The 71,252-nt window shown below is 36.3% G+C and overlaps 2 protein-coding genes across 3 annotated transcripts; one reads left to right on the plus strand and one right to left on the minus strand.

Moving 5' to 3' along the window:
- Positions 1-11,983: 11,983 nt before the first annotated feature.
- On the plus strand, positions 11,984-20,348 carry fsta (follistatin a). 2 transcript variants are annotated; one of them, XM_022664911.2, is made up of 6 exons: positions 11,984-12,202; positions 13,958-14,149; positions 14,971-15,189; positions 15,575-15,799; positions 17,013-17,243; positions 19,342-20,348. In XM_022664911.2, exons 1-6 carry the CDS (start codon positions 12,115-12,117, stop codon positions 19,428-19,430), a joined length of 1,044 nt encoding a protein of 347 aa, XP_022520632.1. In that variant the 5' UTR covers positions 11,984-12,114; the 3' UTR covers positions 19,431-20,348. The 2 variants fall into 2 exon arrangements, with proteins under 2 accessions (XP_022520632.1, XP_022520633.1); XM_022664912.2 differs by having other exon boundaries at positions 19,025-19,495.
- A 4,376-nt stretch (positions 20,349-24,724) lies between these two features.
- On the minus strand, positions 24,725-59,648 carry ndufs4 (NADH:ubiquinone oxidoreductase subunit S4). Its single transcript, XM_007250484.4, has 5 exons — positions 59,473-59,648; positions 56,181-56,256; positions 26,340-26,512; positions 25,199-25,272; positions 24,725-24,925 (listed from the first exon to the last, which is right to left on the minus strand). The coding sequence occupies exons 1-5, from the start codon at positions 59,553-59,555 to the stop codon at positions 24,822-24,824; spliced, it is 510 nt and encodes a 169-aa protein (XP_007250546.2). The 5' UTR covers positions 59,556-59,648; the 3' UTR covers positions 24,725-24,821.
- Between the last annotated feature and the right edge of the window lie 11,604 nt (positions 59,649-71,252).

Consider the following 71,252-nt stretch of genomic DNA (forward strand, 5'->3'; position numbering starts at 1 on the left):
GTGCATGTCCAAATGTGCTTTAGCTTTAGCATACCTCAAGCGACTCTATTTGTGGCGTGTGCTCAGAAAAGGCTTCTTCTGCATTACTCTCATATACAGCCTCTCCTTGTGTAAAGTGCAATGAAATAATAGACACCATCTGCAGCAAGATGATGTTGTAGGTGTTTGGAGCTGATCTGTTGGTTGACTATGACTGTTCTCACCATCCTTCTCCTCTGCTTATCTGAGATTTTTCTTGGCCTGACACTTCTGGTCTTAACTAGAACTGTGTCTCTGGTTTTTCGTTTACTCACTATGTTTCTCACAGTGGAAACTGACAACTGGAATCTCTTAGATTTTGAGCTTTTTATATCCTTCCTCTGAACCATGATGCTGAACAATCTTTGTTTTCAGCTCATTTGAGAGTTTTGTTTTAAGGCTCCCGTGTTTCTATTCTTTGCCTCAACCCTTTCTCATAATTTGATTCACCTGTGTATGTAGGTCAAGGGTCAATGAGTTTAACAAACAAATTTTGTGTTTGGATAATTAGTGCTAAATGTATTCAAATCAGTAAAATGTTAAGGGTGTCCAAATTTATGCACCTGTCTAATTATGTTTAAAGAATTATTGCACACTTTCTGTAAATCCTATCAATATCATTTCATTTCTTAAATATCACTGTGTTCGTCTGCTATATGATATATTTAACTGAAATTGCTAATTTGAACAACCAATGATTTATAAAGGAAAATCATGAAAATTATCAGGGGCACCCAAACCTATTAATACCACTGTAAATTTGTGGAAGTAAAATGTGGAAAAGTTTTGGGTTTTTTTTCAATGTACTGAAGTATGTGTCTGTCCACAGAACTGATTTCATCATACAGTGAAAATTGCTGGTATCTATGAATCAGAACGCATCATAAAAGGTTTTACTCCTGTGAGTGAACTGTAGATGTATCTGTAGCATCTACTGTATTCCCAGTCGCTACAGATGGTAAATTTAGGTGCATCTTAAAATAGTCTTTTATATCAGAAAGAATACATGATTGCTAAAACATTCACAAAGTGTGAGCTGCTTTTGTCCCAGTAGGCAAATATGGTTCAATGCCGCCATCTATCGAAAGAAAGAAATATGGCTGAAAAAATATATAAAACTGGCTGTAAAGTATCCTTGGATAATGAGACATAATTGCCAGTAAGTTTTTTTATGATTTTTTTTTTTTTTGTTTTATACACAAAAAACATGTTCTACTTTTTTAAGAGCTTGAATTTTAACTTTTTTTAATAAAATTGTCTCTCTTTCCTTTATTTTCTCTGGTTTCGAACACAAAATAAGCAGAACGGCAAAGACATTTTAGTCCATTGGATCTACAAGAGATCAAAAATAACAATAATGAGAGAACAGTGTAATTTTACAGTCAGTTAGTTGCTTAATTTTAGGAGAAGCCCAGCATCTCTATCTAACATCCAATAAAATACAATCCTTAAATCTCTCACAATCATAACCAAGTCTCCTCCTTATCATCTCATCTCTCCTTCCTGACTCCAGTTATCAGAGAGAAAGTAGAAGCAGCTGGAACTCCAGCCCAAAACGTTCTCTGATTTCTCTTCCCTTTGCTTTAGTTTCCTCCTAACAATCGTCGCCTTGCTCCTCCAATGAACGTCGCCTCACTTTGCCAAACATTCAACGAGGCAATCCAGACTAATCTCATACAGATTTCCCCAATAGTGGAACAAACTACCTTCTACTACCAGATCAGGAGAATCTCTCGCTATCTTTAAGAAACTCCTGAAGACAGAGCTCTTCAAAGAGCACTTACTCTCCTAACACCTCTAACAAACTAACTACTTCTAACCTCATTTCCTTCTTCTCCTCCTTCACTCCTCTATCCCATTATTTCCCTTTGACCTCCTTTAGGCCTAAAGGCGTTTTTTTCCTTTAACTTCTATTACTTTTGTAATTCACTATTGTAAGTCGCGTTGGACAAAAGCGTCAGCCAAATGCAATGTTATGTAATGTAATGTAATCCTAACAATTAAATCCTGATGGCATGTTCTGAACTAGTGAAGCTAATGTTAAAGGAGAAACATAGTAATAGTAGTGTAGTGAAACATGATAATGAGTATATAGTTTTGTAAAATAGCAAACCTCCGTTCTCCCCAGCATTCTGAAATACAACACTTTTAGCCCATGCTCCCAACATGTTTGCAATGCTAGTGATAGGGGCATATATAATTAACAATTTCCTTTGCATGGGTAAGTCTATGCCCCCATCACTAGCACTGTAATCCTGTTTGGAGCGTCGGTTTAAAGCTCTGTTTTTCTGAACGCTGGGGTAAAAGGAGATGGATTCTATCCTACAAAATTTGGTACTCATTACCATGTGTCACTACAACCCAAGTTCATTTCACACCGGATTTCTCCTTTAATTCTCTTCTTGGTCAGATAAGTAATACTGAATCTTTTAGAGTTTATCTTAGTAAGAAAGCAAAAATCTTGAGTCTACTAGAGCTGATCCTAATGAGAGAGCATTAACCCCTTCAGACCCTGCATCCATTACAATGAACATCATGCATTTTTGTTTTCATTTAAATGTTTGTTGCACATAACACTATTTGAGAGCTGCTGTCCATCAGAATAGACCCTGAACCAGCCAATGAACGAGTTTATAAACCAATGAAACAGTAACTTGGGCTCACCCATAACACTGGATAAACAGTAGGACTAGAGCCATTGAGGCAAAGAAATAGCCAATTTTTACTCATTTTATTTGACTTAGAACCCTTTTTAATCAATGGTTCTTTTTACTGTTTAGAGATGGTTCATGAAATTAAAAAGGCCTATATGAAATATACAATATTACACACAGGCTTCCAATGCAATGGAATATATATAAAAAAAACTATTAGATATTTTACTTATTTGGATTTATTTGCTATATAGATTTTATAGTAGAATATTCCATCTCTGGAGATAATCCAAGTATGAAAGGGTTAATATCATTTAGATCAGGGGTGACAAACTCAACCACATAAGGGTCACTGCAGCGAATGGGTGCCATTTGCTTGTTGTAACTCTTCTAAATTAATCTTTTATTTAAAATTTATATTTTTCTTTTTTACTTTGAATCTAATAACACATGTATTTAACTATTCAAAACATGTACTGGTCAAACTCAGTCAGCGTTACTTAATTTTTACAAGATTTCTAAGCAAAGGATGGTTAGAAAACTCATGTAACATTTAAGAAGCATGTTTAAAAGCAAGTCCACTAATTCCTTTGATTTTGTATTAATACATTTTTATTTTAAAGAAATGATTGACTGCATGCATATATTTATGTGAAACCCAGGAACACAACTAAAATGTGTATTTTAACCTAAATAGTATGGATTTATTATGGAAAAAAATATATGTTTTTAAAGCATAGATGGGATTTGGAGTCACACAACAATGCAAAAAAAAAAATACATCTCTGAAGAATATCAATTAATATATTTTATTGTAAATTTTTTAGTTAGAGAGGGGGGACAGGAAACAAATGATATTTTTTCAGTGTTCTAAGTAGTTTTTATTAATGTTTTAATTACTTATCTTACTTTTGCAATTAGGTCAACGTACAAGACACTGTGCTTAACAATAAAATGTATTTTAAAGTTATGTTGAGTGCACATTAATACATGTTATTTCCTGGGGACAGAAATGGCATCCGTTTGGTGGAATGAACCATAAATCCCATAAAAATAAAAAAAATAAACAGAGCCAAAGAACATGTGTTTTATTAAAAAAAAAAAAGAATTGGCTGTATAAATCAAACTATACATAGTTTATTCAAAATATGTCAAACACTGTCCATTTAGTAAATATTCTTTTTTAATTAAAATGGTGTGTATACAGGTTTTAGCACCTTTGTGACACCCTGCAAATATATATATATATATATATATATATATATATATATATATATATATATATATATATATATATATATATATATATATATATTTATATATACAAGACAAAAATACAAATAAAAATTAATACATTTTATTTTACATTGTTCAAAAAGTTATTTATTGGCCTACGTAGCAATTCCACCACAATGCACAAGATGTCGCTGTGTCCACAAAACATTTTGAGATATTTTGCATCTTAAATGTAAGCCTTATATCTCAGTCTACTCATTTATATTACTCAATTATTACTCAAGTATTCCTCTGACTCTGGGATTAAGAATTATCTCAAAATAAAACACCATTAAACTATCTGCATTGCAATTGTGAGCAGCAGAGCAATCATTAAAAATGCCTGTCATATTGCTATAAGACTTTTTAAGACTTTTGCTATAAAACTATTTAAATTATTTAATTTAAGTTATTATTTAGTTATTATTGCACAAATGCCAGTGACTGTCTTATTCAGCATTAATCTATAAAGAACAGAATAGAGATACAGAAGTACATTTATTCTGTGTCACTTTCATTGCTAAATAGGTGGTATAGTAATAGTAATATAGTTTTTTTTTCTTGTTTTGTTGTCTTTAGATTTCTTTATCTGTAATGTAAGTGATACCCTTGTCCTTACATTTAAGCAATTTTAAAGATTAAATTGATTAAGAGCATTCCTATTATTTTTATACACATTGTTTCTTTAAAAAAATCGGTACAGCCTAACAGTCAGGCAACCTAATGCAAATGGAACAAACTCTTCATTTCAGTCGCACACATTTAAAAAGCCTATTTTCTTTGTACAGAAAAATAAATAACTGGGACCAAGAGCTTATTTGAGTACACTACAGCCGTCTAGACAGCCTTAATGTGCTTAATTAAGAAGGCTGTGTGTTGGCGGACTCGTGTAATCTTTATCAGCCGCGTCCGGGTGAATGTCTACATCCTGGCCTTGATTTTCTTCACAGTTAAATTCATCCTGTCTTCTGTCTCCTGTCTCTCTCTCTCTCTCTTTCTCTCTCTCTCTGTCTCTCTCTCACCTGTCATGGTTATATGGTACATATTGTCGCTGTCCAATAAAAAACATGTTTCTCCAAAAGCAACTTTACAGGAGAGAGAAAAAAACCTTCCTAATTTTCAGTGAAGTCAATGTAAAAAGAGTTTATTTCAGGTCATTTTAGGGAATTTCTATTGGTCCATTCATTAATAAATTGTGACACAGTGTAAAAGACAGTTTGTAGGTTGTTACTTGTTTTCCATTGGACAGCAATGCTAAGTTGGTTCTGCAAAGAGAAACTAAGTGTCCAATACTTAATTTATGTTTTGTTAGATATCTGTCAAAAGATGTGTAAGATATAACGATTTGTGAGATATCTGTATAAAATTATCCAAAACTTATTATACATTACTCTTTTTTTTATAAATTAATTTCAGATTTTCTTCCATTTTTCTCCCGATTTGGCTATCCACAATTGTCCCACCCCTTTGTGCGTCCCCATCACCAGTGGCACCGGCGAATCTAGGAGGGTTCGGACGAGCACACGCCTCCTCCGACACATGTAAAGTCAGTGACCACTTTTTTCTGATGCAGCATTGCTGAGTAGCATCAGAGCACACTCGGAGGAAAGCGCAGCGACTCGGTTCCGATACATCAGCTCACAGGCGCCTCGTGTTGCCCGGCGCCATCTTTGAGCATGATGGAGAGAGAGCGCCATCTACCCACCAGGAGATTTTGGCCTTGCTCCCTCCCTAGCTGATGGCAAGCTACATGAACAGGATTCGAACCTGGGACCTCCCGATTATACATTATTTTAATAATGAGTTTAGCTACTTTAATCTGATTTAGGTACAAGGGTGGTCATTGGCACACACACAACTTACACCTCCCACAAATATGGGACATTCTAGAGCAGAAGAACAGAAGCTTATACTCTTTAATATGAAGGGACTACAATGGGTTATTTGAATGATGCCATGATATAAAACAATTTTCGGTTAAATAAAGAACATTTTTGTAGCAAATAAACTGGAAAAATCTGGACTGGATCTTGGTTACAGTGGCAGAGAGGATGACTTTGGACAAACTGCTTTCTATAATAATGAACCCCTGCACACCATCATCATGAAGCAGAGGAGTGTGTTCAGTGGCAGAGCTGCTTTGAGATCTTTCAGCCCAGTTAATCCACTCACAATAACATGGACATTTACTATTAGATGGGTATGCACATATTTACCATGCATCTATGTACAGCTTTGGGAAAAAAATATATAGAGATAAAAAAGATATACAGCTCTGATTTTGCTATTTATAGGTACATGTTTGAATAAAATAAACATTGTTGTTTTATTCTATAAACTACGTACAAAATTTATACCAAATTCCAAATAAAAATATTCTCATTTAGAGCATTTATTTGCAGAAAATGGGAAATGGCTGAAATAACAAAAAAGATGCAGAACTTTCAGACCTCAAATAATGCAAAGAAAACAAGTTCATATTCATAAAGTTTTTTACGGGTTCAGAAATCAATATTTGGTGGAATACCCCTGTTTTTTAATCACAGTTTCCATGCATCTTTTCATGTTCTCCTCCACCAGTCTAACACAGTGCTTTTGAATAATCTCTCTATATCTCTCTTTGTCTGTCTACAGTAGCCATTTATCTTACAAAAATGGTTCTTTATGGAATCAGAAATGGAGGATTTGTAAAATACTATGTGTGATGTAGCCTTTAAAAGTACTGAGAACTGAGAAAAATCTTCCTGGAAGCTGGTTTCAGATGGTCCAATATAGTCTTTAGCCCTATCCGGATGGGATTAGTTTCTCAGTCTGTAATAAAACTCTTGCATCCAGACTGCAATTTACCAGTGAGTTTTTGGCTTTCTCTGTCGCATGACATGGCGTTCAGTAGCTCCTCCATTTCCACTCACTGTTGTGTTTATGTGGATCTCCGTGGAAATGTGCACCCAAAGTGTAATTACGGTGTGTGGCAGTGGACAAATAGCTATTTTATTAAACGCAAAGAGACTAAAATTACTGGAGGACCACGGAGTTCAACGAAAAACAGTAGATAATTCAGCCTGTAATTTTCTCAGAGGACTTCTGAGACGGGAATAAAATCACAAAATCACATCACTTGGTTGTTTAAAGTGGTGAGGCTGATTATGCTTGTAGACCAGCTAAACCATAAAACTCAAACAAAACTGGAGCTAAACTAATCAAACAGATTTACCAACCTGAGCTGACCATGTGTTTTTTTTTTCTTTCTTTTTTCTCAGCAGGGTGTTTATCATCACCAACACTGTGAACAGTTCTGCCTGTCACATTAAACCAAACCACTCTAAATACTTTTGATAACTAAATATACGTTTAAAATAATGCAGAATTTTTTATATCTTTGCAACATTTTGACAATCAAATGATCCAAAAATGAAGTATGAAATGTCTCTTCAGCACACATCTGTGATGAGAGTAGAACTGAATGGAAGGTAAGCGTCTGTAATTTTAGTATGTATTGATCCTTAATCGGTAAACACAATAGTATGCAGACACATCGCCGGTATAATGGATTGAGGTTTTGTTTTAAAGGGCAGGATTCCTATAAAACAAATGTCACTGATAAATCAGTAATATCACTGATTTTGACACTTTCACATGATTTCCTCTAAAGCAAATAATCATAAAGAGACTTAATAAAGTCTAGTTCTAAAAAGTCCCACCGAAATTGATTTAGATAGAACAAAAAATGTAACACTGTCAATGAACCACTAGATGTCACCATTGGAAAACATTTAATTTCCACAGATTGATCGTCTGACATCCTGGTTAAAACTCAACCAGCCAAAATGCTTTAACATGCTGAAATTCAGTTTAAATACAGTCTTAGATAGCAAGCATGATAAATTATACATTTTACATTAGACTTAGGCTTTTTTTGTATTTGGTGTATATTTTTTATTTTTTTGTATGTAACTGAAAACTGAAATTTCAGAGTTTAACAGATGAGTAGAGAAGTTGTTTTTACTCTTTTACGTTTATTTAACAAAGTTGAATATTTCAGTATTGACCCAAATAAACTAATGTACTGTCTAACTCCACGGAGATTTAATTGAACCATGCTCACTTATTTTTCTTCTTTGGTTGGAGAAAACGAGTCATTTTCACCATCCTTTTACTGAATTATAGAATAAAAAACAACCAAACTGCAAAATCAACTCAATATATTTGCACTCAGTTTGTTTGGGTAGGGTTAACCTCATTTTAAGTAAATATTAACAACTATATTGAACAGCGAGAAAAAAAAGGAAAACTTTACCTAACATGTATTAGTACGTTACACAAAACGTATTATCTATTGGCTGCTGGCATCATTTATTTGCACTATGAGTGTGTCCCCCCACCCTAACTCACTCACCATCAGTGTGCAGTCTTGCTCAAGACGGCTGCCTTTCCTTGGGTATTCAGCCACAATATTGTAGGTTATAAGAACAAGCTACAATTTCCTGTACTGTAAAGTGTGACAAAGTGCTGGTAATTAATTAAACTTTCCCTGTAATCAGTAAATATGCAGGTAAAAGGGAAGCAGGAAGCACTAAGAAACTAAAACTGGCCCACATATTGTTTTGGGGTAACAACAACGACTTTAAGTAAATTTGTGTGCCAGAACACACAGCCATAGCTTGCAAAGCTACGCCAGTTATGGTCCAAAACAAAACTGATGTACTGATGTAAAGACAAATGTCTGTTTAAAATGAGAGTGAGTTATAGTTTGGGCAGTTTTGCTTCATAATATACTTGCTGTTGCAATTAACACCATAAGGGTTCTAACTAGGCTTTACCTTAAAATACTTATTAATATACACTAGAAAAGATTATTGATTCAGAACAAAAGAAAAAGAATGAAGGGATATGTTTGCCATTTATTTGTTTCTTATTTGATTGGCAATTGCATATCAGTTAATGACCAGACAGCTTAACTGCATCTCGCACAAAACAAAACCAATTCTGTAGACTGTTATGTCTAAAAACATAGTCCATTTCAAACAGTGGATCACCGTTTGCAACTCTTTGAGTGTTGTGCCTGCATAAGTGATGAAAAAGATGTAGTATAGTAGCAGAAAACATATTAGTGAACTATTAGATTGTGTTAAAACAAGCAACTAAGCAAATAAATCTTAATCCAAAACATGCTTGGTTCTACCTAATGGGATTTGTTTGCCTTCAGTGTTGAGTTTAACACCAGTGATAGACTAGTTAATGATATTCCATTAAAAGATTGGTGAAGAAAGAGTAACAGGTAACTGCTAATGGTACAAATATTTTTGTAAGATTTGTAAGATATAAAGATTTGTACGATATCTGTATAAAATGATCCAAAACTTATTATACATTACTCATTTTTTTATAAATTATTTTCAGATTTTCTGCCATTTTTCTCCCAATTTGGCTATCCAATTGTCCCACCCTTTTGTGTGTCAGTAATTTTTGGTAATTTTTGGTTTTAATATTTTATTTATTTTCTACATTGTAGATAATTATAAAGACATGACAACAATTAAGGGACACATATGGTATATAGTATAGTAAACAGTAAAAAAGCAGCAACTACTGTTCAGCACCTCCAGGAACTCTGACGCTGAGAAAACTATTCCAGGTGACTCTCCCTCGTGAAGACACTGAGATTAGTGTGCAGATCTGTTCTCAAAGCTTAATGTGCTTAGTTAGAAGAATCTGAAGTATAAAACATATTCTGGTTTGTTTAACACTTTTTATGTACAGAATAATTCTGCCTGTGTTCCTGTACAGCTTTAATGTAGCTTTGATAATAATAAAAAGAAAAAACACATTGAATGATAATAATAATGATATATATATATATATATATATATATATATATATATATATATATATATATATATATATATATATATATACAGCTTTGGAAAAAGATAAGAGACCACTTAAAAATTATGAGTTTCTTTGATTTGACCAAAAAATAAAAATCTCTGGAATATAATCAAGAGGAAGATGGATGATCACAAGCCATCAAACCAAGCTGAACTGCTTAAATTTTTGCACCGAATTGCATAAAATTATCCAAAAGCAGTGTGTAAGACTGGTGGAGGAGAGCATTCCAAGATGCATGAAAACTGTGATTAAAAACCAGGGTTATTGCACCAAATATACTGATTTATGAACATTTAAACTTGAATATGAATATTAATTTGTTTTCTTTGCATTATTTGAAGTCTGAAAGCTCTGCATCTTTTTAGTTATTTCAGACATTTTTCATTTTCTTTAAATAAATGCTCTAAATGACAATATATTTATTTATAATTTGGGAGAAATGTTGTCTGTAGTTTATAGAATAAAACAACAATGTTCATTTTACTCAAACGTATATCTATAAATAGCAAAATCAGATAAACTGATTCAGAAACTGAAGTGCTTTCTTGCTTCCTCCTCTACTACCTCCTGTAGCGGACAGTAGAGGTCGCTGTTGTACCTCTAACTAAAACGCGGCTGCAGTTCCCGCAGCGGCCGCAGGGTGTCAGTGTTTCCGCAGTATTTCGTGCCTCGGCCGCGCTGACTGTAAATCTGTGGGCTTTTGCCGGACGGCCGTTCGGAAATTGAACAGGATTGATTTCAGAGCCCGAGCTCTGACAGAAACCTCAACAACTGTTGCTTCTAATATTAGCCCTCCTTTGTTTTAATGCCCGATTATTGTCTCCTTGCAATCCATCCTTCCTATTCTTTCTCTAGAAGTCGATTAGTCTGAGATACATCTCTGTGGAAAGCATAAAAATATGGATATAACCTTATATAAAGGTTTTTAGAAGAGTTTTAACACTGTATTTGATCAACTGAAGGGAAAGGGGTCCTGTTATACGTTTTTTTTTATCACCAAAAATGACAAAGAAAGGAAGCAAATTAACCTTTGAAGGCGCAACACTATCATTTAGGTCCAAATGTGTTCCTTTAAAGTAGGAAAGTAGGGGGAAAAAACACATTTAAATAACCAATGATATTTTTGTACATTTGTTTCTCATTACTATGGATTTTTTCCTAATTCTTTTTTTGATTTTTTTGTATTTTTTTATGCTCCTCTTGTTGCTTCAGTCCACGCTCCCCACATTCCCAAATTGCCACCCCGGGGCTAAACTTTGAAACCTTATTACCAAATAGGAAACTAGGTCGTCCAAGTCTGGCTCTCGACTAGTGATCTGATTGTTAAAAATGTTTTGGTGTCCTGCACAGATTTCTGCATCCAGTCAGACGCCTAGACTTAAGCTCTGCTCACCACTAACCTAACCTACTTTTTTCCTTCTTCCATACATCAGTGAAGGAGTGAAGAGTGAACAGTGAAGAGCTAAACCAGACTAAACCATCACCTTTTCTTTTCTTTTCTTTATTAATTGATATTATCTTATTTACTTGTTTTACTGATCATAGGGGATCCTAATTCATGCTTCTGAGTAATTAGCCTTTACTCCAGCCTGGATTAATGAATAATTAAAGATAATGGTACAAAACTGTCACTGGAAAGGTTCACCGTTTTGTGCCAGTTTGTGTTAAATCAACAACACTTAACACTTCAAGTGTCAGAATTTAACACTTACTGCTGTAAGTGTTGATTTACTCCAAAACCATAAATATAGTTAAAGGACACACTTAGTACTAGAATTCTGTTCTGTTTGCAGTTGTTTTCCCCTAAATTTAAGGAGACCTGACATTCAGTAGGACCTGAGAGATCATGCTGTTCCTTTTCAGAGCACAGATCTTTCACAGTTTGTACTTTTTGTCTTTTTTTTTGTACCTGTACAGTATCTGGTTTTTTTTTTTTTTTCTGACAGTATAAAGTCTGGAGAAAGTTACAAGTATCCTAGATGTCACCTGATTAGAACTGGAGAAGAAGTAAGAGAAGAAGAAAAAAAAAACTTACACCAAAAAAAAAAGAAAAGAAAAAACCCAAACCCAAACCCCTCCCTTCTCCCCACCCCCACTGAGTGAAGAGCCCGCCCACTCCAGCCAGTCGGCCCTTAGACTTAAATACACTTAAAAAGAGGTGGCACACAAGCAGACAAGCATTCATTCAGCTCTGCCTCCTCTAAGCAGATTTACTTTTGCTCTGCTGTTGCTGTTGCTGCTGCTGCTCCTTCATACCCTGCTCCACTTTGCCTTGACCATGCTAAGGATGCTACCAGTCCTTCAGCTCCGGATCCTGCTCTTCCTCCTCTGGCTCTGGCATTTCACTGCAGACCACAAAGTGCAAGGTGAGTTTGGGCTGCTGTCCCTCCAACACTGCTGTGTCTGCTGTAGTACTCAGCTGCTGCTGCTCTGTCTACAGCTCTGTCTTTCAACTGGCTGTTCTGGCTGCAGTAGAGCTGAGAGAAGGCTGGAGGGTTGGTTGATTAGTTGGTCAGTTGGTTGGTTGGTTGATTAGTTGGTTGGAAAGGAGATCGAGGACTAGAAGCCTTAGATGTAATGGAATGGAGTGATGATGAGGGGGTTGAAAAGTTAAAAGTCTGTGTCTTTCATTTAGAGGTTGATGTTTTTTTGGTGGTTTTCAGTGCAGTGTCTGCTTCTTCAGCCTTCTTCAGTGCTATTCTGACAGTGAGGCAGACAGGTGTGTGTGTGTGTGTGTGTGTTTATGTATGTATGTATATTGTGTGTGTATAGGTGCACACCTATATCTATAGTGTCTAAATTTAGAGATGTGGAGATGAGTTAAGGGGGAGAATATTTTAGATTTTTTTATTTTTGCTTGAGATGTGAGATGTAAAACGTAAACGAGTCAAAGGTGTCAGTCAGAGTGGTGGAAATGTGGAGACTGGAGCTGCATGAAAAAATATAAGTCTAGCATAAATCTTTATTTTTTTCTTGTCTTTTTTAAATGTTCGTTTTATTCTTTATTCTTTACTCTAAATTGTGTACCGTTATTCTTATTATGTATAATGAGAAACCAAAAATATATCAGACTTGTTCATTTTGTTTTGCTTTTTGAATTTGAATGTTATTCAATTATTGTTATTATTAGTTCAGATTATTAGTATTTCGTCTGGCTCCTCATGTCAATGCAAGCTATTATTGACCACACACATTTTTTTTACACAAGAGACTGCTGTAAATCTAAAGCTAAGATGTAATTTTAGATGTTTGATTTTGGATTGTGGTTATTTGATTAATTTATAATTATGATTTTTAAAGCAGAAAAGTTTGTCAAATCTAGTGAAATCGACTGAAGGCTTATTATAATAAGTATTATAGGTTATAATGGGTTTGTCACATGCTTGCAACACAATTCTCAATTTTATCATAATATTTAATAAATACAATAAAGCAATAAAACTAGAGATATGAAATGAAAAAAAATAATAATAATAATAATTCTCCACTGGCATGACCTCAGCAGATAAATTATTATTTTGAGCTGATTACAATACATACAAATTGTGTCAGTCCTGCATATTGAATTTAGAATATTGAATTTCTCAAATTGAAAAATAAAAAGGAGATAAAAAACAGGGAGAATAAGAAAAAGGAAAAAAAAAAAGAAAAAGAGAAAGAGCCAGCCGTGCTGTAATGGTCTAGTCTGAACAGTCAGTCTGGTGAGAGTGGTGGGAGAGCCTGAGGAAGTGGAGTCTAGACTGCACATTGTTTAAATAGGTACGAGGCTGTCAGTCTGGCAGTGCCTCCGTCCAAAAAAAAAAAAAAAAAAGAGAGAAAAGGAAAAAAGAGATAAAAAACGAACGACGGGAGAGAGAGAAAAGTGCTGGAGAGAAGGGACAGCCCCGTTGAGTTTGTCTGGGTTCAGGCATGCAAGTGTAAAACAGTCGCATTACTGAGAAATCAGACAAAATAGAAAGGGGGAGGGGGAGCGGGGCAGCTTCCAGCTAATACAGGCTGCACGTGTTGTGTCTGGGTCATTGGCTTCAGACTTTAATGCGACTGGCTTTCTGTTTTTTCTGCTTTTTCCCCTCCACCCCCCTCCTCCTTTCCCCCCTGTCCTGTCTTTTTTGGCTTCCCAGCTGGTAACTGCTGGCTCCAGCAAGGCAAGAACGGGAGATGCCAGGTTCTCTACATGCCTGGGATGAGCAGGGAAGAATGCTGCAGGAGTGGACGGCTCGGGACATTCTGGACCGAAGAAGACGTGCCCAACAGCACCCTGTTCAGGTGGACCATCTTCAACGGAGGAGCGCCCAACTGCATACCCTGCAAAGGTTGGCTTGGCAGGGACCCGCTCTCGAGCTCCCAGCAGATCAGGTTTAAGAATAGGTCAGCCAAGAGCAAGAGTCGAGTTAGGATCCTGAAGCGCTGACTGCGTCTCGGCGTAGTAACACTGACCTTGGATCAGGTCCCGACAGTTTGGGTCGTGTTGTATTATTAAAAAGAAGTTGAACAGAAGCTCGAGTAGAATAGAGTAGGGTGTTATCTCAGTGTGTCAATATGTCAGGTAGGGCTGGGCGATATGTATTGCGATACTAAAATATCACAATGACTAAAAATTAATACTATTAAAGATAAAGACGGATTACAAAGACGGATTTTGCTACAACGGCACTGTGCTTCATAAAGTCAATTTTAGACTTTTTAGGAGTTTTAGACCTTTTAGACCTTTTAGACTTTTAGACGTCACTCACATCTTTAGCTCTTTAGAGGGGTATTTCACAAAGCAGGATTGTTCAATTAGCCCAAATTTGATCAAATATTGTCCTGTTATTTCTATTAGACAGGTTAAACGTTGAACCAGAAATAATGAAAACAAAATTGCTCAACAAGTCTTTAATTCACATTAAAGCTGAAATCTGAGACACTACGCTTGGGGGAACTAAAGCAGAAAGCAGAACTAAAGCAGATTTTTTTGTCGATTAGCCCAACGTTGATCAAAGATTGTCCAGTTGTTTCTGTTAGATGAGTTTAACACTGTGCTTAGTTTGGGTTAATTGTCTAAACAGAGGAATCTTTCTGTGCAAAAAATCCAAAATTTCTCACGTCATGTCTCATTTTGACCCCTTTTCGACCACCTGTGGTCATTTTTTAGAGACGTGTGACAACGTGGACTGCGGTCCCGGGAAGAAGTGCAAGATGAACCGGAGGAGCAAGCCGCGCTGCGTCTGCGCCCCAGACTGCTCCAACATCACCTGGAAGGGTCCCGTGTGCGGATCCGATGGAAAGACGTACCGGGACGAGTGCGCCCTGCTGAAGTCCAAGTGCAAAGGGCACCCAGATCTAGAGGTGCAATACCAGGGCAAATGCAAAAGTAAGTAGAGTATGGAACTCATGAGTTATTTTGAATTACATAACCATGAACCAACATGAACCAAAGGTAGTTTCTGAAATCTTTACAGTACTAATTAAAGTATTGATGGCATTTATGGAATGGAATGTCTTAAGATGGGTAAAATCATATATGTTTTAAAAGATCCAACTTCTTTCTGGAATTCTGGAAAAACAAAATAATTACCCAACAAGCCTTTAATTCCAACTAAAGCTGAAATCTGAGATGCTACGCTTGGGGACAACTACTGTCAAGGCAGTCAGTCAGCGGCGTAACAAGCAATTGGTAATTGGCACGCTGCATGCAGGGGGTAAAGTGATAGCGAAACAGAAGCTCTAAGTGTTTGCCTTTGGTTTTTTTTACGCAGAGACATGCCGCGATGTGCTTTGCCCGGGCAGCTCGACGTGCGTCGTGGACCAGACAAACAACGCCTACTGCGTGACGTGCAACCGCATCTGCCCCGAGGTCACGTCGCCGGACCAGTACCTCTGCGGCAACGACGGCATCGTCTACGCCAGCGCCTGCCATCTGAGAAGGGCCACGTGCTTGCTGGGCCGATCCATCGGCGTGGCCTACGAGGGAAAATGCATCAGTGAGTGGCAAACGGGAAAACAACGTTGCATTTGTTGATCCCAGTTGAGCATGAAGTTTAGAGGGTAGACGAAGTTCAGGAAGGTTCTTGTACACAGACTTTCAAAGCGCTGGACGGGGGCGAGCGGGGAGGTGGGCTTTAGTGGCTTATTTTTCAGCTAGCAGTTTATGTGCATATGCAACCATGCCAACATTCCAAACAAATTCTGACCTTTCATACTCTCATGACAATCGTGTTTGCAATTATTATTTGCAAAGCAAAGACGTGGGTGTCTAATTGCTTCCTGATGTTGGCAGCCCTGGTCTCTCTCTTATTACAAACTGAGTGGAACTTGCCTTCCAAACTTCTACCTCCCAGGCGCTGTAATCTGACGAAAAGTAGGGTTGTTATTATTGTTATTATTGTGTTACTACTAGGAAACTTATAGTAAATATCAAAATAATAATAGGTAGAATAAATGGGTCTACAGGATGCCGCATGGTTTGAAGGGGATAAAAGCATCTTGCTCTTGCTCTTGCTTTTTTGATACACTCATTATTAGTTATGAATTCAGATGTATTTTCTTAGAATTTGTATAGTAGTAATGTTTAGTTATATTGTATAATACTATAAAGATTAAAAAAAAAGATTTAAAGGGCTTTCTGAATCTTAAAACTCGATCAAAAAGTAAAATCAAAAAGTAAGAGAGCATTTTGTGAACTGTAAATTGATCATGAATTGTTATTACCTCTGTTTTCAGATATATATATATATATTATACATATTATACATATATTTTGTTAGGTGTTATCTTGTGAGTGAAGTTAAACACTACATGTTTTGAGTTTGAGCGTGGTCTAAAAAAAAGTGGGTGCCAGATGGATGGGTCGGACATTCCTAACATTTCCATTTTCAAAGTTTGAAGACATTTATTAACCATCCACAATCAGAAGTCAAGTGTCACATGTGTACCATGGAAAGCATTACCACCCAGAGTGGACAGTGCAGTGGGTGGTAATGACATATCCCACAGATGCAGAATGCAGCAGTCTTTAGCTTTTGTGGCACATGGCAAAAGCCATGGGACACGATACTGATTAATTCAGAGGGGAAAATTTTAAAAAAGGTGTCCTTTTGTCCTCTTTGACCTTTTTTTTTTTTAAACGCTCTTCAATTTCCTTCAAGATCGATAATTTTCTTGTCTTGTCTTGTCTTTTCTTCCATTTCCCTGCAGAAGCCAAATCCTGCGACGACATCCAGTGCAGCGCGGGGAAGAAGTGTCTGTGGGACGTCCGGATGGGCCGGGGCCGCTGCGCCCTGTGCGAGGAGACATGTCCCGAAAGCCGCTCGGACGAGGCGGTGTGCGCCAGCGATAACACCTCGTACCCCAGCGTGTGCGCCATGAAGCAGGCCGCATGCTCTCTGGGGGTTCTCCTGGAGGTCAAGCATTCAGGATCTTGCAACTGTAAGTAACACCTAGCTACAGGAAAAAAAAAGAAAGAAAAGAGAGAAAGAAAAACAAAACAAATAACAAAAAGACAATCCAGTGCTACCGCTACCACCACCACCCCAACCCCTACCAAACCTCCACCCAAACTCCACCACCAGTACACACCACCCCTGCATCTTCCCTCGCTCGCTCTCGCTCTCCCGCTCTTTCTTTCTTCATACAAAGTGATTTGGGAAATGTTTTGGGAAAACACAAATTAAATACACAGTTCAGTTGACCAGGAAGAGACAAGCTGTGTGAATAGATAACTCTCATGTAAACACACTACAAAAATAAGGACTTTTAATGGATTTTTTTGGCTCATTACTTTTCATACTTTTTCAACATACTAATTTATGCATTATTCTGCATTTAACTAACAAGCAGCAGCTCCAAACACTTTGAACACGCCTAATTTTTTTTTATTTGAATCCTAGTTGAGAATATTCGTCATTTTGTCATTTTACCCGAAGCAGGCTGCCTTCTTTTTTTGTGTTTCACTAATTTTTGTCGTGTTTAATCAATATCAAGCTTGAGACATACGGTATATTATCATCATCACATCACTACAGCTTGTAAATCCCATGTTCACATTGCTAATTTCATGAGAATCGTGATAATCATGTCATTTTTTATTCTTTTGGAAAAAAAATTGTATGGTTTGTATTAATTGTTTTGTTCGCTTCGGCTGTACTCAATCATTTTAATCCAAAAAAAAATGCACTACGTCTCCACGACAACTCTGCATAACTCCAACTGCCAATCTGTGTGAGAATCAGAGTCAGAAAACATTAGCATCTAAGGTGATTGTAACATTGGTGCCAGTTATGTATAATAGGTTATGTATTATATAAACTAAAAAAAAAAAGAAGAAAAAAAAAAACCTACCTGTTCATACGAATACAAATATGGCTAAAAATGCCACTAACTACATTCCAGTTCTAATTTTAGTTGTAGTTCCAGTTTAAATGGCAAACAAATCTGGAAATAATAATAATACTAATAATAATAATAATTAGCTTGACCTTCGTACCTTAGTTCTAATCATAGGGCCCTCTACATTACACTACAGTAGCATTAATAATGAAGTAATACTCGTATACTAATACTCGTATAATGCTAATAATAATATTAATATTAATGAGGGAGGCTCCTGCACTAGGTGCTTGGATCCCTTAATAATATTATTATATAATAATAACAATGCAAATAACATTTAATAACAGTTCTTCCAAGGGACCAACTTTATAATCACCTCATGGAATGAAACTAGAATTAGACTAAAACTAGCATTTTACAGGATTTTTCAGGACAAGAGATAATAAAGAGATATTTACTGCTACTAGAGCTCCTAAAGTTTTGCAGGTTTGCTGTGAATGTGTTATATATATATAAATATAAATATATGTCTTATCTCGTTAGCGTTATTGCATATGGATAATAAGGGACTGGCCATTTCTTTCCGTTGCGATCTCTCCAACTCTGTGCATTTTTTTGTTTATAATTCTAATTTTCCCGATTTAAACGTTTCTGTAGAAGAATATACCTCAAAAAAATAAAACTGCCATCTCTTATGACCGCTCTGCTAAGGTCAGCTTAGGACACGGGACGCCGCCGTCCTAGCCAAGTAGCAGCAACTGAAAGAAACTGTTTGTGAGAAAATAATGGATTTTTAGATGGAAATCAGTTAAAAAAAAAAAAAAAAAAAAGAGCCGATCCTAAAACACACGAGCACTTTTTTTTTTGTCCTCTTTCAGGAATCTGCGAAATTAGACCTGAGCCATTGAACCCTCCGATCACCCTCTCTTGTCACAGTACTGACTTTCTTGATTATGTAAAGCTTGTTGCATAATTGGGGTGGGGTGGGGTGGGGTGGAGGGGACAGAGTGCATTGCCGCTGCCAAATCTGTCTAAAACACAAAGCTAGATTGTGGCATTCACAGAAAGAAGGCTGAGGAAAGAAAAGGAAAGAAAGAAAGAAAACAAAAAAAGAGACTAAGACAAACAATCACTTAGCTTCTGCGCTGTTGTGGTCTTTATTCATACAACAGCTACCATGTATTCTCCCATATAGCCATCACGGAGGACCAGGAGGAGGACGATGATGAAGAAGACCAGGACTACATGGCTTATATCCATTTATCGCCAATACTGGACGGATAAACTGCCAACAAAACCCCAACAAAATCCCAGTGGAAACAGTCCTGTGGGGGGGGGGGGGGGGGGGGGAGGAAACATGTCCACACTGTACAAATGTGTATGCTAATTTATTTTTCAAAGAAAAAAAAAGGAAGTATACATATAGTTCAGTCTGATAGATGTTTATTTATACAGTGTTTTTTTTTCCTCGTTTCGTTTTATAATTTATACATTTACGATGTCTGACTTACTCTCTGTCTCTATCATGTTATTTTTTGTGTTCACTTGTTTTTTTTTTTGTCTTTTTTTATTATTATTATTATGAAGAAGAAGTATATTTGTCCAAAGAGAAGCAGTGTTATTTATTGTGAGGTAAAAGAAAAAAAATGAATGAAAAGATAAAAAAAAAAAAATAAAGGAAGAAGAGTAATAAGACGCTACCATGTAAAGTGTAAGTCTTCGGCAAGCTGTAAATTGCATTCCCTGAGCTGTATAAATCTGCTTATCGCTGTCCATTCTATATCACAGATGTTTTATTATTTCACACTTAAAACTGCATGTTTGCCTGTGTGTTTATTTATTGGGGGAGAAAAAAAAAAAATCTATCACTCTTTAAAATGTACATAACCTATCTCTGGTTTCTGTTTATTCTTCACTGTAACTGACCAAAGGGATTTTCTCAATGGTTCTTCGACGTTTTCGCTGTACAGCGCAGCATGCTAATGCTAATCTCTGAACATGAGCCATTTCTCAACACAGAAAGTTTTTTTATTATTATTATTATTATTATTATTATTATTATTATAATTATACTGATTTGTTTATTTGAGATGTTTATTTCAGCTTTTGCCGTTGTTCACTGTTTCAGCAGTTTCATGTACTCAGCTGTAGAGCAGAAATCAACTATGGGTGATACTTGATTGTCAAAAAAAAAAAAAAGAACACGTGCCATTAACATGTCTATGCTATTTTTATTTCTTTTTGTTTTGCCAATGCTCTTTTGTTTCTGCTCCGTACTGCTTTCTCCAAGATCACGTGATACAGGATCGAGTATCGTTATATCAAGCGTTCTCGTTTTCTTTGCTTTCTTTGCATTGCTTTCGAAATGCAATTTTTTATTTTCAGACATCACAAGATGAATACAAGATTCAGTTATAAATATATAGTTTTGTATTTTTTTAATGTAAATGTCATATGTATATACAAAGTTTGATGGTATTTGTACAGATATGAAGAGTGAAACAATAAAATAAAAAAGGAAATACATCTACTGTCATCCTAGCTTGTTTTTGGACTTTTCTTTTTAGCTGTTGTGGGTTTTCTTACAGTATTCACACCAATAATGGCAAACCACTGTTTTCAAACTCTACAATACAGAGTTATATTAACACAAATGCAGCTTAAAACATTACTGTGTGAAACAGAAGCCTTAATCATGTCTAGAAGAGTCTTTCCTGGTCTGGGAGTCTTCTGGGATGGATAATCTGAATAATCTGAATATGTACATTGGAATAATGTCACAGAAATGACTGCATCATAAGGAGTCTCATCCAAGTATTTTAAACATAGATATGGTGGACTTAGGAAAGCAGTGAGGTTACCAACTAAACTACACTACTCACTAAGAGTTGTGGGGGGGCTGGAGCCTATCCCAGCCTGCATCGGGGGGGAAGGCAGGATACACCCTGGACAGGCTGCCAATCCATCGCAGTAAACTACACTACAAAAACTGCAAAATAATAATCCTGAATTGCACAATTTAGCACTGTGCATTAATCAACAACAAAACAAAAGCCCATATTTGGTCAGTTTCTGTCAATGTTACTGTTGCAGAGTAAAATCACTGCTGTAGAGACAGTGAGAATCTACTGCATGTAAAATGCAAAAAAAAAAAAAAAAAAAACATATTTCTTACATTTATGTTGACTTTGGTTTGATTTCAGACAGTATGATCTCAAAACATCCATGGCTTTATTTCAGGTCTGCAACACATTCCAAAAAACTTGAGAGGGGCAATTTAAAGAAGAACTCTGGTGTAAAATTGACTTCTTGTGCAGTAAAGCATGACAAAAAGTACTTACCTTTGATGAATAGCACACCTCCGTTCTCCCACAGCGTTCCGAGATCCAGAATTTTAACAGTTTGTCCAAACAGCCTTCAGACTGGGTGACAAGGGGCGTAATTTTCCCGATAAATCACTTTTTCCACTGTTATCCAGCTCAAAGTAGCTCCACACCTCCTTGCTAGAATCTGGAGAGCCCTGACATTTAAAACGAGGCATTAAAAACTTAAAAAGTGCACAAGAAGCTTATTAAAAAACACTGTTTACATCCCATAATGTAAGCTTCAGCTCTGCTTCAGCAACAGCTCCAGGAGTAATGGCGGCGCTCAGAGCTGAAGCTCGCTTATAGGAATAAAATTTCTGGATCTTGGAATGCTGTGGGAGAACAGAGGTGTGCTATTCATCAAAGTCAAGTACTTTTTATGATGTTTTACTACAGCAAAAGTTCTCCTTTAAGACTAATAATTAGGTAAAATTAATCGCAATCATAATTTGCTGAAGAGAGACGGAAGAGCAAAGATGGACAGAGGATCTCCAGTCATTCCTCCATTATGACAACATTACAGCTGAAAAGTACATTGAGATCTTAGCGCAACATATTCTGCCTTTAAAAAAAAAAAAACATCCATGTCCAGGAATAGCCATACCATTTTCAACAAGAATGAAAATGAAAAAACACATGTAGCCCCGCCATGTACCCAATAAAAAAAAAGGTGTTTAATTTTGAAATGGCATGCAATTATACAACCCAATGTTGTTGCACACCATAAGATACACTTGCAAGACACTGAGATGGCGATTTGGGATGAGCTGGAGCTTCACAGCGTAAAGGAAATACAGCAACTATTGTTCAGCACCTCCAGGAACTCCTACAAGATGCTGAGAAAACTATTCCAGGTGACTCTACCTCTCTATGAAGACACTGAGATTAAAATACCAAGAGTGTGCAGATCTGTCCTCAAAGATAACTGTAGCTACTTAGCAGAATCTAAAGTATAAAACATATTCTGGTTTGTTTAAGTTTGGACACACCTCCTCATTCAATGTTTTTTAGTTGTTTTCCAACCCTAAAGGAAACACATAAGGAATTATGTAACTTAAACTAACTAAAATACTATATGAAGCATTTTGGTGCTCTTATCTGGGGTGCTCTGTTAACTTGTGATTTCTGAGGCTGGAAACTGATGAATTTATCCTGTGCAATAGAGCTAACTCTTTCCTGGGGTGGACCTGATGAGTGCCAGTTTCATCATACCATAATCTTGCCATAATATGGATTAGAGCAGCACTCTAATAGAGCTATTCACTGTATACCTGTAACTCTACCTCTTCACAACTTTACAACTGCTGCTCTCAAAAACATTAAGAGAACAAGAAATTCAAGTTCGTAAATCTTGATGAGTTCAGCACAGCTGTTAACTGAAAGCCTGAATTCCAGATGACTCTACCTCATAAAATTTGACTGAGAAAATCCAGCCAAGATGTGCAAAGCTGTCTCTATCTAAGAAAAGGGTGCTGCTTTGAAGAATCTAAATATAAATTGCTGCATGTTCCATATTGTCACAATTGTTTCTGGTATTAGTTTTCTAAAATAGACAGTCTGGTTAAATAATGTAGCTAGAAGTTGAAGCTTTATTAGAACTCGCTTTATCTCTGTTTCTCAAATAAATAATTCTCCTTAGACTAAAAAAAAGTCACTGTACTTAAAGAGATTATATACTTAAATTGCACTGGTTTAATGTGTGCTGGATTACTGACAGAGGAAGCAAACAGGAATTCATAGAATAGAAGGCAAGCAAAAGAAAAAAAAAATGGACATCTGGTTTTCAGCTCATCACTGGTGGTGATTTTGTTTGGGCCTGTGATTCAAGCTTTCAAAAGCTAATAAAAAAATCTCATGCTGTAGATGTGTGCAATGTTACAGTAGTTCTGTAAATATGAGAAGACAATGCTTCTCCAACAGGTGGCTTTCCCATCTCACACCATACCCCAGAGTGCCATGAGATAAAACACACGTACCTGGGATCAGTCTTAGAGCTTGACATTTAGCGTACTCTCTCTTATTTCAGAAGTTTTAAGTGTCTTTGAAGTGGAGTATATGTTAAGCAGACAAAGAAACCCCTATCTGGCAAAAAAAAAAAAAAAGTAAAAAAAAAAAAAAAATTCCATTTGCAGAAATAACAGCCTCTAGACGCTTTCTATAGCTTCCAATGAGAGTCTGGCTTCTGGTTGAAGGTATTTTGGACCATTCTTCTTTACAAAACATCTACAGTTCAGTCAGGTTTGATGGTTTCTGAGCCTGAACAGCTGCTTTAAATCACACCACAGATTTTCAATAATATTCAGGTCTGGGGACTGAGATGACCATTCCAGAACTTTGTACTTGTTTCTCTGCATGAAGGCTTTAGTAGATTGTGAGCAGTGTTTAGTGTTTAGGGTTGTTTTGTTGAAGTATCCAGCCCTGGCGCTTTAACTTCAACTTTATCACTGATTCTTGAACGTTGTATTCAAGAATTTGCCTGAAATTTGCCTGAAATCTATGAGACACTTAACTTTAACAAGATTCCCAGTACCTGCAGTGATCACACAGCACCACAGCATGATTAACCACCACCAAATATTACTGAGGGGAAAACTCAATTTTAGTTTCATCAGGCCACAAAACTGTATTTCAAAATGAAGCTGGCTTGTCCAAATGTGCTTTAGCTTTAGCATACCTCAAGCGACTCTGTTTGTGGCGTGTGCTCAGAAAAGGCGTCTTATGCTTTACTTTCCTATACAGCTAAATAGTTGAACGATGCAATGTAACACCATCTGCAGCAAGATGATGATGTAGGTCTTTGAAGCTGGTCTGTGGGTTGGCTGTGACTGTTCTCACCATCCTTCTCCTCTGATTATCTGAGATTTTTCTTGGCCTGCCACTGGAATCTGAGATCAGTTCAGTGCAGTGTCATGTAGCTTCCATGGGACATAGCCAAAGTTATGAGACAATACTAGTTCCTGTCCCATGATTGCCCCCATTTTGCCCTGATAAAAAAACTGCAGCCATCTAGCTCCACAGTGATACACAAATGCAATTCTTCTTGTAGTAGTTATTCATTTTCATTAAATAAATACATATTTCACAACATCAGCAACTGTAATACTATCACTGGCATGACGTTAATAAAACTGTTATTAACGCTATCAGCAAATTATTTTGTTAAACAGGTAAAAACAACAACAACAACAAAAAAAAGACACTTTAAGATTGACCTTAGTATTGAACATAGGATGCTTTATTAGATATAGATACAGAAATTGAAACTTGTAGAAGTCTGTTACAGATAACAGCAACAGCCATGATTGATCATCTATTTGGCGGACCTTCTAGTCCTTTTGTCCCAGGAAAAGTTCGCTCCATACGACTTAACTCTCGGTTTCGGCGTTCTCTTCTCTGTTATGTCGTAGCTCCAACCTGCGAAAACAAACAGGACAATGAACGTGCGGCCAAGTGTATTTCACGGAATCGATTTGGGAGCAGCCTGTGTTGGTGTTGATGTGAAACGTAAACAGAAGACACGAACAGTCAGGGTGAGGAGAGAAGAGAACCTCTAAGTAACAAACAACACGTCCAGTCCTTCAGCGTTCTTTTCTCTTTGGGAACACGCTTTTGGACTGCAATTCCAACTAGAATTCTAAAGGAAAAAAACATCATGATTTGGAAAATACTGATGTTTAAACAGCTTACCATTCTTCTCAGCAAACGCAATGGCTTCTTCCTTGGTGCTGAAAGTAAGGACCATGTTGGAGAGTGGGTCGCCTCTGAAGAGGAGACAGAAACCAGAACACTCTTTTTAAATCATTCAAACCAAAAGCGCTGAAAAACCAAATGTGCTGAATCTGTCAGGGCTGAAAGAAATTCACAGACACCAGAGAGATAAAAACAGAAAAAAATGAAAAATGAAGACACAGCTGCTGTCAAAAGTAGTCTGTTCTTTATTTCTGCTCCTTTTTCTCTCTTTACTTTTGTGCATGGAATCGAGTTTAGTAAAATAAAAAATAATGAAAAATCAGTCAGATCCCTGAGACAAAAGCTACAAACTGGATTTAAAAGTACAGATATATACTTGCGGTTAACTGTTAACCAGAAGTGTCAAGTAACTAAGTCCACTACTTTTTATTGGTTATCTGTATATATCTATGTCTATACTAGATACTAGTACTAGACGTCCTCTGAGAAAATTACAGGCTGAATTACCTACTGTTTTTTGCTGAACTCTGTAGAATTTTATTCCCGTCCAAACACAAAAAAAAGGCAAATCTCTGAGTTTTGCCTCCTCGTGTTTAATAAAATAGCTATTTGTCCACTGCCACACTTTGGGTTCGCTTTTCCACAGAGATTCATGTGAACACTACAGCGAGAGGAAATGGAGGAGCTACTGAACACAATGTCATGTGAGAAAGAAAGCCTAAAAACTCGCTGATCCTCCTGGTTTTTTAATTGCAGCCCTAATCCAAGAGTTTTATCAAGTAGAAGTGTGAAATATTTTTTTTTTACAAACGTTCCCCTGAGAATCTAATCCCGTCCGGATAGGGCTTAAGAGTAGCGTTATTGCAAAAATACAAGAAAAAATATTGTGATATTATTTTAGAGATCTATCGCCCATCTCTACTCCAGACACATGAAGTGACCAGGTGTATACAGGCTCAATAATATTTGAAGGCAGTTTATTTAATGTGTAATTTTGGATCATTTCTGTTCACCTGTTTGTTTTTTTTTGTTTTTTTACATACATCATACATATAATTCTTGTGGCAGCAATATGCATATGTGGCAGAATTAGCCGTTTCTTTAGGCAAAGCACTCATCAAAATTAAAATAAACTTACGTGGAAGCCCAGCCCATCAAAGGGTTCTCCCAGCGCTCCCGGGTGTCAAAGTCCATCTTCCACTTTTTGGTGTTCTGGACGCCAGACTGCATGGCCGTCCTAGTGGGCACGAAAATGCGCACTTTACGGGTCTTGATGTGCTCCTCTGGAACACCAGTTAACGTTGTGATGTCCTGTAGGAAAACAAGAGAGATCTATTTTAGGTTCCTGCCGCGTGGAAACAAGCTTTTTTAATACAGTAATAAACTTTTTGGCTGATGAAAAAAGCTTTGGGAAAAGACCCAATAGTCTATGCTTTGTAAAATGCAAATCGGAGCTCGTGGTGAGCATCCAAGGAGGGGGAAAAAGCAGCAGCATTAAAGAGCTTGGCAGGCCTCACACACTTACACCTAAAGGGCATAAAAGCCCAAATATTTCCTTTTGAATGTAGACGCGCACTCTGTCTAGACAAGCTAATTTCTCACACACGCGAAATGCTTTGAGACAGCCCATTGTGATCCGTCTTTTTTCACCACAGGGCTTCAGTCACAGGCCAGGAACCTGCGCTTTCAGGTGTGAAGGCAGAGAGAAAACACTTCCAACTCCTACATTAGGAGAATACTGAAGCACGGAAGAAAAGAAAAGCTATTAAAAGCTAGGCTAATTGATTCAGCAACCAAGCAACTTGCTGAATACTAGATTGCACATTTTAATATGCAAATTGCCATTTACAGAAAGGTGGATCTGTTCCCTTTGTAGAACACAAAAACTGTGTTTTGTTTTTTATCAATGTGTCCTTAAAGAATATTATGAAAAAATCTAAACAAAATCTTTCCCAAAAGAATGTAAACAAGAAGGTAATACAGAATACTTACTGAGGTACGGAGTATTTTCTAAATACTAGATCACACATTTAACATGCAACTTGCCATTTACCCTTTCCCCTTTTGTAGAAGTATATGTTGTCTAGGTCTTGTGCTAATTGTGCTAAACTATATGGCTGGCATTTTAAGACATATGCAACTTAATGCCACTGAAATAACAATAATATATTTGTGACCAGCCTTTAGTCTGAAGTTGGTTCCTTTAGTACAGATCTAGAGATACGAGGCTAAAACAGAAGTATACAGACTTCATTTTAAGGATCATGACATTATAACTTGAATAGAATTGTCATGTATGTGCTACAAAGACTTTCTTTCCAGTTTTATTTTATTTTTTTTTAAGCTGCTTTCAGCTGTTTTATGTGTCTGTGCTTTAAGAAAATTCCAGAAAAGATCTAATGTCTTCCAAAGGAATTCCTCTAATTTTTATCTTTCAAGACACATCTCTGGGCAAAAAAGAGACCACTTAAAAATGATTTGAGTTTCTTTGATTTTACCAAATTGAAAAACTCTGGAATATAATCAAGAGGAAGATGGATGATCACAAGCCATCAAACCAAGCTGAACTGCTTGAGTTTTTGCACCAGGAGTGACAAAGTTATCCAAAAGCAGCGTGTAAGACTGACGGAGGAGAACATGCCAAGATGCATTAAAACTGTGTTTAAAAACCTGGGTTATTCCACCAAATATTGATTTCTGAACTCTTAAAACTTTATGAATATAAACTTACTTTCTTTGAGGTCTGAAAGCTCTGCATTATTAATATTATTTTTTTGTTATTTATGCCTTTTCTTTTTTTTGCAAATAAATGCTCAATGACAATATTTTTATTTGGAATTTTGGAGAAATGTTGTTCATAGTTTATAGAAAAAAAACAACATGTTAATTTTACTCAAACATTTCCCTATACATAGTAAAATCAGAGAAACTGGTTCAGAAACAGAAGTGGTCTCTTAATTTTTTCCAGAGCTGTATGGCATCTGCATGAAGCACAAATATAGTTTCTTTACTTCTGCCCTGGAGTTAAGAGGCTAATACAGACTTATGGTTCACTGAGAGCACAAATCAATACGTAAACAATTAATTTAAATCAATAAGCAGTAAAATCAGTATAATAAGTAAACACACTGCAGGAATTCAGCAGGAGCGAGTAGTTTGAGGAGCTCTAAAAGCAGGTGTTAACTGACCATGGTCCTGAGCAACAAGACTCTGCTGAAAGATTGTGTGAAAGCCTGGCCCAATTCTTCTGGGAATTAGCTGACGAGCATTGGGAAGTCGATGGCGACGACACACTGACACACACACACACACACACACCCACTGACACAGACACACACTCACGCACATGCACACACAGACACACACATGCTGACAAACCTCCCAGCACGCAGCCAGTAACCACCCAAGGTTCCAAGCCTCACAAGCAGCCCTCCTTTCAATTCTCCTTCACACATTTCAATGGCCATTACAACTTCAAAGAATCAAATTTTTATCATTGTCTGTCATCTGCCAGTTGATTCTTTGGAAAAGAGGCTCTTTAGTGTGAACCCTGAACAAAGACACCCTAACAAATTGGGGTGTAGAGAGTGGCCGCATAACATTTAAGCAGACTGAATAATGCTCCTCTGAGGGGAACGTACAGTACCCTATGGCCTAATTTGGGCAATAGGGGACAAGATTAGGGACCATAATCGCAGTCTTTTTTAAGGCACGTTGTGTCGGGAGGTAGCCAAGGAAAGGTGACCAAGGTTAATTTAACGTTTCAAATGACTGCTATTTTTCTGTATTTCAAAATAGGAGCTACAAAATAAAATAAATAAATGGTTTTATTTTTACATTCTGCCACTGTAATATTTTACTACCAAGAACTTTTTTGAGTTTGTTCCAAACAGTGCTCAAAATGGCTAAAATATCCTAGAAGAGTGCACTCTTGTGCAGAAAGGCAATACTGAAGTACTTATTCTTTAACAAGACGATGCAAATCTACACGCTGCACACACCCTAGAAGCACGGCTGTAGAAGAAGTTGGGGTGGGTAAGGTACTGGCCTACCTTAAGACTAGAGCTGTAAGATATTGGAAAAAATGTACATTGCAAATATTATTTTTTTCAACAATATATATTGCGATATTCAACAATGCGGGGCCCCGTACGCTGTCTCGTGTCCGGACCGATCAAGAGCTGAGTCAATGCAGAGCACTCAAAACCTGAGGAAAACTGCGAAACAACAGAAATCGGCCCTTTAATCAGGCATTTAAACGGCTTTTAAATTTTTTTTAATAAGAGTGTTTTTCTGGGATTAAAAGCGTGAATTCAGCTGTAACTGGAAATATCTGCACTGCAAAACTGTGCTGGAATGATGTGCACAGCTTTCAACACGTGTGTTTACAAGCACGTGCCCAACCATGTGGATGGAGGCCATGCGGTTTTACTGCGTTTATTCCTGCCCCTTTCTTCTCATGCTGCTCAGGCAGCAGCAGCCTGTCACTTACACAGACACAGAGACAACACTGTGTATCTACTTCTTGTGTCAAGAATCGAAACATTGCATGTGCATGCGCACATTGCGATGATGATGCTTAAACGATACATCCTGCAGCCCTACTGAAGACCTGATCTGTCCCCAAACAGAGAATGTATGGAGAATTTTAAAATGGAAAATGTGACAATGATGTATAAAGCCATAAATACGTGTGTGTTTTTGTGTAGTAAGAATAACACCTAAAACACTTAATCGCTTAGTATGTTTGATGCTAAATTTGTAATGTTGCCATTTCTTTTCACTTAAACACTTTAAAAAAAGTCATAAAACTTTTTTTTGGATTGTGTTGAATGAGGACTAAAATCTCTGACATAAAACTTACTCATAAAATTAAATCCCAATTATTTCTGGGACAACATTTCATCCAAACAAAATCGCGATGATGACAGGCCGACCAGAACGTGAGCAAAAACATGACAAGGGGGCCAGAGAGGTCAAGCCACGCCAAATATTGCTGAGTGAGGTGCAAATGACAATCACTCTAGCAGACACAAATACAGGGATTAAACATTATCTCTACGGGATTAACAAACCAGACGACTATGGTAAGCATTCGTTCGTTAGTTACATACAAAAACCACTGCTGTCAAAAAAAAAAAAAAAAGGCAAGGTACCGCTGAGCACCCTGGACATGAACGTACTTCATGTCAAACTCACACAAGTTTTACACAAGTTTGTTCATTAAAATGAAATGAAAGATAATTTGATTCCAAGTGAGTGGAAAAAAACACTGTTCATTATCTATTCACTAAAAAAAAAAAAGAAAACTGTAGTCTAGACTTTTATGCCTGCATACATTAAGGCAACAAAAACTAGGAGGGTGATCCTCACAACAGGCGAGAGCACAAAGGCCCATACACAAAGCGGGCGACGGTGGCTTAAATATGGTGCTTCTTGGGAAGAGAAGGGGAGGAAAAAAAAAAAAAAAACGAAGGGCAAAGAGGAACCACAAAGGGAAACGCTGCACGTTTCTCCATCCATGTACAGGAAGCAAAATGAGAACTATGAAGTTTGACACTATTCACAGGGCCCTACAATCCCTGGTATGCAGACAGAATGCCAGGCTTAAGAGCGGGGGAGGAAAAGCTGGCAAATTCTTCGTCACATGCAAGCGTGTCTATATTTCTGACACCTCTGGCTCCTCAGCGAATAAAGAGCATGGGAGCCTTTCAGAGCGGCAGACTGAGGGCCGAGCCGCGCAAGAGCGAGTTTGCCGTGGAGCCGAGGCCAACTTTGTGTAAACGAGAGAGAATCCGACAGACGCAACATCGTCTGCACACGAAAACAAAAAACTATTTCAGCTAGCCGAGACCGAGCAGAGTTTTAAAAACCTCTAATACTGTATAACCATTGTATGGTAGGACCATTTTATTACATAAACACCAGATTTCCTCAAGGGAATCAATGCATAACATCGTCTGTCCTGAGATGTACCTTTTTGTGTGCAATAGATTTAAAAGGTTAAACGGCCAACTTTGTGTAAACGAGACAGAATCAGTCAGACGCAACATCGTCTGCAAACTAAAACAAAAAACTATTTCAGCTATCTGAGACTGAGCAGAGTTATAAAAACTCTAATACTGTATAGCCATGGTATGGTATGAACATTTTCATACATAAACCCCAGATTTCCCCAAGGAACTCAATGCATAACATGCATAATCATCTGTCCTGAGATGTACCTTTTTGTGAGAGAGTTAATAAAAAGTTTTCCCTTTTTGCAGTAAAGAATACCATATATTTGCCAAGGGATCTATTAAAACGTAACTAAATCACTTGCACTAAACCACCAAGGTCCCAACATACCTGTTACCACAAAGCTGAAAAAGCAATGGCTCAGCTGAAAAACAACTGTTTGTAAACCTTACCCCAAAATATAGTTAAAATCCTTAAGCTCAAGTTTTGTACTGGAGCTTCTAAGCCAAGTAGTAAACAAGTCAACAAGCTCTACCAGTAATGCCGGTTTAGATTAGATTTAGGCAAAATGCAAGAGTACATAACACCTATGTGTCAAACCACAGTAAATTAGCAGTCCAACTGCCAAAATATTCTAATAAATGGCATCAATAAATGTGCCACTGAGAACATTCCAGCATAGCACTTTCTTTTTCTCAACAGTTTTCTCATTTGGTGAGCTGAGTAATCAGTAACAGTGGGGCCTGGCCAATGGTGTTGACACAAGAGCTACTACGCACATGAAGATATCACAAAGTAAATCTCTTATTCTTATGCTTATTCACGTACTGTCAAATAGGGCTGCAACTAATGATTATTTTGGTAGTCGACTATTATCTGATGATTAATTTTCGATTTGTCGACTAGTCAATGATTATTTCTGTCCTATTTATGTCCTTTATCTATAAAAACAATAGAAACAGCTGAACATGAGATTTAAATATCTAGATGTTGTTTAAAAGTGTAAAGTACTGATTATTTAGTGAGTCAATATGTCATTTGTATTGTTTGGGCACTTTTGGAGACACAGACTAAGTTAAGTGTTAACTGTGTGAGTGAAGCATTTACCCATCTCCCATTGCGATTCTGTCCCCAGCACTTTACGTAATGCAGGACTGTTACAAAAAATAATGATTAGACGACAATGAAATTTGTAGTCGACAAATTTTAATAATCGACATTGTCAATTATATATCGACTAACCGTTGCAGCCCTACTGCCAAACCAAAGAAACACAGAATAAGAACAGAAGATGGCTGGCAAATATGCTTGATAAATTCAACAAATTCATCTGCTTTGAAAGAACACTGAACCACAAAGCACATTTTTAAAAGTGCAAAGTTGTTCCAGACTGACACGTTAAGCACAAATGCAAAAAAGTGGTTTCTGATACTGAATGATATACTGGTTTCTATTAAAAATGGACAAAAACGCATTTGCTTGTGCTTAAGTCCACTTCTAAGAAACAACAGAAGCAGACTTCCAGATGCCAAACAAGAAACACTTTAAACTAGACTGCTGGCCAAACCATCTTTTTAAAGTACAAAAAGACTAGCACCCTAAACAAATAAATAAACAAACGAATAAATAATGCATCCCAGTACAGCATATGCTTTGCAGTTCAGAAGATCCTAGCGATGGGCTTTGTTTTTTTGTTTTTGTTTTTTTTTTACATGCTCTGTGCTGCGGGAATCCCCCTAAGGAACTCCTTCAGTTGACTCTGCTTCTCAGGTAAACGTCTCCTTCGTCCATTAAGTCAGTGAAGTACAGTTTATACAGCTGCCTCTGGGATGGATCCTTTGGTACAAACCACACACATGCAGTGGCGCAATCACACGCCTGTTTGATGGCAATCGCAGGCCCACTCAGAGCGGGAAAGGGGAGGAGAGCGTCGGTGACTTGTAAAGCAGCTCACAGGGGGGGTTAGTGGTGGGTGGGGGTGTTGACCTGACGGTAAGTTCTGAGCCGGGGATGTAGGGGTTCGGGGCGGGAGGCGGGGGGGGGGCGAGCAGACAATAATATATGAGAAAGTCGATAGTAAGTCATTCCCATCAGATGCAGGTCGAGCGTTTTCATGGATTTCCACAGGCCTGGAGTCCACATGTAATTTAATCAGAACCAGCGCCTCACTCCGGGACATGGAATTCAGATAAGTAATACACCTCACTGGCAATCCCACATGAAAGCCTGGAGTTAAATTCAGCTTGAATGGAATTCAATTTCAGAAGGACAAAAAGGAAAGAATACCGAGCACAAAAACTTATCACGTTGAGGCAAAAAACACCAAAAACTTGGACATGCATCAGACGATTACTTTCCTGAATACGGCGGGTAAAAGGGTAAGGGATGAACACTGGCATGCAGATTTTAAACATTTGGTTCATACCCCGCCAAACTGTACAAATGATCCCAGGCTATTACGTGAGCTCTTTGGCCTTTTTCAGTACTTAGGGAGGATAATTTCCAGTTATTAATACAAGGAGAGGGTTCCCACATGTTCTCTTGGAGGCATCCAAAAACTGCAGACAAGTCTGAAAGCTGCGCTGAGTTTAACCCTGCCAGGGACCACCGCAGCAAGATGAGTGCGCTCATGTGTTACGCTTTCAGCACCCTCACAATCAGGATGTTATTACCTAAGACTTGACCTCTCTTAGACATGTTGAGTGCTGGGGCACACGCTCTTAAGTGAACGTAGCAGACTCTCCAAAGCACCAGCAGAGAGGAAAGAATTTGAGTTTTTAAGTTTTACATAATATATCGTTTAAAAAAATAGAGCAAGAAAAACTAAAACTGAAAACGAAAACATACGCTTGGTGTCTGACGTTTGCACTTTTCTCTTCATTTTTGCTCATGCAACTAACAACATTCACATAAGCCAATAATCATTGTGCATAATGCATACTCACCGTGATACTTTCTTCCTATCACAGAAAGCTGTTTCATAACCTCAAACAGACTTGCACATGAGGTCTAAAAACAACAAAAAACATAAAAAAAAACTCCACAAAAATGCATTTAGAGAGAATGTGAGGTTTAGTAGACCCCGTGAAACAGTGGTGCACTATTCTACTGTGCAGACTGTAAACAGAAAAGAGCCTTCCCTCAACAAAGTGGGAAGCATACAATTGTCCAAAATGTCTTGGCATTTTCAGACATTAAATTTTTTCTTAATCGGAACTAAGGACCCCAAAACAACTCAATTCCATTATCCCCCCTCCACCAAACTTTACACTTGGCACAATACAGTCAGACAGAGGAGTATAAGTGTTTATACCACTCCAAACAACTCTTGCCATTATGTTTAGTGATATAAGGCTTGTATGCAGCTACCTGGTCATGGAAATCCATGTCATTAAGCTTCCAGGACACAGTATGTAGGGTGATATTAATACCTGAGTTGTGCACTATATGTGCACTATTCTGCACTATACAGCTCAGCTCAGCTCTCAAAAAAAACTGCTCTGTAACATTATGTGGTCTGATACAACAAATTACTGTGCAATATCTAAAAGGGAATAAATACCTTGTTTAACAAACTTCTATCTTTAGAACCACCCATTCTTTAAGGCAGACCGAATGGCTATGTACTTGATTTTATTCACCAGTTGAGACAGAACTGAAGGAAACACCTTAAAATAATGCTGGGGAATTTTCACAATTCATTTGGTTAATTCGAATTACAGTTTTAATGCAATTTTCAAAATTGACTAATGGTGATTTTACATTTTTACAGGCATTTTTTTTTACTAAAATATACGAAAACGCTACTCATTTCTAAAGTGTTTATCCGTCTTACCTTGGTTACCAGCACCTACCACAGACCAATGCACGCATATTTACTAAACATTACGCTGAGGACTGAGCTTGTACTGAAAAAGTTGAAGCACTGTTCGACCCCTTGTGACCTCCTTCAAAGTTTCTTCTGTGACTCGGGTCTGAATTTCAGTTTTCAGTCACAGACCCGCGTTTTGAAGTATAATCCAGTGTCCAAGTTTCTCCACGGCTCTGTGTACACGAGGTCAACTATTTATTTATTTTTTTACAGATAAACCTAGTTTTCATGCATTTCTTTGTCATCTGTAGTTTGATTTGAGAAAATGGTTTAAAATAGTTTAAAATTGAAAATTGGATTTTTCGTAAAAAAGAAAATAATAATAATTTAAGGCCATAATCACCAAGCACTACCTTAAAAAATTCAATTAGTATAAGGTATGTCCTAATACTTTTTTTTGTTCACATAGGGTATGTTCAGAGAAAAGAGGAATTTGCAGAATTTGATGAAAAGAACATCTCTCCAACTGTTAAGCATAAGAATAGACCAACCAAGCTTTTAGCTTGTGTTGCAGCCAGTGACCAGGTGAATATTAGTTGAATAATAGATTACAATTAAATATCAACAAAAACTGGGAACTGGAAGCAACCCTCTCACCATTGGTGAGGAAAAAAAAGTGAAAGTGGCACATTGGATAATGATCCTAAACACACCCCAAAATCCACAATGGACAATCTTAAAAGGTAGAAGCTGAAGGATTTTCCATACACACTTCAATCTCCTAACCTTAACACCATCAATAATCAATGAACAGACTTTTAAAAGAGCAGTGCAGAAAGGCACTCCAAGAATATCAAATAACTAGAAGCCGTTTACAAGAAAGAATGGGCAAAAATCTATCGTATCTATCTGCGATTCTAAACAAAATACACTTATAAAAATGTGGTCAAATTACCATTATTTATTTTTATGCCTTTCGGAAATTAGGTCCTCTTTTACAAGCTAAGCTTTACACAGCAACATAATGTTACATATTTTTATTTATAATGTATAATTTTTGCCCATTTTTATAGTGGTGTAAAAACCACATGAGCAAGTCTGTTTGAGATATTCGACAACAAAGTCTGCGGCAAGTGTGTAATAACAAGGACACGTGGTTTGCTAATTGGTGTGGTATAAGTTTCCATTACTTGTTAGCAACATTATCTTTGCGGCTCCAGCGCGAAACTAAAGAAGCATACTTCAGGCATCAAACGTGCCCTAGTACAAGCATCTACATTCGGGGAAGAGAGAGGGGAAAAAAAAGACGAGATTTACATTTCTCTCCAAACTTTCGCTTTAATCCCAACAGCCGAGTCGTGTCTGCCCTGTCTGTTGCGCAACACATCCCATTTGGTCATCTTTGAAGTGCGAGGACTGGGCTAATTACAGACTGGACATACGGGGTCACTAATAGAAACAAACAACATGTACTACTTGTGTGAGTGAAAGGAGGGTGCAGCTGGTGCTGAGGGTCAACTCTATTCTCACATTACAGCGAGGGATCAGGGTGGGGTGCACAGCCTGTGTGTGTCTGTGCGTATGTGTGGGAAGAGGCATTTCCGCATCCTATTAGCCACGTCCCACCTGTTTGTTTGTTTGTAGGCTACGTTCGTGGAAAAAGCTGCGTCTTGGCAAAACAGTGGTGCTTTTCAAGTGTTACTCACAAGCCATCTGCGCTGTTAAAAAAAAAAAAAAAGAAGTTTGGAACAGAACGCGTTCATAACTACGCAAAATGGTACCATATGTATGTGACATTTAGAAAAAACGTCAATATAATGTCAAAGAATCACAGTTATTAGTTGAAGGTAAAATGACAAGAATGTTCATTTTTTTTAAGGGAATTGTCTTAATGACAAAATGACGAAAGGCATATTTTGAAATGTTACAAAAAAGCACCAAGAAATCTGGCACCTTGTGAGCCAAAATGACTGGTAGACAAAGAGAAAACACTGCATAACACATTAAAGTGGCTTGCCATTAGAATACTTGTGCTGAGTTAATAACAATAATGAGGCCTTGTTTTTGAATTACTTTGCAGAGATACCTTGATCAACTTGGTTCGATTAGGCTAAATCCAACTAAAAACGATGTTTATTACCACAATTTACTTTACTCTCCACTCAGACCGGCTGTTTTTTCCTTTGAATTTAATAAAGTTCTCTCTCTTTACATTATTCTTTACATTATTATATACGTTCCTACAGTGTTGTTGAAAACAATGGCTTCCGAAGCCTCATTAATGTTCTGGAAGCACGTTATGTTTTATCCACATGTAAACATTAGGGTAAAGTAGTCATTCCAAACCTGTATAGAGATGTGAAGCACGGTGTAGCAAATAACTAAGCTACATTTAGTGACATATATAAAAAAATATATATCTCTGTTGTGTTAAGTCTACATAATATAAACACTAATATTTTAATAATTTCATATTTGAACTACAAATTTTTATTGTAACTGAAATTTACCTAAATCAATCGATTTTGAATCGAATTGGGATCCTTGTGAATCGGAATCGAATCGAACTGGGAAATCAGTGAAGATACCCACCCCTAGTTAGCGGCTAATGCTAATACTGCTCCAGTCTCGATTCTCGCTGCTGGAGAACTAAACTGAAACTCCTGTATAACATTGTACTTCTGAAGAGTGGCTTTACTGCTCCTTAAAACCTTACTGATAAAATTCATATATAAGACGCACCGGATTATAAGGCGTGCTGACTATTTTTAAGAAAATTAAAGGATTTTAAGTGCTCCTTATAGTGCGAAAAATACGGTATTTACTTGAGTAACGTTCTGCTGTTTTAATGGCTGCAAACATAGCATAGCATAGCCAGACATTTAGATTTGTAGTGCTATTTAAATTAAAAAAAAAAAAAGTTTTAAGACTGATTTATTGCAAACAGCTGAATGTTTGTAATTTTCACCAGCAAAGCTAATGATCAACGTGAGCTAACCTATTTGGATTGCAACTCAAAAGAGTGGACTGCATCAAAACCTTTGTCTTCTTTTAACAAATTTAAACATTCAAATTTTATTTACAAAAGACTAAGGTGATAACAATCTTGCCTCGAACTCTTATTTATTTTTTGGTCATTATTTTGGTAACTAAAGCTAACTATATAATTACATGTCACAAATGATCTGTAAAATGCATTTCTTAAGTTAGTGTATTTGTTTAGTTATACATTCTCTTTCAATATTGTTAAATTGATGTCCACATACTGATATATGTGCTAAAAAGCAGTAACTATTGTTCAGTACCTCCAGGAACTCCTTCAAAACTCAGAGAAAACTATTCCAGGTGACTCTCCCTCGTGAAGACACAGAGATTAAAATACCAAGAGTGTGCAGATCTGTCCTCAAAAATAAATGTGCCACTTAGAAGACTGTAAAGTATATAACATTTCTTGCTTTGTTTAACACGTTTTGTTTACAGAATAGTTCTGCATGTGTTCCTCTATAGTTTTAATACATTTAATGCTTGGAGGAAAGCACAGCGGCTCGGTTCTTATACATCAGCTCACAGATGCCCTGTGCTGCAGACATCATCCATTAGTGATGTGGGGAGAGAGCGCCATCTACCCACCCGGAGGGAGCAGGGCTAATTTTGCTCCCTCTGAGCGCCGGCTGCTTCATGGCAAAGCTGCATGAGCGGGGGTTCGAAGTGTGTCCAAACTTTTAACTGGTATATATTTATATACTTTGGTATGAGTGGGCCTGTGTAAAACAAGCATCCATCTACTTGAATTTGTCTACAAAGGAGCGAGTGGTCAGGTCAGGATCAGAGGTGTGTGTCAGGTGTGTTATTAGTATGATTCATCCATATTAATGTATTATATCTAAAACACTATTCTGGGAACAGAATGGTACCCCTGCCTTTATATCCATTTTCCCTGGCTATTTTTGCTGGTGCACTAAGTCATGACTGTTTACCACTATGAATGTGTAGAAGCACACCCCAGGAATAACCTGAGAAAGTATATTTTTGAAGATTGAAAATAGAAATTATTTGCTACTGCAATCTATTATTTTGCCCTGTTTTTCCTCCTCAAACTCCTACGTCACAGTTGCATTTGTGACAAACAAAATGTACTCTGAGTCTTCACGCTGCCTTTCAAGCAGCCTTCGTAATGCAGACCCATTCATAAAGAAATAAACAAAACCAGAACTGTATGTGACTAATGAGAGCACGCACAAAGCATTACGCAAACATCACACTGTCGAGTATGTTAGTATTTATATCCTGTTCAATCTATGGCATGATCCAAACAAGGAGAAAAGGAAAAATGAAGGAAAACATCAAAACTCTGAATAACTTAGGACTTTATTTAGAAAGATTAAGGTGATATAACTATCTTGCCTTGATTTTTATAAATTTCTTGGTAATTATTTTGGTAACTAAAGTTAACTATTTATTTACATTACAAGTCACAAATGATTAGTGATGGGACGATCCACTTTTTCAGCTCCGATCCGATTCATATATAAAACTGATTTAAAATTGCAAATACCGATACAAATATTAATAAAAGGGCTCTTTTAGTTTATTATTAGTACTATGATTAAGGTTGCATAATGAGACTGAAACAGACCACACAGCCCTTTGAAAAGTATACACAAGTGCATTTAATGTAAATGCATAAAACAATAATTTTCAAAACAAATATAATTTTTTTTCTTAAATATTAAAAAAAAAGTTAAATATTAAATATGTTAAATATTAAATACAGGGTTCTAGACTAATTTTTTGTACTGGTTGCGAATGAAATTTTTATTTTGACATGTAGCGTAGTGGATTAGCTGCAATGGCCAATGGCTATCCGGCGACGCTAACTGCAATTCCGAGCTGAATTAATCACTGTTTTTAATAACAGATTGATTTTTTTAGTGCTGGTTAGTGAGTAGGATCTGTGGTTTGATATTTGATGTGAATTATGGCTTTAATCTACTTGAGATTCACAATGCTGAAATGCAGCTGTCGGCCCAATGCTAGCTAGGCTAACAGACTGCAGATGTTAATGGAGATGGCTAACGGCTAACTGACGATGCTATCTGTATTTCAGAAATAAATTAATCACTGTTTTTTTTATTTTATTACAGGTGGGTGTGTTTGTGCTGGTTAGTGTTTGTAGATCTTGTGTTTTTATAGGATATGTGAATTATGACTATAGATTACTCCAGTCTGTAGTTAATAACTTTACAACACCAGAATACAGCTGTCGGTTCAGTGCTAGCTAGGCTAACAGACTGCTGGTGTTAATCTGTTCACCCCTCGGACACTGACTTTACAAATATTACATGTAGCCGTTCTGCTGTTCAACGTTTCCAAAGTTAAAACTCTCCAGATAATTAACTTTTTTTTGTAGACAACCAGCTAAAGTTTACTCAGTTAGCCACAGACTGAAGCTGCTGGGGGTTCAGGGTAAACTGTGGAACTAGAATCTGGATCAGTTATGCGTTTCGTGTTAACATTACGGCGGGTTTATTGTCCAGCTCAAGCAGTGGACTGGAATATGGATCGGTAAGTGGATCGGCCGCGGTCACCCGATATCCGATATGTTAAATTACGTTAATATTGTATCGCATTGGTCCCATCTTTACAAATGATCTGTAAAATGCTTTTTTTTTTTTTAAGTTGTTTGTTCGTTCACTTAAAATTATCTTCCAATATTGTTAAATTGATTATCCAACGTCCACATGTTCAAATGTGCTAAAAAAAAATAGCAACTATAGTTTGGCACCTCCAGGAACTCCTTCAAGACACTGTTTGGCATGATCCAAACAAGGAGAGAAGGAAAAACGAGGAAAAAACACAAACTCTGAAAACGAGTGAAGTAAGTTTTGCTCCGAGGCCACACAAAGGCAGTGCCACTGAAGAGTGCTTTAAAGGTTACTTTCTCGAGTGCTGTGTAAATGAAATACCATTTAGCAGCTAATACACAAAACCTCTTGTCAGTTCCTCTTCAAAGAGCCATATCATTTGACCTAGTTGTCCAGCCTTGAAATTTTTGCACAAGCACCTGGTAGGAGGTTTAACTAGACAAAACAGACACTTGAGAAGTGTGGTGTAAAGGAGAGCAAGCAGGGGGGAGTGGACAGCTCTTCACGGCCTGGCTCTTTTCTAGCTTTCTGCTCACTGGCCTGAGCGGATCCATGTAAAGCTCAGAGCCAATTAACTCTTAAAGCCCACACACATTCTAAAGCCATATGACAATAGCTTACACCTTCATAATCACGCATGATTAGTAGCAGGGCTGAGTATTTGGTATTTGCTACTATTTGTCTACGTTCACATTAGGGGTGTGCCATATCGTATCGTACGCAATAATATCACCAACAATTTTGAATATCGTGAACGATATTATACCCTGAAATATGGTGCCAGATCCTCCACACCTAATCACCACATCAGGGTTCTACGTTTTTGCTGTTTTTAGCAAAAGAAAAATTCATACTGTTCTCATTTCCCATTATATATCTACTAGAGACAGATTATATCAGTCCAGTATCATTTATTTTACTTTAATCCTGGATATTTCAAGTGTAATATTATTAGTATTATGACATTCTGGATCACACACTTCTGTTACAAATCTGATAAAATTATTGTAATTTTAAATATCTCAGTTAGAGGCATGCCATATATCATATCATATGCAATAGTAAAATATTTTTTAAATTTTGTTGCAGTAGTGTTTCCTTTAAATATTTAAAAAATATATTTTTGGGTCATATCGCGAGTACCCTTATCGCGAGAATACCATGAAATATCGTGATATTATTTTAGGGCCATATTGCCCACCCCTAGTTCACAATACAAACCACATCGCTTAAATCCAATTTTTTGCTCAATCTTGACGATGCACATTCACAAATGCAAGTGATCTGTATCTGTGTGTAATGTGAACGAATCTGTCCCTAAAATGCCTCACATGCGCACACTGATACCTGTATAAACGTTGCCTTCTTCACAAACAACAAAAAACGCCATATTTGAGAGACGCCTTAGTTAAATTAGTAGCCTTAGTTAAATTAATCCACAATGTCAACTATAAAAATCAGTCCAATTTAAATTTCAGTGTGAACTAATCATTATTTCTAACAGCATTGCACAGAAACACAGTGAGAGGGATAACAAGCTCACTCACTTCCACAGTTTACACTCTGTGTCTCTCTGCTGCCACCTTAAATGCTGCGCAACTTCACTTACTATTTGTTTGTTCTAATAGCACTAATATACACAGTTTAATTTGAATCAGAACACTTGGCTCTACAAACGACACTGCAACTTAGAAATCGGGGCTTAATGCTTAATCTCTACAATAAATGAACCCCCGTCTGCCAACAGTCTTTGCCAAAAATAAAAATTGTGCTGTTTTAACTGCTAATGTGATTTTATATATTTGGTCCGATAAGTTTTGGTTTCGCAATGCAGAAATTCGATACTTGGAACTGATTTAATTGGTTTATGGAAGGGCTTGCCTTCCTGGCAGAAACCGCCTTCATGTATTCACCCAATACAATAATTCCAGGAAAAAAAATTACACTCCTTTTTAACCCTCTAGCCTCAATGTCCATCTGTAAAAACTTTGCTGGTAAAAGTTGGGCACTATAGTTTTGTTGGTGCAGGTCTAGAATAGGAAGACCATGCGACGCGAAGGTCATCAGTTTAATCCCCTGGACCGACAGCAAGTGAGAGGTAGAAGCATGAAGGAACATTGTTGTCTTCTTCTTCTTAGCACCTTTTTTTTGCATCATGAAGCACCAATTTTCAGCACCGACCTTCCAAAGGCCATCATATGAAATTATGGTACAAGTACAAACTGCCATTTGTTTTATTCTATACTACATCATACAATCATTGCACATAGCACATGAGATTTTAAACCTTTTTAAGTGGAAAATGTCAGCAAATCCAAACCTTATCCAAATATGAACAGCAGAAGCCAAATCAAACTGCTGAAATTTGCAATTACACTCGAGAACGGCAGAGTGCCAAATGAGTGCAAGGCACCACTGAAAACTTCTGCGAATGAATGAATTAATACACTTTGTCTGGGAGACTGGCACAAACAGTCTGTTTGCCACCAAAAGGGAATTGTGTAGTTAATGAGACAAACAGACTGGACAATCAGTGCATGCCAATCAGACAGCTGGCACAGATCTATTCCACTGTCTGCACTGTACTAAAGTAAATTTCCTTAGCTCCATTTTTCACACTCCCAACACCTTCTCTTCCCACCCTGTACAAATAAGAAACACATTCTTTCTGACAGACTCTGCTAAAGGTGCTTCAGGTGCAAATGAGATTCTATTAGCTCAAACCTTTTGGTGTTAGTGAAGCTGCAGGCAGCCTTATCATAAATTCAAATCACTCTTTAGAACCGTTTTAAAAACCCTCCAAGATTTCAGCCTGAAAAGGGGTTACACTATGCTTGTATGAGATGCTTTTTACTGCTTTTAAAGACTGACAGCATGTTCAAAGAGACAAACCTTCACAACCTCAAAACAAGGAAACGATTATCAATGTATTACCAATAAACAACCACCATTGTAAAATACCTACAGAACTGCTCCACAAAAAGGTCTGTGATTTATTAAAAGGCTCACAACATACTATAAACTATTTAGTCACACAGTGAACTGCAAACTTTTGGCCACTCCTTCTATAACTGATTTCATATACTTACAAAATAGATTTAAGTACAGGAACCAAACAAACCAAAACGTCAAGCAAACAGAAATTACTTTTAGTTCATTATAGTCAATTTTCCAAGTTCAATCTGAGATACAAGCCCAGATATCAGATTTTTTTCCTTTCTGATTACTTAAACTGTTCTAGTTTTTGGCTTTTATTTTAAAAAAGTACTTTATAGCCTGTTCACACCATCATTTTTAAAATACCTTTATGTAACTTCTGACAGAACATTAAAAGAGCAATGCTTCAAGTGAAGTTTCGGTTTCATCTTCTCCCACGTCACAGGAAAATGAACTCAAAATGAACTGTAGAAATCACAACTGTGTTGCATGTGACTTTTTATCAAGATCTCAGACTCTGATTCCATTGTTCCATTTAATGTTACCATTTAATGTTAGGGGTGGTAAAATTTTACATAATTAAATGCTCATAGTCTAGTCTGGCATTTCAAGTACATAGGACAGTACATACTGATCATAGATAATACAAGTACAGTATTTTTTGAACTATAAGGTGCAGTTAAAATAATTAAATTTCCCAAAAAGCGCCATATGTATGAATTTTACCAGTCAGTCATTTGTAAGGTTATACAGGAGTTTCAGTTTAGTTCTCCAGCAGTATTAGCATTAGCTGTTAACCACTGTTGCCTGCATTGGTTGGTGGCATTAGCTGCTAACCGCTAGCAGTTAGCCACTAATGCTAATGCTTTAACTTTAGTGGAACTCTGGAAATCTAAAGCTTACTGTAAATAAACGGAACGCTTTACTCACCCAAATAAACAGTTTTTAGTAGAGAAATTTGTGTAGATTTATATTTAATGCACATTTGACTTTTGAGAATAACAGTTTTGTTTACTTTACTTAGCTTAGCTTTACAGGTGCTGAATTTAAAATGAAAATGTGGCAACACCAGTTTCTAGTGTTGCATAAAATGCATCTTATAATACAGTGCGCCTTATGTATGATAAATAGACAAGAAAATAGACATTTACTGATAGTGTGCCTTATAATCCGGTGCGCCTCTAAGTGTGAAAAATACGGCACATCAATAATAAAGAAAAAGATTTGATATAATTTTCTCAGACATGGCAATTCACACAGAACTAATACTTTTTTCCCTACGGTTTCTTTAACAGTGAGTAAAAGCTTCCAGAATCTTTTCCCAACATGGCTAAACCAAACAACTCAAATAACACACAAAATACTCATAATAATTACAGTACCGCACATTCCTTTGTAAAAAATAATCCTACGGAACAGTGCTTAGGACAGCAAAGTGTCACTTCAGATTCTTGGGTGAAGCATGGAAAGTCTGTGTGTGTGTGCACTAGGGCTGTGACGATAATTTTATTACCGCAATACCGCGGTTATGGGACGTCACCGCGGTGATGAGCTCATTACCGTCATTACCGCATTTTTTTATGGCTGTCAAATCTGATTGACTGCGTTTTGAGCGGTAGTAAAATGCTCCATATAAGCACAACTGTGGTGAATTCAGTATTAATATGTCAAGTGTAAGTCCTACACTATAGGGCTGTGCAATATATCAAATATATTTTGATCGCGATAGATATTGGTGTCAAACGATCTCAAAATTCATAATATCGAATATAAAATTTTTTGTCATTTATCTGTGCTGCCGCTGCACTGGCGCGGCGGCGAATGGGTTAAGCAAAACGCGGTGCGTGGTACTCATTGAGGTCAGAACAGCTCTGGAGTCTCCTGCTCACTTCGTCTCCATTGAGGCTGCTGAAGAGAGTGAAGATTAGCAGCACTAATATTGGCTCGGAAATGGAAGCTACAGGGCAGGCTCAGTAAGTTGAGAAAAAAGGAAGAAAAAGACTCAGAACAGAAGAGAATCATCTGCAAGATTTGCCGGAAAGTGGTGACTGCACCTCTCGCCAACACATCAAACTAATTCACCCACCTCAAGGTAAACCATAGAGCCATGTAAGGTGTTCCGTGGTCACATTTTGAGAAAGTAAAATATATTAATTCATTGTCTGGCTGCTGGCTGTTCTGCGTGAGCACCGCGGAGAACGCGCGGCATTGCGCCTCAGTCTTGGTAAAAATAGTAAGGTTGGTTGAAGTGTAGTTCAAACAGCAAAGCAATGATATAAAACTATAACCACCATCTTTACTGAAATGTTGTTATCTGACCAAGTCTGAGGTAAAATGCGCTGCGCCTTGTCTCTTTCACAGCACGCGGAACTGAGTTCAGAACCGCTACAAATATAACCATATAAAACTCAGTTCAGATAAATAAACTTCAGATGAGTAAGGACACGTAAAGTGAAACAAAAATTGTCAAACATAAAGGACAGGTTTCTATTATTTTAAAATGGAACTAATGTCTTTTTTTTGGTCGGTTGTCTCTTGCGAGCCGATTTCTTAACGTCACAACATTTTAATCAACATATTATATGACGCGGGTCCCGTCAGGATATCTTGCGGCACAGACAGAACTGAATTGTTATTGGCGGGAACAGGAGTTTAATCAATCCAGAGGATGTGGGAGCACATAATAAATAGTTAAGAAAATTGTAATAATCACGCAGTGATTCTCATGCACGCAACAAAAAAACCCTAAGCACAAAAAAGGAGCGGAGAATGGACCGACACGCGCACACACACACCGATTTTTTTTTTGTAATGTGGTAAGAAACGTGACCGCACTATTCAGCGCGGTTTTAATAAATATTTTTTTTAATTTTAAGCACTAAATGTAATTTATTAAATTTATTTAGGACCGCGGGGCAGGTGCGGCAAAACTGTGTATGTGGCGGGCTGATGCGGGATTAAAAGAAGGATTTTTTTTGCGGAACGGTAACGGGACAAAAAAGAAATGATGTCTGAATTAATTTCCTCCAATCGAATATAATTTAACAGGGTTTAAGAATATAAAATAATTTATAAACAAACGAAATATTTAATATTGAGCTAATAGCCCAAGTGCAAAAATACAAAATCTGTAATACTCTGCACTGCACAATTCAAACGAAATAGCCGTAACGCAGCTGCGCTCCTGCCCTGCGATGCAGCCGAAGCCTGGTGTGAGGCAGCAGAAATTCTGGGGTGAAAACTACATAACTACACAACATAAGGAGACATAATGCACTCCAAATATTCAGGAGGGAAGTGAAATAAATGATACTGTACAGATATAATCTGTATCTAGTAGATATTTAATGAGAAATAAGAAGAGTGTGAATAAAAAAAAAACAGACGCCTATCACAGACTTCTTGAGCCTTGAGCCCGAACGGCCCGAGGAAAGGGGTGAGAAATATATTTTTTTCGGGCCCGGGGTCAGTGGAAAATTTTGCTGTGGATTAATTCGTCTTTTTTTTTTAAACGAATATTAGAATATTCGCTACCAATTACTGCCGAATATCCTGAGCTCAAAACCGCTATTCGGGCCAGCCCTAAAATAGATCTATGGATGGAGAAGGGGGAGGCGGACAAGCTCCTCCTTCAAAAAGTCTGCTCGGAAAAAGACAGGTTAGCTGTACAATGACGAATTATACAGGCAGCATATGTTCACTTGTTATGCTGTATTTATGGTTTATGTAGAGGTTGTATGTAGGCTGTATGGTTTGAAGAATAAAGATTTGTTACCAATAAATTTGTGGTGTTTTTTTTTTTTTTTTTTTGGGGGGGGGGGGGGTTGTTTTGGGGTCTCGCGGTTAACCGCAATATCGCGGTGATGCGTTAGTTTTTTACCGCGGTTATAAAAATTCAATACCGCCCCAGCCCTAGTGTGCACTCTATGAAAGTGGAGCTACATTACGAATACAGGACTCAATAAGAGAAATATCCGTACTTTCTCAGAGGTTTAAGTTTCTCGCGTTGGGAAATCCCACATTCGAGTCCATCCTTTCAAGTGATCTCTGCTCAGGCTCAGGCATTCAGTGTAAGCTGTGTATCAGTGGCCAGCCATGCAGGCTTTCTCGCAGCTCAGCATGCTTAATCAAACAGTAATTACTAACAAAAGCAAGCCAGGGTAGGCACCAGAGGGAGAGAGTGCCAGCACTCAGCCACAATCACGCACATCTTTAATTGCCATCATTTGATATGCCACAACATTTGACTGCTCACAATGGGGTACATATGCAAGCACTTTCTCATCAGCACTTAACTTTCAGGACTTTCTGTCCCATTTCAAAATTTCCCAAAACACTGATAATAAAAAGGAAACTTCTCATTGTCCTTTTCAGCAAATAAAAGAAATGAGACTGGAATCCTGGAGAGTAACTTTTAAGCAATTAAATTCCTTGTTAGAAACTGTTCCTAAAAAGCAGTTATGTCTTTAAAATAAATGTAAATAGGTAAATACATATTTGTTCTTCTTTTAAAACAAAAAGCAATGGTAAAACTACAACTTAAAAAGATTAAAACATTATATTTTTTAATCAATATTTCTAAATATTGATACCAAATTTAAAATTGAATCACATAAGTTCAGTAAGCAGATCATTCATGCAGGCACATCAACAATTTACATTTACCTTAGTAGTGCTATTCTAATCTAGAATTTGTTTCAACAGTGCTGTTCTACTCATACACTTACCTCAGTAGTGCCATTCTAATCAAGAATTTATTTCAGTAGTGCTGTTCTACTCATACATTTACCTCAGTAGTGCTATTCTAATTAATAATTTGTTTCAACAGTGCTGTTCTACTCATACATTTACCTTAGTAGTCCTATTCTAATCCAGAATTTGTTTCAGCAGTGCTGTTCTTCTTATACATTCACCTCAGCAGTGCTGCTTGAGTCAGCAAGTCTAGTAGTAGTAAACAAACAAATGCTAAGCATAATTTAAGCTCAGCTAATGTTACTATCCTGTACTTGCCCTGTACAGCTAGCATCTTTCCAGTCCAAAACAGACAGTTGAAGAGTGAAGAGGAAGAAAACTGAGTGAACTGATACAGAGCATAACAAGTGATGCAGAACATTTTATTTAGTTTAAATTATGCAAGTAAAAGCAGAAAAATGAACTTACACCTGAAATTTGTTGGCCTTCCATGACTTTAAGTGATTCCAAGGAGGGGAAAAGGAGGGTGGAATGGGAGTCCGTCACCATTTTAACAAATCTTTAAAATGTTAGAGAATACTGCAATATGACTTATAATAAATTATATATTTTTTCTATCTGTGTAAACATCAAAAAATCATGTTTTGCCATATTTGGTTTGATGCATTAAGAGTTCAACATCCTTGTGTCTGAAATAAATTTGGTAACATGAAAAAAAAAACCCAGCCCTTTATCAGATTTTCGAGATTCTACAAGTCAGTTATGCAAAATGCCATGTCATAATTAATATTTTCTGTAAACATACATAACACTTTTTGGAATATGAATGAATGAATGATATAAACTGTCTTTGGTAGATATGTTAAGGAAAATCAGAAATGCACAAATCTTCTCTTATATCAAGCAGCAAACAGCAAGCGAGTTTATTATAATTTGCCTTACATGACGCTGCATGTCCTGCAATGAGACCATTGTGCATGTTCAGATTGTGCAGATTGGCGATGTTTAAAACAATATATTTCCACTGCCTCGAGTCACTGCAGTACTGCCAAAACCAGGAGGGCAGAGTTTAGTGGTGATGTAGTACGGCATGAAGTCATCAAATGAAATCGTGCCAAATGGAGCCAGCTAAGTTCACTTGGCAAATCACACAATTTATAGCAGAACATTTCTATTTCCAGCTATCGGTATTGATTTTTTTCTTCTGTAGTAGCCAATGTTATGTTTTACAGTGGGTGGTGCATTTCACTCAACACTGTACCAGTAAATCATCTAAAATAAACTTTGTGGAGTAGCTGTCTGTGGTGCCACATAGATGTACGAGATACAGTTGTGGTCAAAAGTTTACATACACTTGTAAAAAAACATAATGTTATGGCTGTCTTGAGTTTTCAATAAGTTCTACAACTCTTATTTTTCTGTGATAGAGTGATCGGAACACATACATGTTTGTCACAAAAAACAGTCATAAAATTTGGTTCTTTCATAAATTTATTATGGGTCTGCTGAAAATGTCACCAAATCTGCTGGGTCAAAAATATACATACAGCAACATTAGTATTTGGTTACATTTCCCTTGGCCATTTTCACGGCAACTAGGCGCTTTTGGTAGCCATCCACAAGCTCCTGGCAAGCTTCAGGTCGAATGTTTGACCACTCTTCTTGACAGAATTGGTGCAGTTCAGCTAAATGTGATGGTTTTCTTGCATGAACCCGTTTCTTTAGCACTGTCCACATGTTCTCAATGGGGTTTAAGTCAGGACTTTGGGAAGGCCATTCTAAAACCTTAATTCTAGCCTGGTTTAGCCATTCCTTTACCACTTTTGATGTGTGTTTTGGGTCATTGTCTTGTTGGAACACCCAACTGCGCCCAAGACCCAACCTTCGGGCTGATGGTTTTAAGTTTTCCTGCAGAATTTGGAGGTAATCCTCCTTCTTCATTATCCCATTTACTTTCTGCAAAGAACCAGTTCCACTGGCAGCAAAACATCCCCAGAGCATAATACTACCACCACCATGCTTGACAGTAGGCATGGTGTTCCTGGGATTAAAGGCCTCACCTTTTCTCCTCCAAACATATTGCTGGGTGTTGTGGCCAAACAGCTCAATTTTTGTTTCGTCTGACCAGAGAACTTTCCTCCAGAAGGTTTTATCTTTGTCCATGTGATCAGCAGCAAACTTCAGCCGAGTCTTAATGTGCCTTTTCTGGAGCAAGGGCTTCTTTCTTGCACGGCAGCCTCTCAGTCCATGGCGATGTAAAACACGCTTGACTGTGGAGACTGACACCTGTGTTCCATCAGCTTCCAAATCCTTGCAGACCTGCTTCTTGGTGATTCTTGGTTGACTCTTGACCATCCTGACCAATCTCCTCTCGGCAGCATGTGATAGCTTGCGTTTTCTTCCTGATCGTGGCAGTGACAACTGTTCCATGCACTTTATACTTGCGTATAATTGTCTGCACAGTTGCTCTTGGGACCTGTAGCTGCTTTGAAATGGCTCCAAGTGACTTCACTGACTTGTTCAAGTCAATAATTTGCTTTTTCAGATCCACACTGAGTTCCTTTGACTTTCCCATTGTAGCTTTTGTAGCTGAGTCTAATCACTGGGTCAAATGAGCCCTATTTAAATGGGCTCATGAGAAGTCAACAGCTGTAGTCAATCAGAATCACTTACAAGAAGTGAAGAGGCCATGACATGAAGCTAATTTGATTGACACAACTCGCTACATCACCAAAATTGACAAATTTTGTTGCTGTATGTATATTTTTGACCCAGCAGATTTGGTGACATTTTCAGCAGACCCATAATAAATTTATGAAAGAACCAAATTTTATGACTGTTTTTTGTGACAAACATGTATGTGTTCCGATCACTCTATCACAGAAAAATAAGAGTTGTAGAACTTATTGAAAACTCAAGACAGCCATAACATTATGTTTTTTTACAAGTGTATGTAAACTTTTGACCACAACTGTATACCAGATCAACATAACAAAAAATCTATTTTCCTTCTCATAAACACTGAGACGAGTCGACAAATGAGATACACCATTTCAAATATTTATAACTTAATCAGTGTTACCTCTAGGGCTACTGTTACTCCAATTATTTTGGCAGTGATTTACATATTTCACTTTTCCTTTACTGAAATACTATAAGGTTATGTTTCCACTCTGCTTAGTAAAAAAAGCTGAATGTAATCTGGAATGGGGCTGCTTACTATTCATTTAAAAAAAATAGGCACTAAAAATCTAAATTGTAATTGAGAATCACTTATATATATTTGCAGAATATGAAGATTAATTTTCTTTTAAAATATCGCTCAGCCCTAGTTACCACAAACAAAAGAAGGGTAAATCTGAAGAGGAACCGCTGAGGACGAACCTAATCTTATTTTTCCACATTTAATTAATAAGGACTATTATTATTATTATTATTATTATTATTATTATTATTATTATTATTATTATTATTATTTTAGTAGTAGTAGTATTGTATATGAATTGCATAACATTATGCAATTCATATAAACCACAGCTGTTTCATATATAATAAAATTGTAATAATTATGAATAATGAATATCTGAAATTCACTGTCCAATAATCCAAATCTTTTTACATTGACATCAAGTAATAAGGATCTTTTTTTATATAAAATTGCCATTGTGTATATATATGCATTATAAATTCAAACATATCAGTGGACATTTTTCAGTAAACCACCTAAATCTAGATTTTCTTAGTTTTATATACAGTCTTATACTCTAACATTTGGGCACAGAGGCCACACTGGTAATTTTTATTTAGTTTCTGCATATATAAAAGACATTGTAATTATGTACTACTGCTGCATGATGATTTCAGGGACAAAAACAGATAATGCAGTTTTTTTGTAATATTAAAAAATATTAAATAAATATTTAAAATACAGGATTTTTTGCCACATTTTGTCAATGAGGAAACATGTATTTGTTTGTCAATCATGCAGCATTACTATGATAACAACGCACATAATATGCTGAGGGTAATCTCCATTCCACCTCTGTTGGCCATATATCTGCTTTAACCAGTCCTTACTCTATTTTCTGTTTACTCTTCTAAATTATGTAAGAAAAAAACATTTGAATTTAATAACATTAAACAGATATTGATATTCTCTAAAAACGTGGTTAAATAATGTATATATTCCACAACTCATCTTCATGTGCTTTCACAACAATATTATATAATGTTGAGTTAGGGATTATTCTCAAAACTTGTGTTAATGTTTTTAAAACTCATGCTCTAAACATGTTTAACTGGAATGTATATTAAATATATACAGCTCTGGAAAAAAAAAAATAAGAGACCACTTAAAAATTGAGTTTCCTTGATATTACCAAATTGAAAACCTCAACAAAAAAAAAATTTGCACCAGAAGTGGCATAAAGTTATCCAAAAGCAGTGTGTAAGACTGGTGGAGGAGAACATGGCAAGATGCATGAAAACTGTGATTAAAAACCAGGGTTATCCCACCAAATACTGATTTCTGAACTCTTAAAACTTTATAAATATGAAATTGTTTTCTTTGCATTATTTGAGGTGTGAAAGCTCTGCATATTTTTGTTATTTCAGCCATTTCTCATTTTCTGCAAATAAATGCCCTAAATGACAATATTGTTTATTTGGAATTTGGGCGAAATGTAGACTGTAGCTTATAGAATAAAACAAATATGTTCATTTTACTCAAACATATACCTATAAATAGCAAAATCAGAGAAACGGATTCAGAATCTGGCGCGCTCTCTTAATTTTTTTTTCCAGAGCTGTTTATAAAAAGATTTAAAGTATTATACTCCCATGCAAAGCATTAAATTACCTATTCATTATATGAGAGAAGCTCCGTCTCAGCTCTACAGGAATGAAAGCTCTGCGGCAAACACTAAAAGGACAGCCTTTCCCAACCAGACGAAGCCGCTACTGTCTGTCTAGTCTTGCTTTTTCTTTTCATTCCATTCTTTTTAGGGGGCCCTTGATCGGCTTTACACTAGAGCGGCCCCAAACTTGAAGTGAGAGCCTTTACTAGACAGGGCTTGCTTGAGAGCTGAGACACAACCCAGAAAACAGTCTGTATCCAACTAAACACTTACTTCAGTGTAGAAACACAAGTATTCTTCGCTAATATTTATTTATATATATACACGTTTCGGAGAGAATTTCATTATATTCATCTACACAAGCCAGTGGCAGTTTCTAGATATCCCGGTTTACACTTTTAAGACACAAGCCAAAGACAAAATCAGTGAGACCATATAAAAATAGTACATTACTCTAGGGCACAATCTCAAAATTGCATGCCTCTTTGAATCATTATGGACTGTGTGTAGGGCTGGACAAATAAATATTGTAAAATAAATTATTTTAATAAATGTGAAATTAATGTTAAACAATTCTAATTGGTCAACAATTCTGTTTTTTTTTTTTCTGAAGTCCGTAAGGTACAGCTTCTATATTTTTTGTTCATATTCATTGAGTTTTAAGAGTTCAGAAATCAATATTTGGTGAAATAACCCTGCTTTTTAATCACAGTTTTCATGCATCTTGACATGTTCTCCTCCACCAGTCTTACACACTGCTTTTGGATAACTTTATGCCACTCCGGGTGCAAAAATATAAGCAGTTCAGCTTCAGGTTTAATGGATTGTGATTATTCATCTTCCTCCTGATTATATTCCAGAGGTTTTCAAATTGGTAAAATCAAAGAAACTCGTCATTTTAAGTGGTATCTTATTTTTTTTCCAGAGCTGCATATTAAGTGATATCAATTTTGGCCAAATCGTTTAGCCCTTTAGTCAGAGTGGCCTATTTTAATCAACTGTTTACTATTATGTTCTAAATTTTATAAACAAATTAACAGGTGTAGCAGTTTCAGGTGAAGCCACAAAACAGTGATGTGCCAGTACATGCTGCTGGCAAATGAACAAAGTAGGCTGCTGCCGTACTGAAAACAGGCAAGGAATTTATTCACCTTGTTAGTTAGTGTTAGTGGTTAGGTAAAAATATTATAAGACAGTTTATTTTAGTTTTTGTAATAAACTTTTTTGTACATTTATTGTGTTTTACTGGGCAGTCTTTAACGATGGAACTTTTAAAAAGTTGGTCCAGGATAGGGCAGGGCAATATGACCTCAAATTATTTAAATAATTATTTAACAATGATATTAATGAATGATGAACACAGCATTTTTTGGTACATGATGTTCCAGCTGCTCAGCTGGCTTGGTGTTTTTATTTATCCTCTATGTTGCTTCCATGTTGCACATTGCACGAGGCAGATTTACGCAAATAACCTTGCAGTAGTATTTTTTTAAGTAGACATTACATTAACCCGCATTCTTTAACGATTTAAATAATAGTACAGTAGAATGAACAAGCTTTGGCTTGGCTCTGTCATTGGCCCAGGCATTGGCCCAGAATTCCCACAACAGTGCATCTCTACTTTCTGATAAAGCAGAGTTTAAGTACCTTAAAAATTATGTATACCAACAGTGCAAAGCCCACAGCATCAGCAGAACACTTAACTGACTGTTCATTCAGTATGCACCGTATTTTTCGCACTATAACCCTGCGTTCACACTGGAACGCAACGAGTCGCTTGTGTCGCCCAGCGTTTGTCGCTTGTGGGCGTGTCAAGCTCAACGCCCGCGTGTATCATGGTCCAGCCTCCGACAAGAAAAAAGGCACAAAAAAGGAATCGCTCTGCCACTTTATTCTACAGCTATAACTCCCAAACATGCTAGACTCTTGGGCGTTTCTGTGATTTAACTGCGCTGGAAACGCAGCCGTTCCCACAGACTGATGTGGGTCCACCCCGTTCAACAGAAAGAACCGGGAAAGAAACTAGAAATTCAGAGAGCAGGAGCTTGAGGACGTCGGCCCGCCTTGTTTGTGATTGGTCCAAAGAAAAGCTAGGAGCCAATCGGGTTAGAATGTCGCTTCACCACGTCATAATTCATTTGCATAAAGTTGAGAAAAATTCATCTCTGTGTCGCTTGTCGCTCTGTCGCTTTGTCGCCTCTCGCGTGTCGCGGCGAAAAATCGCGCCCTGCCATGGGAAATGAATGGTCGCCTGTCGCTTTGTCGCTTTCCAGTGTGAACGCAGGGTTAGGCGCACTTAAAATCTCTGAATTGTCCCAAAAATTGTCACTGTGCTCTTATAATCCAGTGCGCTTTAAGTGTGAATTTAAAGCATTAAAGTAAAGCAGTAAAGCCACTCTGCCCAAATGCAGCGTTATAAAGGGATTTCAGTTTAGCCGCGGGGCTGGAGTAGCATTAGCCGCTAAGCGCTAGTTTTTTGTCATTCAAAGGTGAGTATCATCTGTAGCCTGCTTCTAACCCCGGCTAGCTCTGCTGGAGCACCATTAGCATTAGCTGCTAATCGTGCTAAGTGCTAGCTGTTAGCCGCTAATGCTACAACCTTAGTGGGGGAGAAATTTTGGAACATTGCACACTGACTTTAAAAGAAAGTGTTTTTATTACAGTTTTATTTACAGTTTTGTTTACTTATCTAAGCTTAGCTTTACTCAACTGGTGTGCCTTTTATGTGAAAAGAAAATAGACCAGAAAATAGACGTTTATTGATAGTGCACCTTATAGTGCAAAAAATACGGAACTGAAATGTAAGAGAAGTCTTTCAAAAAAAAAAAAAAAAAAGAAAAAAAAAATTAGTGTCATGCCTCACAAATGTTTGCAACTGAATGAAATCAATCTCAAAGCAATGCTCCAACCTCTAGTTTAAAACATTCCACAGAAGCAGAGTTTGCCACAAACAGACCTTTAAATGCTTTAAAACAATATAAGATTAACAATATGAGTTTAAAAAAATATCACTGAATTGTTTGGCAATGCAGCAGCAGCAGATCATCATCAAACTAAAAGACATTTCACTGATCTCTTACCAGCTTCTCGTCCACTGTGATGAGCTGGGACCCTTGCTCTTGTTTCTGAGCCAGACATCCTGACGTGCTAACTGACCTGCAAGACAGGAGGGTTGTGGGGGATTATTAGACTGACAAGTCAAAAAAGAAACATATCACAGGAGGTTAAGTAAACAAAAGACACCACAATGCATTGTCTTAGAGAATGGGGTGCATCAAGGGAAGAGGGGGAAGAGCACGCAGATCCATTAGTTCTGTCTGCTGATTTCCTGGCATGCTCCCATCAGCCAGTTAGCAACAGACAGCACTTTATGTTGGCCCACCGACCCACAGTCACCGCGGGAGCACTCGGGGCGAGAGCTGCGCAAGAGCTCCGAGCAGGGCTTACAGCAGCCAGTTTGTCACGAACAGAAGATAATGCCTCAGGGTCCGGCCAGGGAAACTCTCAATGACCTTTTTCGCATCTCCACTGGCAACAGAGCGCATGTGGCGAAACACGCAATTTTACTCAGCCAAATGACCTTAATAGAAAAAAGGGATTGGCCATGCACAGATATAATATTTTGTTTTACGAAAGATTTGTGAAAGGTAAAAAACACATTTTTTTCATTGCATCCAATTGCTAAAACAGCAAGACTTAACTTATGAAGGCAGTGCCTTTCCCATGACCTGTTGTCTTGTGTCAGCGAGTAATTGAGCTCAGAAAAATGGCAAAAAAAAAAAAAAAAAATCACTTGTTTCCTATTAAATTTAGATCCTTTTCAAATCTGATAGCAACTACTCAGCACATTTGTATTGCTTTCTTTTTTTCTTGATATAAAGAAAAGGTGTGATAAAAGAAGAACGAAAGTTAATTTAAAGTCTGTTCAGAGCCTACTAAATGAATGAAACCCTTAATTCTTCTATTTGGTTTACAGCCTTCTGTCAAATATTATCTGTCATATTTTTCTTAGTTTTGGCAACAAAAAAACATAACATTAAACAACTTCATTTAAATAACAGTGAGAGATGGAGGTAATATGTAATTTAATAAGTGTGACTTAAGCACATTTATTATGGTTAATAGCTGCCCTAAATGAGATTTTTACTTATTTACGTATTAGTAAAGGCAATATGTAGGGCTGGGAAATTAATTTAATTAATTAGATTAGTAGAATTACTGTTTTAATGCAATTTTTTACATCTTTACATATAGAAGCTGTCAGAGGGACCCTTAGCCTAATAGATAGACATTTGCTTTTGTCACAAACCCGTAAAAAACACAACAGTGTGTACATTACTTTTCTTAGCACCATCATGATGAAGCAGAGGTGATTAAAACTATCAATAATCATTTTAAAAAATGGTCTGAAAAAAGTTCCCAAAGGAAAAACCTTGAAAAATAGCGGTATGATTTTTTTTTCTCCCCAAAAATAAAATTCAAGCCATAACGGTTTAAACAAAATGTAAAGGAAACAACAAATGCACATTACTTTAAATGGTAAGAACTAAAAATAAAAATCTGAATCAAGAAATCACTAATATATTTGAAGAATATTGAGGTTTTTTTTTTTCTTTTTAAACAATACCCCTTGCTATAGACTATAAATATTGCATAGTTGTTTAGTTTTGTTATTCAGTTTTATTAGTCTGCATTTCTAATCTGCAAGTCCATAAAGCAAGCTATGAATGCTCTACAATTTGTGGCTGTTAAAATAGTAAAATGTTAAGTGCTTTTCGTATTTTCCAGCAAAATTTTCATATTTAGGTTAGGATTAAGTTAGGAATAAATTAGGATTAAGGTTTCTGGTTGGTTTTGCTGCTTCACTGCATGATAAAATATCCTCTTAAACCACTGCACATTTTTTAAGTGACAATTTAAAGAGGAAAATTTCAACCCTTATTTGAAAACTTTGCAGTGCAGCATCCTCTAATGACTGGAAACATCTTATTCGCTGGTAAAAATATATCTCACTACCTATGCAGAGCCTGGGATTCATACATTAGTATGTTAGATATGCAATGCCATGCCTCCTTTCTTCTGTGAAAATTTAAATAGAGATGAATTGTATGGGCAAATAAGTTATTTAATACGTGTTTTTAAAATGACAACTGTATTCAAACAGCTAAATCTAATATTTAGGTTTAAGTGAGTAAAAGAGAGATTCTAGTTACTTAATTGTAAAAAAAAAAAAAGGTATGGCAGATTTAAGAATGTAAATTTTCAGTTTTGTCACAGTCATGCAAAAACCTTGTATCTCAACTGTTGTCTTTAATTTTTACACAGTTTGAATCTGGCAGTTGTTCTCTAAATTGAATGAAAATGTCATGATTTATGGACCAAAATACGACAAAACTTCTATATAAATATTTTTTGTATAGTGCATACTAGGGGTGGGCAATATTATATCGTATACAATATATCATGACACAGAAATATCATGATATTAAAAATCCATATCGTGATAATATAGATGTTCTGTCTTAAAAGTAGTCTATTATTAACTGTGAAGTTTTAAGTGTATTTATTTTATAATTGTTTTAGTTTGCAGTTTATATGCATGCACTAAATATTCTGCAATATTATTTGCTGCATTGTATTATTTTATGCTATATTATTTATTTTGCCACATTGATTATGCTGTTATACTCTTATACTATATTCCTGAAATTAATTATTTTTCATTTTTCCTATATCGCCAAGTATATCGTTATCGCAAAAATACCCTGAAATATCGTGATATTATTTTAGAGCCATATTGCCCACCCCTAGTGCATACTGTTACTAAGACCTGGGGGCTTTTTAATAGCCATTTTTATACAGCCATAACAACTGTTGTGTTTTTTCTGTAAAAAAAAAAAAAAAAAAGCTTGAAATAATTACTTAGGCTATTATTTAAGGAAGGTGTCGATAAGTACGTAACTTAAACATGCTGGAAGCAGAAAAGGCAGCTAATGCTCTTTTTTACACCTTTGTAAACATAGTAGTTAGCTAGGTTAGCTAACCTAAAACTAGCTTGCTGTTTATGTTTCTATCACAGTCGAAAAAACTGAACACTGGAACTGTTATTATCACAGTGAAGTTTATTCCCCACGAGCAGGACTATAACAGACCGCTGTGAGTAATTTAAATTATATTAATAAAGTGTAATAAAGCGGTTCAGGGATTAATAACCCTGAAGTCTGACCTAGGCTAGGCTAGTTAACCCTCAGCCGGTTAGCTACAGTAGCTAACGCTAGCTCCCAGCCCCAATAAACCCCCGCGACCGCAGAGCTGAGCGGGTAAAACAGAAAACAGCGGGTGTAGAGTGTTAAACAGAGCCTGCGGGTTTACCTGAAGCAGCTCCGCGGGGTCTGTGTGATTAAACTGCGGACAGAAACTCGACTCAGAGCCAGCAGTGACATTGAGGAGGCCATATTCACACAGCACCGGACACAGTACGGCGACTAGCGAGGTCCAAAACGCGAACGCGACTCTTACCAGTCACAGTGAGTACAATAACCAGAGCCTCTTATCAGTATCAGTGATTACCGTTATAGACAATTATCATTATCTATATATTGTTATTATCAATAAATATAATTATCAATAAATATATTTATAAACAAATGTCATTATCAATAAATATCATTTTCAATAAATATCACTATCAATGAATATCCTTATAGACAAATGTCATTATCAATATATATCAGTATCAGTTCATACGTTATAGACAAATATTATTATCAATATATATCAGTATCAGTGATTACCATTATAGATGATTATGATATTAATACAAATCAGTATCAGTTAAAACCGTTATAGACAATTATCATTATTAATATATATCAGTATCAGTGATTACCGCTATAGATGATTATGATATCAATACAAATCAGTATCAGTTATTACCGTTATAGACAATTATCATTATTAATATATATCAGTATCAGTGATTACCGTTATAGACAATTATCATTATTAATATATATCAGTATCAGTGATTACCGCTATAGACGATTATGATACCAATACAAATCAGAATCAGTTATTACCATTATAGACAATTATCATTATTAATATATATCAGTATCAGTGATTACCGTTATAGACAATTATCATTATTAATATATATCAGTATCAGTGATTACCGTTATAGACAATTATCATTATTAATATATATCAGTATCAGTGATTACCGTTATAGACAATTATCATTATTAATATATATCAGTATCAGTGATTACCGTTGTAGACAATTATCATTATTAATATATATCAGTATCAGTGATTACCGTTATAGACAATTATCATTATCAATATATCATTATCAATAAAAATAATAATAAACAAATATCCCTATAGACAAATATCATATCAATAAATATCATCATCAATAAATATCATTTTAAATGTATATCCTTATAGACAAATATCATTATCAATACATATCAGAATCAGTTATTACCATTATAGACAAATATCATGTAAATACATATCATTATAAACAAATCTTCTTATAAACAAATCTTCTTATAAATAAATATAGCAATAAATATTTTTATCAACAAATATCATTTTAAACAAATATCATTATAGATAAATGTCATTATCAATAAATGTTTTTGTACCTTGCAATCATACACTTACATGTGTATTGAGTTGAAGAGGGATCGATGTTTTACTTTATATGGCTAATAATCTAACTTTGATATATATGATACATATTTAAATATATACAAAATATTATGTTACTAATACTTAATACCTTACAAAACACTGATATTTGAGCAGATTTGTATATACAGCAATTCGTAATAATAAAAAATATATAAAATCTATTGTGTTATAAAATGCATTTTTTATTTAGAATTACAAAAGAGTTTGTTTTCATTATCATGATATTTCACATCATTGAACCAGTGAAATGAATGTCAGTTTGAGAGAACCTTTTTTTCAGATTCTAAATGAGAAAAATCTAAGGAGTATAGTTTGCTAATTTCTTTAATTCAGCACCTTTTATTTCTACATAAGTATCTATTAAATAATTTTATAGATTAAAAGTTTTGTTTAAAATAAAAATGTCAGCAGATAAATACATTAAAAAACATGTTTGACTAATCTACAGTGTCATTAGATAGCTAAACATTTCTAATAGTTGGCTAGCCTGCCTGTCACATTATACACATTATATTATGAATTCTTGGTTTTTTATTTTGTTTGCAAAATGTTATTGCTGCATTTGTGAGTTAAATTAAATTATTTGATGCCATTAGATTTTTAGATAGATGAGCCTGTGTTCATTCTGATGCCCTTCCAGAAACTTCCAGAGGAATTTTCTAATTAAAACTGTGAACCAGATAAACAATAAGATCAATTAAATATGAATACATCAGTATTTTATATTGGAGATAAATGGAAACTTAAAATACAAAGTGTTTACAACTGAATATGTTCTGTAATGTTTACCAAGTGGTGCCAAAATGTTGTTTTTTTTTTCCAATGTCTTATATAAATCATATAAATGAATTGTTTGAAGGAAACAAACAAAATTGATATTTATTTCAATGTAATAAATTGGGGGAAAAAAATAAAACATTTAATAGTTTTTTTTTTGTTTGTGGAAAATGTTACATTTAAAAAGTGAGAAAAAAAATAAGTTCCAGAATCAGCAGATATGTAAACTTATTTACACTTAGAAAATAGACAGAATGTGGAATTTGTGCAGATGTGTCCAAACATTTGCTTTTGTAGTGATTTTTTATTTTATTTTACCAAATGAATTACCTCTGGAATATAATCAAGAGGAAGATGGATGATCACAAGCCATCAAACCAAGCTGAACTGCTTGGATTTTTGCACCAGGAGTTGCATAAAGTTATCCAAAAGCAGTGTGTAAGACTGGTGGAGGAGAACATGCCAAGATGCATAAACACTCAGGGATATTCCACCAAATATTGATTTCTGACCTCACTTAAAACTTCATATGAATAGGAACTTGTTTTCTTTGCTTTATTTGGGGTCTGAAAGCTCTGCATATATATATATATATATATATATATATATATATATATATATATATATATATATATATATATATATATCTTGTGATTTCAGCCATTTCTCTTTTTCTGCAAATAAATGCTCTAAATGACACTATTTTTATTTGGAATTTGGGAGAAATGTTGTCCGTAGTTTATAGAATAATATAATAATAATAATAAAATTGTAAGTATTATATAAATACAAAATATTTACAACTGAAGATGCTCTGTGATGTTTACCATATGGCACTAAAATGTTGTCTTATTTCCAAACGTTTGCCTAATTTCCAATCCTCATATCAAATGTGTCTTTTGGAAAATTATTTTCTAGTCTAGTTACACCAAAATGTAAAGAATTGGTCTTTTTTTACTATCCATAGAGCCCCCCATGTTGTTCAGTTTAATGTGGTCCATGATGTGTCAAATTGCCATTGTTGGCATGGCGCCTTAGATTGACAAATATATGGCTCCCCTTACCCCCTAAAACAGGAAAAAAGGGGTCTTTTCCAAAAGAAAAAAACAGAAGAAAGCATCCATGGCATGCGGCTTAATTTGAGTTCAGGTCTCTTCAAAGGCTTCGCTCCTAGATGGTCGGTTTCCTTCTCTGTTCTCAGGGCTGGAGTGAAGCAAGAAAGCCCCCTCTTGGGACTTAAGGCATGCCATGGCATAACACACTCATTTTCCGCTATTTATCAGTCCCCCGGATTCTTCACTTCCCATTTGAGCATTCATTGGGACAGGCTTGTATTCGTCTGGAGGATGAGATCAAAGTTTCTATTGATTGGTGAAAGAGCTGAAGGGTCTGAGGGCCTTCCCCACACTTCAGCTGGCGGAATCTCAATTTAGTTTTAATGAGACCCATTCATCTACACTTACCCACAGAGGAAGTGAGGGTGTAATGGACTAGTCTCTCATTCTCTAAGGTGCAAATGGGCATTTATTGTTGATTTCCACCACAATTATAAACCACATAAAGGGAAACAAGTCTGCGCTTTTATTCAGCCAAACTGCAGAATAATGTAGATAAAAACACGTGGATTGAAATGGTGTTCTCTCAAGATATATGTAATTATACCTTATGTTTAAGTGTTAATTTATTTTATTTCGTTTAAAGTAAAATACTAATAATGGTGATACTGTAATTGACCATGTTGATTTTAAACACTAATTAACAAACACAGTTATAACACATTTAATGTAGATGTAAATTTTCAATTTGTATGACAAATTGCTTAATATTCAAAAAAAAAATATTAAAGAAAACAAAACAAAATCCTGTTAACGATATACTGTGTGTACTGTTGATCAATGATTATAAAAATGTTCCTTCAAAGTTTGATGTAAGTCTTTTAATTTTTAAGTATCCTGAAGGTTTTCAGTTTCTTTAAGATCCTAAAAAAGAAATTGAACTAAATATCAAATTAACTAAGTGTACAATTATGACTTGAAAAATTAACATATATCTTAAACTCAAGAATTTTAGTTTAGTTAACTCAATATTATTTTGCACTTAACTTGCTTAAAATAACTTAAAATTCATTTGTTTCTAAATTTGTGTCTAAAAAAGTGATACAAAAACAGTTTTTTTTTCATTTGCTGTTGAGTTGAAGTGTAAGTATTTATGTAAAAGCTCATATTTTACAGAAAGGTTTTAAGATTTTTAATAAGAAATGTGAATAGGCCTGAATGTAGTTGTAAACAGGTTTTTGATCCTACATTTTTTATACTATATTTCATCCAAAGTGTGTCATTGTAGTTGCTTATTAATAATGAGCAGATGCAGTATGAACGGTGTGATTAAGTTTGAAATCCATTTTTTTTTTGTGCACAAAAAAATGAATGATAATCCCATGTCTGGAAATCTCAATGGGAAACACATGATCTTAATTGTTTGATTGTAATTAAACTGATGCCATTAATTAGAGTAGTTTTTTTCCTTCCAGCTCAGGAACATTACTGCTTTTAAATAAATAAATAAAAAAACATTACGGACCGCTGCTTTAAGTTCTATTATTATATAATCTTAAATTCAACCATTAATCGGAATAATTTTAGACAGTCTGGTTAAACAAACATATATACAGATCTGGGGGAAAAAGAGACCACTTCAGTTTCTGAATATGTTTCTCTGATTTTGCTATTTATAGTTATATGTTTAAGTAAAATTAACATTGTAGTTTTATTCTATTAACCACAGACAACATTTCTCCCAAATTCCAAATAAAATATTGTCATTTAGAGCATTTATTTACAGAAAACGAGAAATAGCTGAAATAACAAAAAAGATATAGAGCTTTTCAATAAAGAGTTTTCATAGAGACTTCAATTAATGCAAAGAAAACAAGTTCATATTCATAAAGTTTTAATAATAATAAATCAATATTTGGTGGAATAACCCTGGTTTTTAATCACAGTTTTCATGCATCTTGGCATGTTCTCCTCCACCAGTCTTACACACTGCTTTTGGATAACTTTATGCCACTTCTGGTGCAAAAGTTAAAGCAGTTCAGTTTGGTTTGATGGCTTGTGATCATCCATCTCCCTCTTAATTATATTCCAGAGGGTTTTTTTTAATTATCAAACTGATAACTACAATTTGTTTAGGTTTGCAATGGGATTGAATATCCACATGCAGCTATGCTTTAAACGAGTGTGTGTGCATCAACACACTGAAAGAGAAATGCTGATAACATATTGTAGTTGGGAACACGCTGTCCTTGAAAGAGTTAATCTATGGATGTGTTGAAAGGAGAAAAACAGAATTGCCCCTCTCTCTTTTTCTCTGTTTCTCTCGCTGTCTCCCTCTCCCTCTCTCTCTCTCTCTCTCTCTCTCTCTCTCTCTCTCTGCTGTCTCAGTTGAAGGAGATGCGAGTTGGCAGCACGGGAGAGGATTGAAGATTAATGGTGTAAAGGGGGGCTCTGACAGCCTTTCCGCTGGTTGCGGTTCTCCTGGGTGGCCCGATTGGTCTTGGATGTCACTTTTGCTACTTAATCTTGTGTATGTGAAACAGCCTGACGTGCTTGAAGAACTTGGGGCCCGTCCACTTCTGTATAGGCATCAACCTGAGAGACTGTTATAAAGAAATTTTACATTAAATCCAATTTAATATCAATAAAACACAAAAATTACAGTGTAACCAAAAATACAGATGTTATGAGTTGTTTAAATAACTATTTATCTAGTGCACTCCTTTATATGTTACAGTAGTATCCTAATGATTGTGATTTTTTTCTTTTTTCTCAAGAATACTCTTTTTTTATATTAACAATACAAAAGATATTAGAAGATCCAAGGGCTTAAAGCTGCTGTTTGTAGCTTTTAGAGACCTCTCTGGTGAGAATGAGTAACTAAAAGCGCGGCGATTCGGTTCTGATACATCAGCTCACAGACGCATTGTGCGGATCGACATCACCCGAAGAGTGATGAGAAGAAAGAGCGCCACCTACCCACCCAGAGAGAGCAAAGCCAAGTGTGCTCTCTCAGGGCTCCGGTAGCTGATAGCAAGCTGCATGAACAGGATTCGAATCAGCAATTTCCTGACATCTATCTATCTATTTGTCGGTCTGGCTCTTAGTGAGGAAAATTTAATTAACATATCATTAACATATTACTAGTCATTTTTGAAGCTGAAATCATAATGTAATCTAAATTTATGTCGCTGGAAGCTACAGGTCCAGCTTGACAGAGCTTGCTGGGCAATAGAGCAGGGCTATGAAGCAGAGGGATTCCCAGACAGATTACTGCCCTGAGTAGCTAAACTCTCCCCAGCGATTGTCTGCCAGGCCGTCTGACTTCGGCTGCCTGGGTAAATCCTGACATAACAATGAACTGGAATTGGCAGAAAGCGATACCTCTGTAGGTCAGAAGTGCATCCACAGAAGGCATCCTAATCCAACAGGACGGCATACATCACCAACCCTTATTATGAGACTCATCTTTTTCATTTCTTGAGCTTACAGTCTAAATCAGCCATACGTCTGTGGTTTTTAAAGGGGGCTTAGAGGTTTGTGGGTTTTTGAAAGCTTGGAAATAACTGTAAGACACTGAAGGCACATTTACTTTCCAGCATATTACTGCTGTCCAATGCAAAACATAAATATATACAGTATTTTTACTTTTTATCGTTTTTAGATTTCTGGAAACAAATTAAAAGACCCCTTCAGTTTCTGAATCAGTTTGTTAGATTTTATTTATTTATAGGTATATGTTTTGGCAAAATGAACATTCTGTTTTTATTCTATAAACTACAGACAACATTTCTCCCAAATTCCCCCCAAAATATTGTCATTTAGAGCATTTATTTGAAAAGAAAATGTGAAAATGCCTGAAATAACAAAAAAAAACAGAGCTTTTAAGACCTCAAAATATTCAAAGAAAACAAGTTCATATTCAAAGTCTAAGTTTTAAAAGTTCAGAAATCAAAATTTGGTGGAATAACCGAGGTTTGTAATCACAGTTTTCAAAATACAGGTGCGCCACTGACTGATTTAAACCCTGACAACAGTCAAGAGACAGCTGCCCAATCCTATTTTAGCCACACATGCTCAGCATGTGTACACACCACTTTCTTAAATGAGCTGCTAGCGCACCTTAACAGCGTGTCAGGAGGTCAGTTCCTTCTGCTGAGACGCACAAAGTGCCACGCTGTTAGGATACCAATGCGCCAAAGTCAGAGCACACCTGGCTCTTAAAGGGACGCGTACAGGGACACGTTACGCCCAAAACATACCCATGATTAATTAAGAGAATTAGTACATGCCTTTTGCAGGCCATTTTGAGCTGCTCAAGGCATATTTTTTGTGCCCTCACGATACCAAAGACAAACTGACATGCCCTGTGTGCCATGTGCAATTCACTGGTGTGCTATAGATTGCTTAAATAGAGCCCTATTTCTAAAATGATAGTAATTTATATTGATAAACAAATTGTCTATGTTATGATAGTTATTTTAACTTCAAATGAGCTCAAAAGCATTTAATCTTTAAAAAAAACTATTATACACAATTGGTTTAACCCAAAAACACAACTCTCGCAACAATGATTATTATTCTACTATAACATTGTATTCCTTGAGCAGACTACTGCAATGATAAATGAAGATATATCAGCAACAGTGTTGGCATGCAATACCATTAGACCAGTGTACATAGGAATTTGTATTATATAGACATTGTCTTTACTTATTCATGTTTTCTATGCTGACTTAAAAAAACTACTAACAAAAACTAACTAATAAAAAACTAACTTAATGAATAATCCAATAGAAATACTTTAAGAAACAATTGAAAAAAAATACATGTTTTACATTATCATCCAAATCAAATGGATGTTCAAAGGCAAATGGACATACTTGACTTCTCCTGTAAAGTATCTTCTCTGCACATTCCAAAAGATAAGTGTATTCCAAAATGTATTTAAAAAGTATTTACATTTGTAAATAATTTAGATGGAGCTTTATGATGAATGAAGATTGTTTCAAAGTTCTTGAAATGTTCTTTACAACAAAAAAAAAGATCACTTGCAACAACGGATCTCTACAGAAAGGCATGCTGGGTGTATTACATTGTTTTATCAGCTGGCAATTCTGGTATGTCATAGTAATAAATGTGTCAAGTATCCCCCTTAAACTGTTCTGCTCTTCTTTTTCAACGCATTCCACCAAGGATGGGTGTGAACTGGTTTCTTCCCTGACCTTTCTCAATTTTAACTCTAATCCCACCCTTTCAGTTCCAGTCACATTTTTAAGTAACAAGATTTAAGTTGAAGCTTTAAGAATACTCCACATTAATGTTTGGAAAATTGTAAAAATATATTTATGCTTTGCTACGAAGAAGGAACATGGTTGTGAGTCAGATGCAGTTGATTATATGGATTTGATCATATATTTATTTAAGCAATAATACACTAGAGGGAGTGCTATAACATGTAATATTGGCACTGCTGTTGTCGTAGATCAGCATAGCAGTGCCAATATTTCATGTTATAGCTCGAACTTTGAGTGCATTATTGCGATTATACCACAGTTAAATTAGTACTAAATTAAATTAAATTAGTACTGCTGCTCTGTTTGTAGCTGTGCAGTTTGGCTTGTAAGCGCTGCATCGTTTCTAGGTTACCTGTATGTGGCGGAGTAATACATGGAGAACTTCAGTTACAGTGCATTACCGGCTGATAATGTCACTCATAGAATGCCTCTCAGCCAATCACACTGCAGGGTTGGAACTAACAGTGGTATTATAAAAAGTATGTTGTGATTGTCATATAAACACCTTAACTGTTTATATTTACAGTGCTGTGAAAAAGTATTTGCCCAGATTTCTTTTGTTTTTTGATTTTTTAGATTATAATTCTAATACATCCTGTGTAAATACATCCCAGTTATTATTACCTTTTTAACATAGGTTGATTTGAATAAATAATTAAAATTATAATTATATAAAAACTACTTTTTGTATTTACTCAGGTTATCTTTGTCTGATATTTAAATTGAAAAATGTAAGTATAATAAAAAAGCAAAAAAAAAAAAAGATTAATGTTAATATAATGTAATAATATAATAATGTAATAATATAATATAATAAGGGCTTATGTTGGAGTTCCGATTTTGCCATATATACGTATAAGTCAAAACATTTAAACATCCTCTCGGAAAGCACAATTAATGCTTATGCATCTAATATGTCACAACAAAAAACATGGGTATGTTGTCTCTTCGTATAAGAGACCACTTAAAAAATCTGAGTTTCTTTGATTTTACCAAATTGAAAACCTCTGGAATATAATCAATCAGAAGATGGATGATCACAAGTCATCAAACCAAGCTGAACTGCTTGCATCAGGAGTGGCATAAAGTTATCCAAAAGCAGTGTGTAAGACTGGTGGAGGAGAACATGCCAAGATGCATGAAAACTGTGATTAAAAACCAGGGTTATTCCACCAAATACTGATTTCTGAACACTTTTCTTTGCATTATTTGAGGTCTAAAAACTCTGCATCTGTTTTGTTATTTCAGTTATTTCTCATTTTCCGCAAATAAATGCTCTAAATTACTATTTTTATTTGGAATTTGGGAGAAATGTTGTCTGTAGTTTATAGAATAAAACAATGTGAGAAACTGATTCAGAAACTGAAGTGGTCTCTTAATTTTTTAAAGAGCTGTTTAAGTCAGAGATGTCTGGGGCTAAGCTAGAAAGCAAATACAGTTGCTACAGTAAACAGATATGGCATTTGTTAATAGCCGTAGTAAATTATCTGTATAATTATTTAGGCACAGCCTTTTAGCTCAAACATGAGGAGTATATTTGATACTTAGGTCATATCGAGGTTGAAACACATTCTGACCACAAACTCTGGGACCCCCTGGGCTAGACGACATGCTCAGATCATCTTCAAAACATCAGACAGGTCTTATGGGGTGTTCCTGGTATGTAATGATCATTACTGACAAAAAGTGTTCCAGGTAAAGACTATCAGTGAACCGGCAATAACAGGGTCATGGTCTCTCAAGGCTTAGTGATGTGATCCATGGAGGCCCCAACTCGCAACTTACATGACTTAATGGATCGTCGGCTGATGTTGTGGTGCCAGATACCACAGGACACCTTCAGATCTTCAGGTCTTATGAAGCCCATGCCACCGACAGGTCAGAGCAGCTTTGACTGTATGGGTGGTTTGCGAAGGTTTAGACATGCATTTTTAAAGGTGTCCTTCCGATAAATTCCAATTTTTCTCGTTCTTTGTGAAATACAACAGGTCTCTCTGAGTTTTATATGATGCTGCACATGAAACTCTTCCTCAACCTCCATTGTCTGCAGTAGCTAGTAAAAGAAAATATTCAGAAAAACGAGTCGATCAGGAAAAGCACAGTGTCTACGTCAACCCGTGAATTAGTATTCTTGGCCTCGTCCACCTTGGCTTGCGACCGCCAACAGACAGAGCTGAAGCAACGCAGCAACACCGTCTCATCAGATAGGAGCTAACTGCACTAGAAACAACATGGCAGAACGAGTTCGTTCCTGTGTTATTTGTGCAAATATCACATCAGTGTTATATGCTTTACCCAGTAATTCAGAGCTAACAAACAAATGGTTAGAATTTGTCTATGGAACACCACCAGCGAAGTACAATTAAGATAGGTAGGTGTGTGTTTAAAGCAGTTCTGTTTACACTAGTTAAACATAAAATTTTTACTTTTTTGGATTTTTACTTTCTAGGCCTGGACTACCCATTTCTGAGTGTAAGTAACTATAGATTTACATAGGATCTCCAGTGGATTTCGCATTTTACAGAGACTCTAAGACTACGTCAGTGGCTGAACTGCACTTAGCAGGGCATTACACATGTTGTAAAGTAACATGTGGCATTGCAAAGACTGTTATTAGTGAAAAAATATCTTTATTTTAAAACGTTTCTAACTGTTGTTCGTCTCGCTGCATCAAAGTGCTGTTAGCCAATCAGAGGCGATATGTTTGCATGTATGAATATTCATGACAAAGAGACAAAATCCTATCCTATCCCACTCCTTCACCAGACTAAAGCAGTGTTATACTGGATTTTCACAAAACCAGCTCACATGCCATGCATTCACATTAGAAACCACAACTACACATTTTCAAATGAATGAAAAACAATAGAAATGAGATCTTTAAGACTTTCCCAAGCATAAAAATGATAAAAGTAAAAAATATAATGGTTATAAGACACTTTTGAGACACATAACATTCGTCACACATGAAATAAGGGTTGATCTGTAGTGGCATCTGAGTTTGATCTGAGTTTGCAGGTGTTTTCTGTCCTGGAAGATGGTGTGTTTACGAGACAGTGACGATGAAAAAGTTCCTTTTTTTATGCCACATGCTGGATTTGTATTTGTGAGCAGCAGGCTCCCCACACAGTGTCGTAAGTGAGGCTGCTTCCTGGTGTAAACTGTTTGGATTGAATGAAATAATCCACCTACAGATCCTGGAACGGAGCCCCAGAGGAACTCAAACAGACAATTTTAGAAGGGTAATCAAATATTTACAACACTGTAACAGCTGATGAATTAAGTGTTCCACAGTATGCTGCACATTTCGCGCTTCACT

Source organism: Astyanax mexicanus, chromosome 22, assembly GCF_023375975.1.
Source record: "Astyanax mexicanus isolate ESR-SI-001 chromosome 22, AstMex3_surface, whole genome shotgun sequence".
In the NCBI taxonomy this organism is placed as follows: Eukaryota; Metazoa; Chordata; class Actinopteri; order Characiformes; family Acestrorhamphidae; genus Astyanax; species Astyanax mexicanus.

What these genes read in the sequence shown, in the direction of transcription:
- fsta (XM_022664911.2), top strand. Translation starts at nt 12,115, where the DNA reads ATGCTAAGGATGCTACCAGTCCTTCAGCTCCGGATCCTGCTCTTCCTC. An exon ending in CTACGAGGGAAAATGCATCA is followed by an intron (nt 15,800 to 17,012) that starts GTGAGTGGCAAA and finishes ATTTCCCTGCAG; the next exon opens with AAGCCAAATCCTGCGACGAC. An exon ending in GCATTCAGGATCTTGCAACT is followed by an intron (nt 17,244 to 19,341) that starts GTAAGTAACACC and finishes TCTCCCATATAG; the next exon opens with CCATCACGGAGGACCAGGAG.
- ndufs4 (XM_007250484.4), bottom strand. Translation starts at nt 59,555, where the DNA reads ATGGCCTCCTCAATGTCACTGCTGGCTCTGAGTCGAGTTTCTGTCCGC. An exon ending in ACCCCGCGGAGCTGCTTCAG is followed by an intron (nt 56,257 to 59,472) that starts GTAAACCCGCAG and finishes CCTGTCTTGCAG; the next exon opens with GTCAGTTAGCACGTCAGGAT. An exon ending in TCACAGTGGACGAGAAGCTG is followed by an intron (nt 26,513 to 56,180) that starts GTAAGAGATCAG and finishes GTTTTCCTACAG; the next exon opens with GACATCACAACGTTAACTGG.